We start from the raw sequence: 56,794 nt of genomic DNA on the forward strand, positions 1-56,794 counted from the left end.
TATATATATCAAACAGATAAGCAACAAGATTTACTGTATAGCCAGGGAATTATACTCAATATTTTGCAATAATCTATAAGGATAAAGGCCTTTCCTGGTGGCTCAGCTGTAAAAAATCTGCCTGCAATGCAGGAGAGTCTGATTTAATCCTTGGGTTAGGAAGATCCCCTGGAGGAGGGCATGGCAACCCGCTTCAGTATTGTCGCCTGGAGAATTCCATGGACAGAGGAGCCTGGCGGGCGACAGTCCATAGGGTCACAAAGACTCGGACATGACTGAAGTAATTGACACACAGGCACGCGTAAGAGGAAACAATCTGAAAAAACATGGATAGATATATGTGTGTGACTGAATCACTTTGCTGTACACCTGAAACTAATACTATGTTGTAAATCTACTATACTTTATTAAAAAAAATAAAAATAAAATGCATTCCTGAAGACAGTGGAAGGGCTGGCTGCCCTGAAGCAAAGGTATGCATAGAGGATTAGACTCCTGAACAAACTTAGGATTCTTTTAGAAAAGAGAAGGTGATATGGTTATCGGGCAGCAACTAGCAGTGTTTCCTATAATATTCGAAACTAGTCATCATTTTTCTTACCCTCCATCCTAACCAAACTATCTCAGTAAATGACACACCATTCAACCAGTTATTGTAGCCAGAAACCTAGAAATTATCCTCAAATCCATTTTGCTCATCTTCCACTCTGTCCAGCCAGTGATCAATTCCACTGAATCTACATTGAACACAGCTCTGTAATCACTAATCTCTTTTGCCACCCAAGTCCAGGGCACCACCGTCTTTTACCCGGGTCACTGCAACAGACTTCTCATGGTTCTCTCTGCCTGTTCTTGCTAAACTTGAATCCAGGCTTCAAGCTGCTAACAGAGCCACTTAAAAATTTTTTTGTGTGTTTTATTTATTTATTTGGCTGCGTTGGGTCTTAGTTGTGGCATGTGGGATCTTTGCTGTGTCATATAGATCTTTCACTGAGGTGCATAGGCTCTGTAGTTTTGTGGCGCTTGGGCTTAGTTGCCCCACAGCATGTAGCATCTTAGTTCCCCTACCAGGGATGGAACCAGAATCCCCTGCATTGCAAGGAGAATTCTTAACCACTGGACCACTAGGGAAGTCCCCAGAGCTACTTTTAAAAGCAATTCTGATCATGTCACTTTCCTGCTAAAAACACTTACCAGTTTTTCATTGCTCCTTCAGAAAAAGTCCAATCCTTGTATCACACCTTCCAAGGCTCTCCTTGGAAGTCATTTAACTTTGACCTCTTCTCTGGTTCCATCTCTTAATACACTCTTTCTGGCTTCTGTTTTCTCCTTTTTGCTTTATTAACCACTTCTAATCTTTTAGGTCATAAATTAAGGATCATTTCTTTGAAAAGTTTCCCTGCTCCTATAATGCAAATCCTTGTACCTCCTTTATCACTCTGCTTATCCAAACCTTTTTTTTTTTTTGGCCTTGCCTCCACAGCTTGTGGGATCTATTAAGTTCCCTGACCACAGACTGAACCTGGACCATGGCAGTGAAAGCCTGGAATTCCAACCACTAGGTCACCAGGGAACACCCTCTACTTATCCAAACTTATTGCACGTACTTGTTGAAGTCTGTCTTCCCTTCAGACTACAAGTTCTGTGGGGCCCACAACCATGTCTTTTGAAGCACTACAACCCTACCACCTAGCAGAGACAACAGTTATTAGTGTTAAATAAAACGTAGTTATAAATTTGAAAGTTTTCCTGTTATAGGACCTATAGGTGGTAGTTGACACCAAAATTATACATGAGATAACCTAGGGAGAGGGTATCTCTAGAGAGAAAGAACATGAGAAGTTAGAAAAGTAGTGATGATCCAGACGAAGAGATGGCTAAAGGGGAGAATGAGAAAAGAGGGGCCAGAGAAGTAGGAGGGATGTCAGAAGAAAATGCAGTCACAAAGCCAAGGAAGAGAGAGGGCATCAGGAAGTTGGAGGTGCCTAACGGAGAAGGCAATGGCACCCCACTCCAGTACTCTTGCCTGGAAAATCCCATGGACGGAGGAGCCTGGTAGGCTGCAGTCCATGGGGTCGCTGAGAGTTGGACATGACTGAGCGACTTCACTTTCACTTTTCACTTTCCTGCATTGGAGAAAGAAATGGCAACCCACTCCAGTGTTCTTGCCTGGAGAATCCCAAGGACGGCAGAGCCTGATGGGCTGCCGTCTATGGGGTTGCACAGAGTCGGACACGACTGAAGCGACTTAGCAGCAGCAGCAGCAGCAACAAGGCTAATTACAGCAAACAGCAAGATGTGGACTAAAAAGCACCACTGGATTCAGTTATAGAGCAAGAGAGACAACATTTGAGAACAGCTGGGTTCATCCTTTGTCAAACCATTATACTTAAGAAGGTATTTTTGCTCTCCTTTTCATCAATTCCTCTACTTATTGTTCTGGCAAAGAGTCATTAAAACACCTACTCTAGGCCAGGTACTGTGCTAGGCTCCAGAGGGATATGAGGAGAACAAGGTCCAAAGGGCCTGTGGGGCTCACTGCACCTGCCCGCAAGGGAAAGTTACACAGCACTGACTTGTGCCCGAGCAAAGGCAGGATTTGGCTTTTTACTGGAGTTGGTACTGATTGGCTCTCCCAAGACATTCAATAAAACAAGAGCTAGTGTGCAAGTCCAGAGGTCAGCAAGACTTGATTTTCTTGCTCTTAGTAGCAGGAAGCAAAAGGGAAAGTGCATGTGGCAGACGATTGCATCATTTCCATCTGTTCACAAGTCAGTTACACATGAGATTCTGGGGTTCTTCTAAGAAAACTAGCTCCATCTGCTTAGAGGTAGAAAACTGACAGCGCAGTTCAGATTCCACACCCTTTTAGGAAACTCTCTGAAGGTGAGCCTACTTAGTGTTCACTCTGCAGAGATACCTTGAACTTTCAGTAATCTGTTGCATTACTGACTGAACTACTGCTCTACTCTTTTCTTTTCCCTGCCCTTGTGTTCCAGTTACGGTAAAGCTGTGTGGTATAGTGTTTAAAAGGTCAGTGAGTCATGGCTTTCTGAAGATTAACAAGAGTTTGGATGGAGACAAGGGAAGGATACTACCACTAACTGGAAAATTAACTTACTAGGTTTTCATTTAATACAGGGAACATCTCATTTTACATATTAGACATTGTTTTTTTGGGGAAAAGAGTTTAAATCAAAATATCTTTGAGGCACATTATCTTTTATGTCGTAGAAAATCAAGATTATTTAAAGAGGCCCAACCCATCAAAATTTTTAAATAAAACCAGGCATTCTCTGAAATAACTTTGTAATCAAATTAGTGAATAATTATCGCTTAGTTTGAGGATTTTGAAATTTACATAAAAAACCCAACATACAGAACTGGGGATGTAAGTGATGTAAATTATCTGCCCATAACGTCAATCAGACTTTAGCTTTTGGGGGCTACCCATGAAACAGTGGTATAAAAATAAGCTTCAAAGAGCTTGTGCCTGAGAGAAACGTCCTCAAGGGACTCTGAGTTTAGGCCTGGACTTTTCCAGTGCTTCCATTTGAAGTCCTAAGGGTATGGGGAGTGTTGGGCAAGCAGAGGGTGCGGACTTAATCCTCTGCAGATAAGGGTGGGAATAACAAGTTACACTTCCTGAGTGCTTACAAGCCAGCTCTTCCTTTCTTTTCCATATTTGCAAATTTTTTGGCCACACCACGTAACACGTGGGATCGAATCCGCACCCCCTTCAGTAGAAGGGCAGAGTCTTAATCACTGGATATCTAGGGATGTTCCTCCCTAGATGGACGGATCTTCACGTCCATCAACTCGGTTCATCATCCCTGCAACCTTTGAAATCTTTACTCTGACCAGCTCCATTTCCCAGGTGAGAAACTGAATCAGACGTTAACAGCAATTTGCTCGATGTCACACGCTAGAACGTGATGGAGCTCCTACCTAGCTGGGAGCCATTGCAGGTTGGTGTCAGTAATATGCCTTAACTTTGCTTAAACGGATCAGAAAACTGCTCCCGCCTGGCACAGATCGTCAGGTAAAGCAGCTGACTCCTATTAAACTTCTTTTGAGATAAGGAATTACTCTGCGGAGAAGGCTGTGTGAGTCAAAGGTGAGCTCCCAGTGTGCGCGAGATGTCAACAGTCAATTCTTAGGTGGTCCAAGCTGAGAACTGGTTACCCTCCTAGGTCAGAGGCACAAAGCCCGCCAGGTCAGAAGGATCACGGCCAAAGCCGGCCGCCAGCCACGTGGCCCAGCCTGCGAGCTGAGCGGCGGTCAGCGGAGGCGCGGCCCGAGGGGGTGGAGCTAGGGTGCCGGGACTCGCCAGCCTTACGAAGTGCGCCTGCGCTTGGGGTGGGTGCGAGCGCGCCAGCAGCGTTAAAGGCGGCTCCCCGCCCTGCTCGCCGCGCCAGTCTCCGCAGTGCGCAGGCGCGGAGCTCACTTCTTGTCAGTCGGCGCCGCGTGCGGGTTTGTGGCTCTGTAGCAGTAGCAGCGGCGGCGGCTGGTCTCCGGCACGATGAGCGGCTTCAGCAGCGAGGAGCGCGCGGCGCCCTTCACCCTCGAGTACCGAGTCTTCCTCAGTGAGTGTCGGAGGCCCACGGCCCCTCCCTGCCAGCCCGCCCATTCATTCCCGGGCCTCGCTTCGGTTCCCGCTCCAGCAGTTGCGACCCGCGCTCGGCTCGTTGTCTCGGGCCCCCGCCGGCCTCCTCCACCGGTCCCGGGGACTTGGGCGGCGGGTCTAGGAGGGCCTGGCCCTCATTTGACACGTCCCGCTCGCGCGTCGGACGGCGTGGATAGGCGTTCCCATTTCACGCGCCCGATTGGACCTGAACCTGCGCCAGGCTCGTTTCGCAGGTGTCCGGCTCAGGCAGTGTCTGATGGGAAAAGGACACCACTGAGCCACCACCCTAAGTAAGGTGTCTTGGGCTAAGCTAATGCCCGTAAGAGGATTATTCAGTTCGGAGAAACGGGGTGGGGGAGAGGAGGTGATGGTGGTGACATCTTAAGACCTTAATTCCTCCACTGTAGCTCAGATTGTGGGGACCTGGCGGGGTCAAGTCCAGGCCCACGTCCTATAGACGGGGAAACTGAGGCCCGGATCAGGAGCGGTCAGTAGAGGACTGGACCGGTCCCTCTGAGGTCCCAGTGGCGCTTCTGTCTCCCTGACGGTTGGTTTCCCGTAGCCCTGATGCTGGAAAGATGCCTTATGAAACAGAAAGCTGTTCCCCTCCCGTCAAACAGGTGACGTCAGTCGGGCAAGCATGAGTAAGAAAGTGCCAAGTTTTGGCCCCTGGGCCGGGGGATCTCGTCTAAGGGGTACCCACCCGAAGTATGCACTTAAAGGCTGTAGGCTCCGCTTTCCTTTAGCCTCCTAGGTGGGGGAAAGCTATCTCTTGTTTATCTGTATCTTCTTACCATCCCCCTCCCTTCCACCGTTCCAAGATTATTAGAGATAACGGAGGCGTTTCTCTTTTAACTGCTTCACTATTTTGTTCCAGAGGAAATGGGCAGGTGCCTTGAGTTCTATGAGTTCCGGGTATGAAGAGCAGTAAGGAGACGGAAAGAGGGGATACACGGTTAATATTGAAAGAACAAAGCTCCTAGCCTAAAGTAGCCTCGTATTAGAGGAAAAGGAAAGTGAGCTGTAAAGTTACACAACTAGTTGAAGTTCAGACTGCCATTTAAAATCCAAAAAAGTGTGGGACCTCCCCCACCCATTTTATGAATTTCGGGATTCAGCAGCAAGGGCAGTGCAGAAACCTTTGACAAATAATTCACTGAGCAGTTTTCCTGGAGTTAGTGTTGGCTCCAGAATTTCTCTGTAGGAGGGACTTAGAGAAGTGACTCTAGTTTGAAGGTTCGGGAATGATACGGTATATGTTTTCAAGTTATATTTACAGAAGAAAAACAGTTTTTACTCAGATTATGCATAGGTAGTGAGTACTGGATAATTTCAATTAAAAAAATTAATAGACTTCTTAGCATCCTTCTTTAATAGGAGAAGTTTTTACCTCTATAATGTTAATTTGCCAATCTTTTTAAAACTAATAGTGGGTTGGATCACAAGTCACTGTTGACTCTGAAGGGTCATTGGGGGTGGTCACTGCTCAATTTTTCCTATTCCACCTTGATTTTTAATCGTGAAGGAATGCAATGTGGACTAAGCCTTAAGTTTCCTAAAGAATAGTGAGGAAGTTTTAGAAGTACTTTTTGGATATGCGAGCTAGTTCTCTAGAATACAGAAATTGCCTGTTAAAGTGAGTTACAACTAGATTATCCTTAAGAAAAATTATGATCTCAGATGGCTCTGTCTCCCTGGAAACACCACTTAAAGCAACATGGTTTATAATTTGACAAATTGGTCCCCTCCCTTCTCCCTGAACCCAGGTATGTCATTAGCTCTGTTAACTGATGTAAGGTCAAACAATTTGCTTGCCTTTTGTATACCAGAAACTGCAGACAGGGTCTGGGGTACACAGGTTTGTAAAGCAGTCCCCACCCTCACCAGAGGTTAGTACCTCCTAGACCCCTAAGGAGCAAGTAGAATGAAAACCTAACCTGGTCTTGGAGCAGTCAAGTATAAAACCAGTTTCTCTGGGGTGGGAATAAAATTTGGCGAGTGATATTGATATAGGGAGGAGAGGGTATGTGGGATATCTCTATACCTTTTTCTCAATTTTATTGTAAATCTAAACATTCTCTTAAAAGAAAAAAAGTCTTGAAAAACGTGTACTTCATGCATCTGGAAATGTAATTAACCAATAAAAGTAATATTTTCTAATTGATTTTGCAGAAAATGAAAAAGGACAATATATCTCTCCATTTCATGATATTCCAATTTATGCAGATAAGGTAAGACCTCATTCTCTGACCATAGTCTTTTTGCTCAGCTCAGTTAGTTTGACATGCGGATTTTCTTATATGTCTTAACAAGTGCTTAAAATGCCTCATTGTGTTACGAGTTAAAGGTGCATTGACTAAAAAGGATACTGTCTTCGATTCAGATTTTTTTGGTTAGAAGAAGCAGCTATAATTTGGAGAAGGAGTAGAGGAACAGAAACAAATGTATTAAAGCTGCCTGGGTTAAAAAAAAAAAAAAACCCACCAGAATTGCTGGTAACTCTTTCAGTTTTTATTTTCATTTTTGCCTTTTTATATTTCCTCCTCTCTTTGCAAAGAGCATGTATTATTTGTGCAAATTTAAATAGTTTTTTTCTTAAGCCATTGCTTGTTTTATGCTCCCTCCCAATAGGAAAAGTTTATATATATTTAGTTTATACATACAAGGACAAATGTCTGATTCCTTTTTATACCTTTAAGGTTTTTTGTTTTTTATTCAGCCAGGAAACTTGACCCACAGTGAGTGCAAATCTTTTAGATGTTAATACATAATACCTGTGAATATCACATTCCAGTGTTTGTCTAGAATAATAAAGATGAAATCTTATCCTTATGTGTGCTGAGTCTTACTTTTTTTCTGTGCTGGACTATCAGAAATAGATAAATTAATTGTACTTCTACCAGAAAGATTGCTACAGTTCTGTCCTGACACTTGGACAGTGGCAGCAAATCTAATCTGTGTGTTGCTTCTGAGTAGCCTGCCTGAGCTGGGTTCTAACTGGAAGCAGTGGAGCAAACAACCCAAGGCCAATTATGTGGCATAGTTACAGGAGAGACCTCTAATTGGCATGTGTTTTCCAGTGGGATTCTCAAAGCTGTACTTATTCAGAACCTTTTAATTTGTTACATCTGATTTCCTGGGAGTTGATATGAACTGCAGAATCCTTCTTTCCTCTTGAAGTGGCGTCATTTGGTTGACTTGGCATCATTTGGTTCGCTTGAATTGTCTTGTATAATTAGTAATCAAAGTACTTTGCAGTTACATTTCAGACCATTTTGAATAATCAAGAGGTATAAAATGATGACCCTAAGTTTACTGATACCTTGACATACAGATGTAGTAAGGAAGGAAACCATTTTCTTAACATATAGCTGGGTTTGTGTGTGTGTGTGTGTTCGTAGTATCTTAGCCTGTTGGGGTTGCTGTAACAAAATACCTAGAGTGGGTAGCTTATAAAGGGCAGAAATTTGTTGCTTGTAGTTCTGAAGGCTAGAAGGCTGAGATCAGGGTGCCAGCATTTCTGGGCAAGGGCCCTTTTGTGGTCACAGAGTTCTAGCTGTTTGTGTGGTGTAAGGAGCTGGGCCTCTCCCTGGAGCCTCTTTTATAAGGCACTGATCCGATTCACGAGGATTCCACCCTTACGTCTTAAGCATTTCCCAAAAGTCACACCTACTGTACCATCACTCTTGAGGGTTAAGATTCCAACATACGAGTTTTGGAGGGACAGAAACATTTAGCCCATAGCTGTAAGTTATTGGACAATATTCTAGCCTAGGACCAGAAAAATCATAGCAGTTATGGTGCCTAGTCTTGTTGCTGCTACAAGTTACCCCAAAATAGGAAGCTGAGATTACTTTTTGATGTTGTGTAAAACATCTTTACTCTGGTTACCCTACAACTCCTTAATGTCTTACACAGGACTGTTGTATCTATAATCTGGGATTACTCAAGTAAAGAGTCTGCTTTTGTACCATCCTGGTGGTGGTGGTGTAGTTGCTAAGTCATGTCTGACTCTTGCAACCCTGTGGACTGTATGTAGCCCTCCAGGCTCCCTTGTCCATGGGATTTCCCAGGCAAGAATACTGGAGTGGTTTGCTATTTCCTTCTCCAGGGCATCTTCCCCACCCAGGGATTGAACCTGATCTCCTCATTGCAAGCGGTCTCCTGCAATGCTGGGGATTCTTTACCTCTGAGCCAGCAGGGAAGCCCCTTTGTACTATCCTGGGCTGGCTTAAAAGCACAAGTTCTTGCAATGACCGTGGATTTCACCAGTGGTCGAGACCTCAGTGAACTGAAGACTCCTGCCTTAGAGGCAGGAAAGAATCGTTTTTGTTTTGTTTTTAAGGAAGTTTAGTCTATACAAAACATGGGTGTGGTACACATAACTTATTTTGGATTCTAGCCTAAATAAAAGACCTGATTAATTCCATTGGTTACAGAAGAGTGTGATATTTTGGGGAAAAAAAATTCAGTATGATTAAGTTTATGTAAATACATTTCTGAGTGGGTACACATAGACTTTATCCCTAATGTGCCCTGCAGTTTGAGGGATGATAATGAGGGAATGTGCCTTTAGCACAACTCAGCTCTATAAGGAAAAAATGCCCAAAGGGTTGTATTCTACTCCACATCAGGACCTTTCAATGTAGGTAGAATTTGGGAATTCTAGGGTGGTCCAGTGCTTAAGACTCCTGCTTAGACTATAGGGGGCATGGGTTTGATCCCTAGTTGGGGAAGTAAGATTCTGCATGCTATATGGTGAGGCCAAAAGAAAAAAAAATGTGGACAGGAAGTATTTGATTTCTTATTATGTGTCATTAGATAATCGATCCAGCCCATTCTGGAAATCTTTGTGACTCGGATACCCTACTTGGGTTATTTCCAAATCCACTGGGTGAAAGTGAAGGAGGGACTCACTGGATATTTAATTGTAGGGATATCCTTTGCTCTGGGTCTATTTTGGGGTCAAATATAAAACCATCTCTAGCTCAAAGTGTATTCTGACTTAAAACTTCTGAGATAACAGAAAATTTAAGTATCCAGAACATAAACAGGATAAATGGTGTGAAACACTGGGTAGATTAAAAAGCTTTATCAAAATCAAGCTGTATCAAAATCTTAAAGTGCTCAAGTATCATGAGTTGATGTTCTAATTTTAGAAGTTTGGTTATCTTCTATTCCATATCCTTAACTTCTGTGTTGCTGCTGCTGCTAAGTCGCTTCAGTTGTGTCCGACTCTGTGCGACCCCATAGACGGCAGCCCACGAGGCTCCCCCATCCCTGGGATTCTCTAGGCAAGAACACTGGAGTGGGTTGCCATTTCCTTCTCCAGTGCATGAAAGTGAAAAGTGAAAGTGAAGTCCCTCAGTCATGTCCGACTCTTAGCGACCCCATGGACTGCAGCCTATCAGGCTCCTCTGTCCATGGGATTTTCCAGGCAAGAGTACTGGAGTGGGGTGCCATTGCCTTCTTCAAACTTCTGTGTTCAATACCAGTTATAACCATATAGGCTTCCGTAATGGTTTTCAGGTGACTGTTGGGAGAATATGTAAATATGGAACTTTTTGCCTTTAAAAAAAGCCAAGCTTCTAATCAAATGGGTGGTGGCTCTAGAAACTGAACAGGATATTTTCTGCAGTTGTGCACCATTCTTAACTTTTTAAAGATACTATCTTACTATACCTGAAATTTCTAGAGATATGCCACCCAAGTGGAAGCTTTTTAGATTATTGTTGACCCTTGAGCAATGTGGGCTTAAGGCCCCTACTGGCTCATGATTTACAGTTGGCCCCCTGTACTCCTCCTATCCGGGGATTCAACTGACAGATCATGTAGTTCTGTAGTGTTTACTATTGAAAAAAATCCACATGTAAGTGAACCTACCCAGTTCAAACCCAAAGTGTTGTTCCAGGGGTCAGTGGTACTCACTTCCTTACAGGGGTTGCTTTGTTTGGAATTTTCTGTTTGTTTTTATAGACAGTTTTATAAATGAAACTTTAAAGAATGTCACTAAATTAATAATTTAAATACTGTTCCTCTTCTCCAACATTATATGTATATAGACTGGTTGGAATTTTGTGTTTCCCAAACCGAAGTTCGAACTGGGAACACAGATGAAAAGTGATAACAAAACTTAATTGGCATGTCGTAACTAAGAATAAACTCCTATTTTTTCCCCCCTCAGATGAGCTTTAAGATGGCTAAATTTTAAAAACAGATATCCTGACCGTAATCTCTGGTTTATCAATTTTGTCAAAAAGGTAAAGTTATAAAACAAACTTGAAACAGACTCATATAAAGAGAACAAACTCGTGGTTGCCTGAACAGGGATGAGGGAAATAGTTATGGGAGATTGAGGTACAATCTTCCAGTTATAAAATAAGTTATGGGGATGTAGTACAGCATGGGGAATATAGTCAATAATATTGTAATCACTTTGTATGGTGACAGATGGCAACTAGACTTATCATGGTGATGATTTTATAATGTATATAAATATCAAATCACCATGTGGTACTCCTGAAACTCATATTTTAAGTCAATTATATGTCAATCAAAAAAATAAGTAAAAAGACAAAATTTTTTGGATGGGTTTGACTTAAAAAAAGTTGTGATGATTAAATATGCATGTAATATGCATTCACAATGCCTGGCTTATAAAGTCTCAATATACAGTAACCAAAAAAAACACACAAAAAACCCCCACAATAGATGATGATGTTAACCACAATGACTGGTTCTGTGCGAAGCCTTTCAGAGCTCTGTTGTAGAAAGATCACTAAACTGGGAGTAAGAAACCTTGGTTTTAGGCCTGGTTTTGCCGCTAACTATCTTGGTCTTATTGAGCAAGTTGCTTCACCTCTGAGCACTGTTGGTCTTAGTGGGTGTTTTAGATTACATTGAGCACCATGCTAAAGCCCTTATGTGGATTATCTCCTTTAGCCGACATTCCAATCTCCAGGCTGGGTTCTTTCATTACCTTAGTTGTCCAGGATCACCAACCAGCATTCATAAGCAGCAGTGGCAGGATGCAGACCCCGGTGTTAGAACCTGCGTGTTAACCATTGAGCCACACTGGCTCAAGTGAGAACAGGTGGCGGATTTTCCTCTGTGCTTTTTGGTATTTTCCAGATTTTCTACAGTTGCTAGCTCTTTGATATTTATAAAGAAAAAAGGGGGGGGGGGCAGAAAAAATTTTAAAAAAGTTTGCTTAATTTTTTTTTTTTAACTTAGAATTCAAAAGAAATGAGTAAGAACTTTTTTCATTTGGGAAGGCTGTAAACTCTTCTAGTTTGGGGATTCTTGGTGGCCTTGAGACCCTGGAATACTCATCGATGGGTTTCTGAGATGTTTCTGAAATTGCAATTTGGTATAAGTGTGCATTTTTCTTGAAAGAGGTTCTGTGGTCAAAATTCTTAGTCGTTGCAAATCATAGGAAAGGTTGACAGCTCAATATGCAGACTCTTGCTTGATTTTATAAAGATAAGAAAGTAAACAGGTATGGTTAAGCTATCTATTTCCAAAATTTAGTCATCTTAAAGCTCATCTGAAGGGAAAAAATAGGAGCTTGTTAGTTATGTCAATTAAGTTTTACTACTTTCTATGTGTGTGGTATATGGCATTGTGCATTACCAAATACAAGAGTTTTTTGAAATTGCTATGAGTAAAAATTTGTGTGATTGGAAAACAAATGAGCATTACTGAATCGTGTTTGTTTTTGAATTTTAATGGGTTAACTATACCCCCTGACACTTAATTTGTTGAGCAAAATTTTTTTGTTGTTGATGTAAATCATGTTTTCCTTTGTGAAATTATTATTTAAATGAAAAAGGGGCACACAAGTGAACTTTGGTAATCACGTTTCTTTTGTGTCAGCTTCTCCAATAGACTTTTGTTACTTGTCATTGAAAGAGTTTCAGGAGCCCATTTTTAAAAATTTATTTTTCAGCTCTATAAAGATATAATCGTCAAATAGTCATTGTATTTAAGGTGTTCAGTGCGATATTTTGGTATATGTAAACGTTGTGAAATGATCCTCTTAATCATGTTCATCAACCTCTCCATCCACAAATTTTGGGTGTGTTTGGTAAGATCTGCTATCTTAGCAGAATTCATAGAACAGTGCTATACGTTAAATCTTCTGAACTTATCATTCTTATAACTGAAAATCTGTACCTTTTGATCAACATGCCCCCCATTTCTCCTACCCCTCTAGCCCCTGGCAACTATCGTTCTACTTTCTGTTTCTATGAGCTCAACTTTTTTAGATTCCACATACAAGTGAGATTATGCAGTGTTCGTTTTTCTCTGATTTAATTCACTTACATGGTATCTTCCGTATTCATCCATAGTATCAGAAATGGCAGTGTTTCCTTTTTTTTTAAAGGCTGAGTGTTCCATTTGCGTGTGTGCGTGCACGTGTATCACATCTTCTTTGTCCACTCACCCACTGATGGACACTCAGATTGTTTCCATATCTTGGCTGTTGTGAGTAACGCTGCCGTGAGTGACGCCATGAAGATCTCTCTTTAGGATTCTAATTTACTTTCTTTTGGACAGATGCCCAGAAGTGCGACTGCGGGATCATATGCGATAGTTTTCTTGTGTGTGTTTTGAGGCGTTTTCCATAACGGTAGAATTTACAACCCCATCAACAGCGCACAGGAGGAACTCACATGGGCTTTTCTGATAGGAATTTTATATTTCAAAAATACTCTAGAGGTTAGAAAAAAAAATAAGGCAAGCTGTCCTTTTTTTTTTTTTTTTTAGCCTCTTCCTCCATATCTACTCTTGATAAATTTAGAAGAAAATTCTATCACCACTTTTTTTCCCCCAAATTTTATTGCAAAGCAGAAAATTAAAAGGATGGTGGAATCAGGATGAGTTCATATTTCTTCCTAAGTCTGGTATATCTACTTGATTTCTGAAGTTATTTAGAGAGACATGAAGAATCAACATGGAAATGCTAATTTAAGCCACTTAGGCAATTTTGCAGTACAGCATGTCATGTTCACTAGACTTCAGATCCAGTGTTGGGAAAAGATCATAAGTCATGAGGCATTCATAAGTCTTCCAATAAAGACACATTTGACGTTACTACTAAGATTCATGGGTGGGATGTAATTAAGAATATGTTCCCTATATATGTACTTAATTATGTTAGTAGTAACAGCTTACCTAATAGTCATAGCCTATTCATTAGTAAATGACCTGTCAGGCTACTGACTTGATTCACAAGAAAATTCACCAGTTTGGAAATGAAACCTATGCTCACTGTAATGCTCCTGTTTAATCAATGAAGTTAGAAACCTGATTGAGATATAGGTTGATTTCTTCTATTTCTAAAGCAATTTTATTTTAAATCTTTTTGATTAATGGAACGCTATGATTTAGAATTTCTGATCTCCTTAGAATCTGGATAGCTATAGCGTTAACATTTTCATCTTACTGATGAAATGATTATAAATCTGGGCAGTCAGACTGATGGCTGTGTTTCAGACTTTGGAAGCTGTGGTTTGTCTTTCCCCTGCTTCCTACAGCCTTGTCAAGGTCATCCTACTAGGAATTAGTAGGATGTAGCTTCTTAGAAATTAGTAGCTAATTCCTAAGAAGTACCAAACCTTCAGGCTTTCTTTCTCTGAAACTGTAATCTGGGAGCTGAAAGCTTGATGCCAGAGCAAGGATTTAAAATCCAAAACACAGTAGAAGTGGAGAACAGTTCTGAGAAGCCTTAACAATGGGAATAACAAGATAATAAATCCAGGATTGAGCTAAGTAATAGTTGAAACCAGTTAGGATTAAAGAAAGAAAGCATGAATTTTTAGGTAGTATTTAAATGCCATAAACATTGGAAATATTAGAATGCATAATTTTTTCCAATTTTCTAATTTGTAAAATACACATAACATAAAATCTACTATCTTAACTACTTTGACGTATACAGCTCAGAGGTATTAAGTACATTCATCTTGTTTTGCAACCATCATCACTCTCCATCTCCAGAACTCTCTTCATCTCGCAAAACTTAACATTCTATATACCCATTCCCATTCTCCCCCATCCCCAACCCCGGGAAACCACCATTCGGCTTTCTGTCTCTATGAATTCGATTTCTCTGGATACCTCATGTGAGTGGAATCATACAGTAATTTGTCCTTTTGTGACTGGCTTATTTCCCTTAGCGTAGCGTCCTCAGGGCTCACCCCCACTGCGGCACGTGTCAGCATCTCTTTCCCTTGTAAGGCTGAATGGTATCCTATTGTATGTACATACCACATCTTGCTTAGCCATTCGGGCCTTGACGGACACTTGGATGCTTCTGGACACTTGGATGCTTCTGCGTTTTAGCTGTTGTGAACGATGCTGCCACGAACATGGGTGTACGGATCTCTTCAAGACCTGCTTTCACTTCTGGGGTTGCGGGCCATACACCCAGAAGTGGAGTTGCTGGATCATATGGTAATTCTATTTTTAATTTTTTGAGGAGCCACCATGCTGTTTTCCACGGTGGCTATACCATTTTATGTTCCTGTCAACAGTGCACAAGAGTTCCAAATAGAATGCATAATGTTTTAACAGAAAAAGTGTTGCTTTTTTTTCCCCAGTAGTAGTGGAGTGATTAGTTGAATTTCTCATATCAGTTGCCCTGAAAATCCCGAGTATCATTGCCTAGTGGCAGCTCCCTGAACTGCAGACATGGTGTCTAGGAGAAACAAACTGTTGTTTACTAGTAGTTCCTTCTAAAGAATAAGAACATCTTCCCTTTTAAAATATCAAAATAATTGAAAAACACCCTCTTTGATAATAATTGATGGGGAAAGTAGTGACTGAAAGTTATTACGCATTCATTGCTTTAAAAAAAGAGACAGTAGCTACTTACACTTGAAAAATCGCTAAATGTTCTTTTTACATAGTCCTTCACCTTGATGTATGGACTTCAGGCTTTAGCCTGAGGCCTGTGAGCTAAGTGATGTGGTTCAGGACTCTGAACTCTTCGGGCGTTGAGAAAGCCTGAAATCTGTTCACTGCTTGTATCTGGCACAAAACAGTGGTGCTCAATACATATCTGTTGGTGAAAAATGAGTGAATGGTCCCTGAGGCTTCTTGCAGGATACTCCTTGCTATTTTTGGCTCAGCTAATTTCTAAGAAGTACCAAACCTTCAGGCTTTCAGAGTTCTTCTGTTTTCTGTAGTTTTTTTCCTGAAAGATGTTCTGTTTCTTATAATGTTGTTTCTTTCTCTTTCTCTTTCTTTTCTTCTACATTCTTAATAGTTTATGTAGGTTTATAGTATTAGATAATGTGGTTTTTGAGGATCTCTATGTATTTATCATTTAATAAAGCGGTCAATGTATTTTCCAAACTTTGAATCTGATTTTTATTCGCTTTTTTTTTACTTGAGATGTTTTACTCATTTGTTGATATTTTATTTTAAAAGATTAGCCAGTATCCCAGACTTAGAACAAACTTCTGGTCTCCAGAAAGTAAGAATGAGGGGAGGAGATAGTTAGGGAGTTTGGGATCGACATGTACACACTGCTATATTTAGAATGGATAACCAACAAGGTCCTACTGTGTAGTATAGGGAACTCTGCTCAATGTTAGGTGGCAGCCTGGATGGGAGGGCAGTTTGGAGGAAAATGGATAAATTTATACGTATGGCTGAGTCTGTTTGCTGTGCACCTGAAACTATCACAATATTGTTAATCAGCTATATTTTAATACAAAATAAAGTTTAAAAAAAGGCAGTTTCCTTAGTGGTCTGGTCTGAGGTTATCTTTTCATGTGGTAATAGCTCCATCTTGTGGACCTTAAGGGTATTACTACTGCACACTTTTAAGTTCTGACTTGTTTGCGAATGTGCAGATCTTTTTTTTAACACCTGAGGCGTAGACGTGGTACTAGCTACTAGACGCTTCCATTGAGTAAAATGACATGTAATCACATATTGAGTCTGAGGTTTCCTACTCATGAATAATGTGTTACTCTTTCTAAAACCACAGTTATGACTTCAGGGATAGAGCAGTTTACTGAGTCCTGGATTTAAATAATGTCTCCAGTTTTGGGGCTTCCGTGGTAACTCAGCTGATAAAAAAAATCAGCCTGCAATGCAGGAGACCTGGTTCGATCCCTGGGTTGGGAAGATCCTGTGGAGGAGGGCATGGCAACCCAGTCCAGTATTATGGCCTGGAGAATCCCCATGGACAGAGGAGCCTGGTGGGCTACAGTCCATGGGCTGGCAAAGAGTTGGATACAACTGAGCAACTAAGCATAGCATAGCACCGTTCTTTGGGTTTTTTATGTTGTATAGAGTAGGTGTCAGAAGCATTGGAGCAGAAACTGAGGAATACTGTAGTCTCTCTTAGTTTGACCAAGAACTTAAATAAGTGACAGAAGTTTTAGCCTCTTGAATATAAATCTGTAGCTTTCTGCTTAGCCAAAGCAGCAGCAAGGTAACTACTGTCTGGAAACCTTTGGCTTATTTCCTGTACTGATCCTATCAGCCCCTGTTTTTTGATGCAAAGTAGCAAAGAAGTAATTCTAATAAGTGTGCCACTAAGTGATTTTCATTTTAAATCGTTGTTTAAAATATGCATGTTTATAAAAGTAATGGCAGATTTGGCATCATGTATGCCCTTTTATAGAAGTTTTAAACTAAAAAACTGCATTTAAAATTTTATTCCTTGGTAAAAAATAACTTTATGACTATTTAAAGCATAGTTGTATTTAGAGACTCTATTTCAAGTTGATACTTGACTCTGGTATACAAAGGAGGTAACAAAGTGATTTTTCTTTAATTGAGTTTTTAGACAGTAAGCATCTGAGATTTTTTTTTAATATATCATTCAATTTCAAATAGTCGATTTAAGGCTGTAAACGGATTACAGTAGAACTGTCTTTGGTTAAAACATTTTTGGAGCATAGTATTTTATCTTAATAGTATTTTATATACAGAATACTGTAAAATACTTAATAGTATTTTATATACAGAAGAGCCATACAAAAAAGATCTTCATGACCCAGATAACTACAATGGCGTGATCACTTAACTAGAGCTAGACATCCCGGAATGTGAAGTCAAGTGGGCCTTAAGGAAGCATCACTATGAACAAAGCTAGTGGAGGTGATGAATTCCAGTTGAGCTATTTCGATTCCTAAAAGAGGATGCTGTTAATGGGCTGCATTCAATATACCAACAAATTTGGAAAACTCAGCAGTGGACACAGGACTGGAAAAGGTCAGTTTTCAACCCATTGCCAAAGAATGTTCAAACTACAGCACAATTGTACTCATTTCACACACTAGCAATGTAATGCTCAAAATTCTCCAAGACAGGCTTTAACAGTATGTGAACTGTAACTTTCAGATGTTCAGGCTGGATTTAGAAAAGGCAGAGGAACCAGAGATCAAATTGCCAACATCTGTTGGATCATCGAAAAAGCGAGAGAGTTCCAGAAAAACATCTACTTCTGCTTGTTGACTACACCAAAGCCTTTGACTGTGTGGATCACAACAAACTGGAAAATTCTTCAAGAGATGGGAATACCAGACAACCTGACCTGCCTCCTGAGAAATCTGTATGCAGGTCAAGAAGGAACAGTTAGAACCAGACATGGAACAACAGACTGGTTCAAAATTGGGAAACGAGTATGTCAAGGCTGTATATTGTCACCCTGCTTATTTAACTTATATATGCAGAGTATATCATGCAAAATGCCGGGCTGGATGAATCACAAGCTGGAATCAAGATTGCCAGGAGAAATATCAATAACCTCAGATATGCAGATGACACCACCCTTATGGCAGAAAGCAAAGAACTAAAGAGCCTCTTGATGAAAGTGAAAGAGGAGAGTGAAAAAGTTGGCTTAGAAGCTCAACACTCAGAAAACTAAGATCATGGCATCTGGTCCCATCACTTCATGGCAAATAGATGGGGAAACAATGGAAACAGTGAGAGACTTTATTTTGGGGAGCTCCAAAATCACTGCAAATGGTGACTGCAGCCCTGAAATTAAAAGATGCTTCCTCCTTGGAAGAAAAGCTATGACCAACCTAGGCAGTATATTAACAAGCAGAGACATTACTTTGCCAACAAAGGTCAAAACTATGCTTTTTCCAGTAGTCATGTATGGATGTGAGAGTTGGGCTATAAAGAAAGCTGAGCACAGAAGAATTGATGCTTTTGAACTGTGGTGTTGGAGAAGATTCTTGAGAGTCCCTTGGACTGCAAGAAGATCCAACCAGTCAATCCTACAGGAAGTCAGTCCTGAATATTCATTGGAAGGACTGATGCTGAAGCTGAAACTTCAATACTTTAGCCATCTGATGCGTAGAGCTGACTCATTTGAAAAGACCCTGATGGTGGGAAAGATTGAAGGTAGGAAGAGAAGGGGATAACAGAGGAAGAGATGATTGGATGGCATCACCGACTTGATGGGCATGCATTTGAGCAAGCTCCCGGATTTGGTGATGGACAGGGAAGCCTGGAGTGCTACAGTCCATGGGGTCACAAAGAGCCGGACACAACTGAGCAACTGCACTGAACTAATTGTATCTTCTGTGTCAAGCTTCTTGTCTTTTGAGGAGTACCTGATTTTTAAAATCAGCCAAACTGGGGCTTCCCTGGTGGCTCAGTGGTAAAGAATCTTGTCTGCCAGTGCAGGAGACATGGGTTTGATTCATGGCCCAGGAAGATCCCACATGCTGTGGAGCAACTAAGCCCGTGCACCACAGCTACTCAGCCTGTACTCTAGAGCCCGGGAGCCACAATTACTGAGCCCGTGTGCCTAGAGCCCGTGCTCTGCAAAAGGAGAAGCCGGAGCACAACAAGAAAGTTGCTCCCACTCACTGCAACTGGAGAAAAAGCCCATGCAGCAGTGCAGACCCAGCACAGCCAAAAATAAATAAAATTATTTCTAAAAACATAAAAACAGCAAAATTGGGAGAATAATGTGGGTGATCAAGCTGATTGATTTTGTTTGTTCTGATTTGGGGTTTGTCTTCTAAACCGCCTCTGAGATAGAAGCTTTTGATAGATTACTCAAAAGTATTTTGAGTAATTGCACTGTCGCTGGAGGAAATGCATAGCTGTTGGAGGTGGTTGCTTTGAAGATGGCCCTCCTCAGAGATACAAGTTCTGCTATGTTTAAAACTTTTCTTTATAGGAACATTCTTTGCATTCCATCCTTACCACATTTTATTAAGAAACTTGGTATGTTTATTGAAGTAAGAGGACAAAGGAGCTCCAGTGACCATCTCCCCTTCTCTGTTTTCCAGGAAGTGTTTCACATGGTTGTTGAAGTACCACGCTGGTCGAATGCAAAAATGGAGGTATGTTTCACCTTTGCTAGTCAGATAGAGGATGTCAGGTTTGATCTGGTCACACTGATTTGCTCGGGCTGAACAGCTCAAGTCCAAGGCTGTCGTCTTTCTAGTCCCAGTCGGTTTTCCAGTTGTGTCCCCCCTTGTCTGCCTGTCTTCCTTCTATGCCCCAGCTAAACTCAACCATTTACTCTGTGCAAACACGCTACACTTTTTTCTTTCCCACGCCTGTGCCTCCGGCACTCCCCAAACCGAGAATCACCTTTTTCTCCTTGGTCTTCTCTTTAATTCCTTTGTTGACTCCTCCATGTAGTCAACAGGCTTGCTTCAGTCACCCCAGCCATAAAAATAATTTTATTGGAATTTCTGTCACATTGTATTAATTTATTCTGATGACATCTAATAAATTTGGCTTTTTGTTATGGATATCCATAATATTTGCTATCACTTAAGCTTTTTGACAGTAATAAAACTTCATATGTAATAGACAAATATTTGAATAATTCTAAATGCTTTAAAGGAAATCTGAAGTTAGATATTTTCTCAAATGTTAGGATTTATTCTAGCTAGTTTTAATTTTTGCTTTCTGAAATTAGAACATGTTCTTTTCCCCATCTTGTTCATTCCTGTGTACCTCAAATAAAATTTCCCCTTACAGGCTGATTATGATGAAACTTTTATTTTAAATTATGAAAGTGTTCGGGATAAAGATGTATCGTGTAAATGGAACTAGGGGATGCCTATTTCATAATTCCTTAAATCCCTATTTGAATATATTTCACATACAAATGTACAATGATTTGAAATTTTTTGTTTCAGATTGCTACAAAGGACCCTTTAAACCCAATTAAACAAGATGTGAAGAAAGGAAAACTCCGTTATGTTGCAAATCTGTTCCCTTATAAAGGATATATCTGGAACTACGGTGCCATCCCTCAGGTCTGTGTGCAGTTGTGAGAAATGTACTTTTCAGCTTAGCTTATGAAAATTTAACCTACTACTTAAAAAAAAGACTTAAATACCTACAAAAAGTTGTTCCTATAGTAGGTTATAAAAACATAGGGGGTAACTAACTCATTTTAATACTTCCTTAAATAACTTATTTTCAAGATAAACTAAAAAGGTAATTATTTCACATTTGAAAGTTTGTTCTTCTCTGAAATATCTGTGTTTTTTTAACATGGACTAGTTATAAACTACACAGATTCTTTCATTACAGATTGAGTAGTAGATCTGTTGCAAAACTAGAGCTTAAAAGCACCGATTTTTTTTGTGCCACCTAGAAGAGGGTACAAATCCTAAGTCTGCCACTTTCTAGATTTTCTAACTTGCTTCTGCTTCTTCCTCCCTGAGATGGGAATATTCCCCCCTGAAATATTCCTAGTGCATAGCTCATGTGGCTGTTTGAGGAATCAAGCACTTAGAACCTGGCACATGTAAGTTCTCACAGCTGTTGACTTTTATCTCTATCATCCAGATTGCTCCTTCTTTGTGGTAAAGTAATAATGGAGTTCTGTTTTCCTAAACAGTCACCCCTTTGAGGTGAGGGGATATCTGCATTGTTTACCAATTTATCCCTAGCACAACAGCAGTGTGTCTAGGCTCTTATTTCATATTTGAGTAAAGAATCACTGGAATTCAGTATACATTACTGAATGTACACTAAATTCTGGTTTGATTAAACCAACGCTGTGACACTTAAGATTTCTAAATGTCCAATTTATTTTCTTCCTGCTGATTGTTTTTATTAACCATTAAGTCTACTAAGTGGAACCTACTGTGAAACAACCTATAAGTTACTAAAACATCGGGCAAACCCATCTAGCTTGTGAAGTGCGAGTTGCTCAGTTGTGTCCGACTCTGCGACCCCATGGACTCCACAGTCCATGGAATTCTGCAGGCCAGAATACTGGAGTGGGTAGCCGTTCCCTTCTCCAGAGGATCTTTGAACCGGGGTCTCCCGCATTGCAGGCGGATTCTCCGCCAGCTGAGCCACACGGGAAGGCCATCGAGCCTGTGAGGTAATCACCAAGTCTAAGCTCAGCACCTCACCTGTGCTGCAGTTGATTCACTGCTTAGCCTGGACACGTAGTCCCTCTGGGAAAACATTGCTGAGATACTTCTCTCTTCTGTAGGCTGAATTTGGTTTTGCTGGGTCTGGTCTTCTTTTCTCCATCACTTTTATCTCCCTGCCTTTACTCCAGCTGAGTAAGCAGACAAATCCAAGGAGTATGTTCTGGGTTGGGAGGGAAAAGAACCGCAGCAGCAGCTGCTCTTCAGACGGAATTTCCTGACAAGCACGGCCCGTCCTTTCCCCTGCGCCGTGCTCTGTGAGGACTCTGCCTCACAGTTTAGCAGGAAGGAAACCCGGCCGCTTAAATGTTCAGCAAATCCTGATTAAACTTCTCATTCTTGATCCTGACCAGTGATGACATTTTTGCCATCAGCACATGTCATTTCCATCTTGATATTACGACCTACCTGTCTCTGCTTGGAGACATCTTTTAAAGAAAGTCTGGTTAATAGAGTAAGTACTAAGAGCTCACCAAAGCAGTTTTCTTTGAATCCATTTTTTTAAGTGAACATCTGGGTCTACATTTGTGTTTGCGTATTGTGTTGGTTATTAGATAGTTGGTTTTTTTCTGTTTAAAATAGGATCATTATCCATTTTAAAGCTTAACAGGAGCCCAGCATTTAATTGAGGTTATTGCGGTAGTGAAGATATGAATAGAGGATTCATTTTGATGAGAAATAAATAGCTGAAGATTCCTATTTTGCAGAACAATCACGGGATGTTATCTTTTAGTGCCAACATGGTCCACTTTTGTCATTAACACATATAGGAATAATACACTCTTAAGTTTTATTTTCATTTTTTTTAGACTTGGGAAGACCCAGGACACAATGACAAACACACCGGCTGTTGTGGTGACAATGACCCGATTGATGTGTGTGAAATTGGAAGCAAGGTAATAGAATCGGAAATATTTTTCTTTGAGATGAGAGCAATGAAATCTACAAAGTTCTTACTTTAAAAAACATTGTAAATAAAATATATGAATATCAGTGAAGAAATGATGTCTCTTTGGGTGATAAAAGCGTCCATTCCATTCTAAGCATTTGTACATTATAATTTGTAGTTTAAACCTAGCCTAGGAAAAGATGTATATTATATGCATGTGTGTGGAAGAACTGGACATGTTCTGCATTGCTTTAAAAGGCAGATGAGGAGTCAGTGGATGAAGGGTACCAGGAGGCAACAAGGCAAACCCTGCCTCAGGATTTGGAGTGACTAGTGAATTGGCCCCATGGGGGTTAAATAACCCCACATGTTGGGGGTTTATGGTAGAGATTCCTCTATCAAGTAGAGTTGCTCTAAGGTTCTAACTATGGTTATTTTCCTTTTTTTTTTTAAATGGTTATTTTCTTTATGATTTTTCCCAGCCTCAAGAAAAGAGCAAGCAACTGAAAAGAAAGTTGTCATTCAGTTGCTTAAGTCATAAAGTTCACGCTTATTGTATGACTTTACCTAACTCAGTGACTTCTATAAAATAAAAGGTAAAGAGAGTGTGTTAAAATCGGTGTTTGAAACAAACTCTGGTGCACTTCTTCCAGCACAAGCAATGACAGTTTAAAAAACATGAATCACCCTCAACTCTGATAGGATTAGTGGACATTCACTTGTTTAGCTTTTTAAAAATTGTTTACAGGAACCATCTTAAGTTTGTAGAAATTTGGCGTCTTCCTCATTTCCTATTATCCGCCAAGTAAAACTGTTCTTCCAGAGTTTGATTCTGTAGTTTTGACCTAGCTGTGGTTTTTGACTCTCAGGTGTGTGCACGAGGGGAAATTATCAGAGTGAAAGTTCTGGGCATTCTGGCGATGATTGACGAAGGGGAAACCGACTGGAAAGTCATTGCTATTAATGTGGAAGATCCTGATGCAGCTAATTATAATGGTAAGAAAATATGCAGGGTCTGGACCTTACCCAGTACCAGGCTTAACCTGTAATGACAGTCGTTAAGCCCATGCCTTCAAACTGTTACAGGATGGAGGAGCGAAACATTTGACAGAGCGCTGTGATTTCTGCTGCTGAACCCCTGTGGTTAACTGCATAAGCTTTCTCCTTCATTCCAGGACTAGAGAAATCTGGTAGTTTGTCTTTCCTGTTTTCTTCTTTCCTTTTCCACATGCTACCACTTACTTGCTCTATTTTTTAAAAAATAAAAAAATTGAGATGTACATGCCATGTGTCATAAAATTCACCATTTTAAAGTTTCCAGTTCCATGGGTTTGATACATGCACTAGGCTGTTAACCGCCACCACTATCTGATTCTAGATCATTTTTACCATTCCAGCAGAAAATCCCGCAGGCGTTAACCGTCACTCCCTATCTCCCCTTCCCTCAGGCCCTGGCAACCACCTACCTATTGCCTGTCTCTATGCATCTGCTTGATCTGAACATTTCACATAAATGGGCTCACATGATATCTGACTTCCTTCACTTGGCATGCTGTTTTCAGGGTCCATCTACGTTGTAATGTGTATCAGTACTTTATCCCCCCCCTTTTGTTGGTGGTAAAATTAACATAAAATTCAGTATCTTGACTGTTTTAAAGGGTGGAATTCAGCGGCATTTACTATATTCACAGTGTTGTGCAACCAGGACCACTTATCTCATTTCAGAACATCCTCATCACCCTGAAGGGAAACTCTGTACCTTTAAGTACTTAGTCACCCCTGTTCCCTCCTCCTCCGAGGCCCCGACAATCACTTACCTGTTTATGTCTCTGTGAATTTGCCTATTCTGGATACTTCATATACATGGAATTGTGAAATATATGGCCTTCTGTGTCTGGTTTCTTTTTACTTAGGTTTTCTAGGTTTATCCATGTTGTAGCATGTATTAGTACTTCTTTTTTTAATGGCTGAGTTTAGTCTGTGGTGTGGATATATATCACATTTTGTTGATCCATTCATCTGTTGATGGACATTTGGGTTCTTTTTGGCTATTAGGAATAGCGCTGCTGCTATGAACATTCCTGTATAAGTTTTTGTGTGGACATGTCTTTTTAATCCTCTTGGATGAGCAAGCTCTGGGAGTTGGTGATGGACAGGGAAGTCTGGCGTGCTGCAGTCCATGGGGTCGCAGAGTCAAACACAACTGCGTGACTGAACTGACTAACTGGGTGTATATACCTAAGAGTGGAGTTTCTGAGTGAAATGGTAACTCTTAATGTTTAGCCCCTTGATGGTGATTGAGTTGCTAAGTCGAGTCCAGCTCTTGCAACCCCATGGACTATAGCCCATCAGGCTTCTCTGTCCATGGAAATCTCCTGGCAAGAATTCTGGGGTGGGCTCTCATTTCCTTCTTCTGGATCTTCCTGACCCAGGGATTGAACTGGGCTTTTCCTGCATTGTGGGCGGATTGTTTATCAACTGAGCTACCAGGGAAGTCCCATGTTTAGCCCCTTGAGGAAATGCCAGATTTTCCCCAAAGCGGCTGCACCGTCTTACAGTCCTGAAAGGGTTCCAATTTTTCTACTCCCTTGCCAGCATTAGTTATTTATCTTTTTAAAGTACAGCCATTCTAATGGGGTATATCATCATATTTTTGAGCTATAAGACTACTTCAGATACTAGACCTTTATCAGATATATATGATTTGTCTGTATTTTCTTCCATTTTGTGGATTTGTCCTTTTGTTTTCTTAATGGTGTCCTTTGAAGTACTCATGGTTTTCATTTTGATGTAGTCTATTTTTTCTTCTATTGCTGTGCTTTGGGTATCATATTTAAGAAACCATTGCCTAATCTAAGGTCACAAAGTTGTTTCCTTCTAAGAATTTTATAAATTCAACTCTTACATTATTCCTTTCTGTTGTTATTTTTACCTTTCAGAGTATTATCTCATATATGTTTAAATATGTGCATATTTGCATATATATATATATATATACACAAACTCATTTAAAAAGGACTCAACACCAACCCTTTAATAGTGCAATGGGAAAAAAAGATGGAGACTGACTTTTTCTTTCAGATACTTCTGTATTATTTAAATTTTATACATTGAGAGTGCATTCCTTCATTTAGTCCTGATACTGTTCGTCACTGTGTCCATTTTCACACGTGCTATTTAAACAAAAGTTCAGTTCAGTCACTCAGTCGTGTCTGACTCTTTGTAACCCCATGGACCACAGCATGCCAGGCCCCCCTGTCCATCACCAACTTCTGGAGTTTACTCAAACTCATGCCCATTGAGTCTGTGATGCCATCCAACCATGTCATCCTCTGTCGTCCCCTTCTCCTCCTGCCCTCAATCTTTCCCAGCATCAGGGTCTTTTCAAATGAGTCAGCTCTATGCATCAGATGGCCAAAGTATTGGAGTTTCAGCTTCAGCATCAGTCCTTCTCAAGGATATTCAGGACTGACTTCCTTTAGGATGGACTGGTTGGATCTGCTTGCAGTCCAAGGGACTCTCAAGAGTCTTCTCCAACACCACAGTTCAAAAACATCAATTCTTCAGTGCTCAGCATTCTTTATAGTCCAACTCTCACATTCATACATGACTACTGGAAAAACCATAGCCTTGACTAGATGGACCTTCTTTGGCAAAGTAATGTTTCTGCTTTTTAATATGTTGTCTAGGTTGGCCATAGCTTTTCTTCCAAGGAGTAAGCATCTTTTAATTTCATGGCTGCAATCACCATCTGCAGTAATTTTGGAGCCCCCAAAAATAAAGTCTGCCACTGTATCCACTGTTTCCCCATCTATTTGCCATGAAGTGATGGGACCAGATGCCATGATCTTCGTTTTCTGAATGTTGAGCTTTAAGCCAACTTTTTCACTCTCCTCTTTCACTTTCATCAAGACGCTCTTTAGTTCTTCTTCACTTTCTGCCATAAGGGTGGTGTCATCTGCATATCTGAGGTTATTGATATTTCTCCCAACAATCTTGATTCCAGCTTGTGCTTCCTCCAGCCCAGCGTTTCTCATGATGTACTCTGCATATAAGTTAAATAAGCAGGGTGACAATATACAACCTTGACGTACTCCTTTTCTTATTTGGAACCAGTCTGTTGTTCCATGTCCAGTACTATGTTCCTGTGAACATAGTTCACAGGAGGCAGGTCAGGTTGTCTGGTATTCCCATCTCTTTCAGAGTTGTCCACAGTTTATTGTGATCCACACAATCAAAGGCTTTGGCATAGTCAATAAAGCAGAAATAGATGTTTTCCTGGAACTCTCTTGCTTTTTTGATGATCCAGCAGACGTTGACAAATTGATCTCTGGTTCCTCTGCCTTTTCTAAAACCAGCTTGAACATCTGGAAGTTAGGGTTCACGTATTGTTGAAGCCTAGCTTGCAGAATTTTGAGCATTACTTTACTAGCATGTGAGATGAGGGCAATTATGTGGTAGTTTGAGCATTCTTTGGCATTGCCTTTCTTTGGGATTGGAATGAAAACTGACCTTTTCCAGTCCTGTGGCTACTGCTGAGTTTCCAAATTTGCTGGCATATTGAATGCAGCACTTTCACAGCATCATCTTTTAGGATTTGAAATAGCTCAACTGGAATTCATCACCTCCCCTAGCTTTGTACTTGACTTCACATTCCAAGATATCTGGCTCTAGGTGAGTGATCACACCATCATGATTATCTGGGTCATGAAGATCTTTTTTGTACAGTTCTTATGTGTATTGTAGCCACCTCTTCTTAATATCTTCTGCTTCTGTTAGGTCCATACCATTTCTGTCCTTTATCGAGCCCATCTTTGCATGAAATGTTCTCTTGGTATCTCAGATTTTCTTGAAGGGATCTCTAGTCTTTCCCATTCTATTGTTTTCCTCTATTTCTTTGCACTGATCACTGAGGAAGGCTTTCTTGTCTCTCCTTGCTATTCTTTGGAACTGTGCGTTCACATGCTTATATCTTTCCTTTTCTCCTTTACTTTTTGTTTCTCTTCTTTTCACAGCTATTTGTAAGGCCTTCTCAGTCAGCCATTTTGCTTTTTTGCATGTCTTTTTCTTGGGGATGGTCTTGATCCCTGTCTCCTGTACAATGTCACTAACCTCCATCCATAGTTCATCAGGCATTCTATCAGATCTAGTCCCTTAAATCTATTTTTCACTGCCACTCTATAATTGTTAGGGATTTGATTTAGTTCATACCTGAATGGTCTAGTGGTTTTCTGCACTTTCTTCAATTTCAGTCTGAGTTCAGCAATAAGGAGTTCATGATCTGAGCCACAGTCAGCTCCCAGTCTTGTTTTTGCTGACTATATAGAGTTTCTCCATCTTTGGCTGCAAAGAATATAATCAATCTGATTTCGGTGTTGACCATCTGATGATGTCCATGTGTAGAGTCTTCTCTTGTGTTGTTGGAAGAGGGTGTTTGCTATGACCAGTGTGTTCTCTTGGCAAAACTCTATCAGTCTTTGCCCTGCTTCATTCTGTACCCCAAGGCGAAATTTGCCTGCTATCCCAGGTATTTCTTGACTTCCTACTTTTGCATTCCAGTCCCCTATAATGAAAAGGGCATCTCTTTTTGGGTGTTAGTTCTAAAAGGTCTTGTAGGTCTTCATAAAACCGTTCAACTTCAGCTTCTTCAGCATTACTGGTTGAGGCATAGATTTGGATTACTGTGATATTGAATGGTTTGCCTTGTAAACGAACAGAGATCATTCTGCTGTTTTTGAGATTGCATCCAAGTACTGCATTTTTGACTCTCTTGTTGACTATGATGGCTACTCCATTTCTTCTAAGGGATTCCTGCCCACAGTAGTAGGTATAATGGTCATCTAAGTTAAATTCACCCATTCCAGTCCATTTTAGTTCGCTGATTCCTAGAATGTCGACATTCACTCTTGCCATCTCCTGTTTGACCACTTCCAATATGCCTTGATTCATGGACCTGACATTCCCGGTTCCTATGCAATATTGCTCTTTACAGCATCGGACCTTGCTTCCATCACCAGTCATATCCACAGCTGGGTGTTGTTTTTGCTTTGGCTCCGTCTCTTCATTCTTTCTGGAGTTATTTCTCCATTGATCTCCAGTAGCATATTATTGGGCACCTACTGACCTGGGGAGTTCATCTTTCAGTGTCCTATCTTTTTGCCCTTTCATACTGTTCATGGGGTCCTCAAGGGAAGAATACTGAAGTGGTTTGCAGTTCCCTTCTCCAGTGGACCACATTTTGTCAGACCTCTCCACCATGACCCGCCTGTCTTGGGTGGCCCTACACAGCATGGCGCATAGTTTCATTGAGTTAGACAAGGTGTCTTGCTGGTGCTTCTCCTTTGCCCTTGGACGTGGGGTATCTCCTCACAACCGCTTCAGTGCTACCGTCTTACTGGGGTTTCTCTGCCCTTGGACGTGGGGTGTCCCCACATGGAGATGTGTACACAAGGGTACACATGCTAAAATAGTGTGCTTTGGCCACAGTTAATGAAGCCACAGCATCTTTACATCAGCAGCATTTTCTGGGTGTCATTTCCCTTGCAGTCAATATTGTTAGAACCCTGAAAGTTTCTCTGGGTGGCTGGGCCTGTGGTGCAAGCAGTATACAGCTTTCCTTAAATGTCAGTGTAAGGCAGTGTCCGTCATCTGTTATAACTGGAAGAGAATTAAGCAGAGGGAGCACTTGACAAGTCACAACTTTGGGAGGAATATACACAGAGCCATGGGGGTGGATGGCCTACCCACTAAAGTGACCAGGTTGGCCATGTTGATCCTCTTTGACATTGTGGGGCCCACGACAGCCAGCCACCCGCCTGCTGCAGTTGTGGGCGTCAGGAAAGTGAGCATTTCTTGCTGCTCATGGTTGAGGGCTGATTAGAGGCTGAACCCAAGGAACAGCACAGAATTGATCTATAAAGCACAATTGGAGGAACAAAACTTGAAGTTTTTCCTACTTTTTTTTTTTTCCTGGGTCTGGTGTCCAGGGTTCCCTAGTCTGGGTCCAGCATACCTTTCAATATCTAGTTCAAAAAAAGTCAAACAGTTCATCAGTTCTTACATTTTTTCCTTACCATGATAGAATACAGAAATATATTAGATCTTTGTCTCTAGTTTTTGGCAAAGAACTAAATCCCTTGGAATTTCCTGAGTGATGAATGTGTCTTTTATTCACAGTGAGCCTCTTTCATTACACCTGAGTTTGTGCTAATAAGGTGACTTAAGGTGGGGCCCTAGCTAGCCTCAGACAGGCTCAGTCAACAGAAACACTGAATGATTAGAGGGTGGGAACTTTTAGCCCCAACCACTGACCCCTGGGACTGGGAGGGGAGGCTCCATGAAAAGTCTGGAATCATGAGATGTGGAGCACTTCTGGGATGGTGAGTACACTGCAATGCTGGGAGGGTGGCATGCCTCCCTCTGCCCCCCAGAGGACATGGGAACTACACCCTCCATCCCCCCATACTGGGTCCTAAGCATCTCTTTTGTTGGACTGTTCCTGAGTTGTATCCTTTATACTAAACCAGTAAACAGAAGCTCAGTGTTTCCTTGAGTTTTATGAGTCTTTCTGGCAAATTTTCAAACCCAAGGAGAGAGCTGTAGGAAACTGATTTATAGCAAGTGGTCATGGCTTGGAATTTGCCACCAACGTCTGAAGTGGGATCACTGTTGTGGAACTGAACCCTCTAACTGTGGGACCTGACTCCATTAGTCAGTGTCATTATTGAACTGAATTGTCAGGCTGGCATTTGGTGCCTAAAGAATAGAATTGGTTGGGAAATTTGTTAGAAGACAACATTCACTTGCATTTTGGATTTCTGGATTTTCAAACTATTTCTGTATCAGATGATACCTCTTACGTGAATTATAAGTTCCTTGAAATTTATCAGTGTTTAAACATTTCCCAGTTCACTTTGTAAACTTTCCCTACGTTAAGTGGTACTCTGATAATAAAATACATGATTTTCTTTAGCTATGCACCTTACAAATTGGGCTAAGCCAAGTTTATATTATAGAAATATAAATAACCTGTTGTTGAACATATTCCTGCTTCCAGTTACAATTTTCCTGATGGATTTTTTTGTACTTGTATCTTCTATTTGTTTGCATGGAAAAGCAGTTTGGTCATTTAAACTTGAGTTTGATGGCATTAAGGCTCGACATTGATAATGACTGTACAGAAACTTAAAAACATTTTTTTTTTTTTACAGAGGACACTTTTCTTTTGGCCAGAAATATAGTATTGTGATATTGAATGCCTATACTGTAGAGTGAGGAAAGCTTATTCACATGTAATAAGTAACCTATCAGTGAACATATGTAATGCATTTTTTCTTGTCTTTTAGTACATCATTGGAGCGTGATCCTCAAGTACAACCTCAACCTGTCTTTCAGTATCTTTTATCCTTCTCTTTGGAGAAGGGCATGGCAACCCACTCCAGTATTCTTGCCTGGAGAATCCCGTGGACACAGGAGCCTGGAGGGCTACAGTCCATGGGGTCGCAAAGAGTTGGATACGACTGAGCAACTGAAACACACATCCTTCTCTTGGGGCTTCCCAGGTGTCTCAGTGGTAAAGAATCTTCCTGCATTGCAGGAGACACAGGTTTGAGCCCTGGGAAGTTACACACGCTTGCCAAACTACGCTCTCGTGCAGCCCCCAGTCATTTCTCCCTCCTCTTATTTAATAGGAATTATTGTGGTACTGATTGTTCTCTTAGTACTTAATGTCAGAGCTATTCTAGGACACTAGATGATTTTCTTTTAATGTGTATATATGTTCTCTTCTCGAAAAGATATTAGTTCTAACATTATTTGAACTTTTTTGACAATCCATCCTATAGCTCTTGAAAGTACTTGGTATTTTTATTGAATGCATAAATAATTACATATACATCTTGCAGTCTGAGAAGAGAATCTTATTCTCTTCTTAGATATTAATGATGTCAAGCGGCTGAAACCTGGCTACCTGGAAGCTACTGTGGATTGGTTTAGGAGGTACAAGGTTCCAGATGGAAAACCTGAGAATGAGTTTGCTTTCAATGCAGAATTTAAAGATAAGGTAAGGTGTCACTCAGAACTGTAGCTGTAGGCCTATCTGTGTTGAGACAGAATTTAACCATATTGTTACCATCTAAAGACTGTGTGACCGTAAAATAGATGTTTAAAGACACAAGACAGGCTTTATGTTGATTTGTTCATTTAAATGGTTTTCTTTCATTTTTGATACAAGGAAATGATTCAGAAGAGACGAAGCTATCATGCTTTGGTAAAATGTTGATGATAAGGAAAGAACAGGGCTGTCCCCTGGTGGCCCAGGGGTTAAGACTGTGTTCACTGCCAGTACCATGGGTTCCAGCCCTGGCTGGGGAACTAATCCCACATGCCATGACCCGAGCCCAAAATTAGGAAAGGAAAGAACTTGTTTCTGTTATTCTAACGAATATCTCTTTAAATTATAGAACTTTGCCGTTGACATTATTGAAAGCACTCATGACTATTGGAGAGCTTTAGTGACTAAGAAAACTGATGGAAAAGGAATCAGCTGGTAAGCATTAACTCTTTTCTCCATGTTTAACACACAAAGCAGACTAGCTTACTCCAGATACGTTAATAACCTCAACATTTTGTACCGTTACATTCACTTAGGAAAGAGATAACTGGTTTTATCAGTACTTAAGTCAATAGGAAGTGCAGACTGAAGGAAAAACCACACAACGTAAAGGTTGTGAGTTACAATTTATTTGAGGACTGTAGCCCAGGAGACAACTTCTCAGATAGCCCTAAAGAACTACTGCAGAGATGTAAGGGAGGAGCCAAAAGAGATATAAATTTTTTTATTTTATTTTTTGCTGGGAAAACATGTAGTCAAGCATAAAAAGATGACTGCTAATCATAAAGAAGAGACATCTCAAGTTAATGATTTCAGTGCTTTTCTATGTATGAGAAGAGGCAAAAATCTGGGGTCATTTGAAATTTTTTCTTAGAAATTCATGTTAACTATCTAGGGGCCAGTATACCCAAATCTTTCCTGTTCTTCTCCATCCTGAATTCCCCTCAGGGCACACTGTCAGCAGGCGACTGTAGTGGGTCATGGCTTGATCCTTGTAGAACCGGAATATAGCAGGCAACATTTTTTTCTTTGCAGAAAGTGAAAACAAAAATGCCACAAAGATACTATGAATAAGTAAAAACTAAAATTATAAAGGGGAGAATGAGATCAGAGCTTTGTAAGGGTAACTGGGGAAAACTGCCTAGCATCAGGGTGCTCAGAATGGGTTGAGTACTAGGGTTGGTATTCTCTGATGTAAATATATAGGATCATCACAACTAAACCAGGATCTACCATGCACATTGAATTAACTACTCCTACTACTTCTACTACTACTAATAATAACGGATACTGATTGAGCTGTTAATATTTGCCAAGGATGCAACAGAAATACAGGGAGATTAAACTTAACCAAGGTCATACCGCAGTAAGTGTTTTGGCGTGAGGGCTCGCATCCAAGTCTGTGTGGCCCCAGCTTATTTTTAGTATAATATACTCCCTCTTTAAAGATTATAAGAGAATGGCCACCATTACCACTTAACTAGTGTTGTTCTGAAAATAGTAGCTGATGAAGTAAATAGGAGAAAGAAATAAGATGCAGGAATACTGGAAAAGGGGGAAGCAAATTGTTGCAGATGATATGACTGTGTACACAGAAAACCCTAGAAAAAAGAACATAAGGTGGAGGATTACAAAATGAGTATATATGCACATTGCTAGCTTTGTATATGAACAGAACAGAAACTATAATGGAGGAAAAGATCCCATGTAGAATAGAATTTAAGAAAAAAAAGTATAAATAAGAAATCTGAATGACCCAGAAGAAGAAGAAAACTTTAAAACTCTATAGAGAAAAATAAAAGATGTTAATATAAAGGTATCATATATTCATGAATAACATTCAGTTTCATCTAGGAAAAAAAACCTGCATGTCAGAATAGTGATAGAAATCCTGAAAAAAACAGGGGTATTGGTGGTGAGGTTTGCACCAACTGCCTATTTAAGAGGAAAAACGAGGCTAGATCTCTGTCTTGCCCTTTACATTCCTTTCTTCCTCCAGATATGCACACTGGCAACCACCCTCGTGCTGTGGCTGCTTCTCATTTCTGAAAGGTGCCGTAACCAGGCAGGTCCTCCTGCACAAGGAGCCCAGCACCAACCAGTGTTCCTAACCCCAGCTGCTCTATACCCACCTGTTAACTGGCACTGGCTGCCAGCATGAGTTTGCAACTCTTGTCTTATGTCAGTGTTTTAATTCCAGACAGATAAATTGTAATGTGAGAAAATTCTAGAAAAAGACTAGGTGCATTTAATTCATTAGCGTGTAGTAGGGAAGACCTGTCTAAACAGAAGACAAACTCAAAATCCAGAAAAGAAAGGTTTACTTATGATTTTTTAATGTATCAGGAGGCAGTTCTTCCCAGTTTTTCCTTAACACCTGACAAAGGACTAAAGTTCTTAATTTATAAATAACTAACCCAAATTGATGAAAGAAAGAATACTAATAGAGGGAGAGAAAAAGTAAGTTTACATAAAAGAAGATGTGCAGCCTCACTTTATAATTTTAAATGCAGCTCAGAAAGATAGTGTTATCCTTCAATAAATTTGCACAATTAAAAAAATTAAATGATAGCCTGGAGTGGCAACATTTATATGTAGTTGTGAGAGTTTGAATGGGTACAGCCTTTGTGAGGGCAGTTTGACAGTAGTCAGTACCTAGGTTTTTTTGTGTCTTTTTTTTTAATTGGAGGATAATTGCTTTACAATGTTGTGTTGGTTTCTGGTGTATAACGTAAATCAGCCATTAATCTCAAAATTTTAAATTCTTATATTTCTTTGTAGCACTACTACTAGGAATGTATCCTATATAGTCCTGAAAGATGTATGTACAAGGATATTCACTGCAGTGTCGTTTATAATATCAAAAAAGTTAGAAACAACCAAATTGTAATGATTAAGCAATTCATGGAACAGTATATGGCACATTGTTCTCTATATGTTGATGTGGAATGATGTCCAAAATATATTAAATGAGAAAAGCAAAGTCCATAGCAGTATATTTATCATAGTGTGATGCCATTTATGCAAGGTAAGATATACCTACACACCCCAGCATCTGTTTATATTATAAATTTCTTTTCTGGAGGGAGAAAAGAGCTATAGGAAATTCTCAGGAATGTTCTGTAAGTTGGGATAATGTCTTGTAAAATAAAAACATCTGTCTCTCCACAAGCATAAGAAAAACTGAGCACACACACACCTTTGTATGAAAATGTACAATCATGAGACTTTGCTTTTAATAACTCCTCTATTTTGTGGTATCCTATTATTTCTATGGAAATGTTAAGTAACAGGTGGCTGAATATTTTTTCTTTTTCATAGAATATTTTTGATTATAACCACATAATAGTATACAGTAATTCAATATGAAGGAAATTTTGAATCATAGTTAACCAAAAAAAGTTTAAAAAAAAAATCACTTTAATCTCAGTTTTTACATAGATACTTTTAGTAACATGTAAAGTTTTCTCTTTTTACAGTCCTTTTTAAGTATATTTTCAAAAATAATCATATTGTATGTATAATATATGGGGTTCCCAGGTGGTAAAGAATCCATCCACCTGCTAATGCAGGAGACACAGGAGATGTAGGTTCGATCCCTGGGTTGGGAAGAGTCCCTGGAGTAGGAAATGGCAGCCCACTCCAGTATTCTTGCTGGGATAACCCCATGGACAGAGGAGCTTGGTGGGCTATAGTCCATGGGGTCCTAAAGAGTAAGACACGATTGAGCGAAAGCATATGCACGTACATAATTTGTTTTGTGGTTTAGAAAAGCTAACACTACAAGCATTTGTTATGTCATTAAATAGATAATATTTTATAATATAAATATTCCATCTGTATATGTTCTGTCTGTTGGATAAATCAGTTTTAATCATCTCTGTTGTTGGACATTTTGGTTACTTCCAGCTTTTCAGTCTTATCAATAGTGAAAATCATGCATGTTAAACATCTTTGTACATAATTATTTAAATCTCTGAGTTTGGCGAGGTGGAATTTGTCTGTCAAAGTGTATGTGCTTTTCAAAAGGTTTTGGACACTTTTTTTTTTTTTTTTTTGGTGTGTGTGAAAAAAATTTTTTAATTTTGTTGTGGACATATTTTACCAGATTATTTTTCAGGAATATTGAACCAGGTGTTGCTCCTGCCAGGTGTCAGCACCGAGAGAAACCAGATTTTTTTTTTTTTTTTTTTATCTAATTAGGAAAGATAGGCCTCTCATTTTAATTTGCATTTCTTAGCTCTTTCAAAGAATTGCAAAGCACTCAATCACAGATTTTAAAATCTGTACTTGTTAAAGTATTTGAGTAAAATTTGCCTTAAGAATAGCTGTATCTTGCCAAAAAAAATAATCAAAATGTTTAATATAGGTGATAAATCTTTCAACAACGCCAAACTTGAATCTCACTTGACCTACCAGCTCCAGCTTGTTATTTTCAACACGAGTTTTAATGAGAGAAGTTTTTGTTAGTGTGACACTTTCCCTTTGTGTAACAGCATGAACACCACGGTGTCTGAGAGCCCCTTCCAGTGTGACCCTGATGCTGCCAAAGCCATTGTGGATGCTGTAAGTAAAGGTTTCCTGGAGAAAAAAACAAACTCGGCGGCCAAAAAATACGGTGTTGAATGGGGAGGGAAAGTATTAATTATTGATTATTAGTTATTAATATTCAATGAATATTAATAACCCAAGTGCCTGGGTACTTATCATAAGCCATTTTTCATAAGAGTACCAATGGGAACTTACATGGCTTGGTCATAGCAAGGATGGAGAAAGTCATCAAATTTCAGGTACCATTGCAAGAGTGGTTTGTAGACCTAGAGAGACTTTCAGGTGAGGTAATAAATCATCCATCAAAGAAATAATCTGATTTTGATTAACCTAAAGATTGAAGCTTGTCTAAAATTATTCTCATAATATTAGATGAGAAAAACGAAAATGAGGTCTGACTTTACTGACTTGTATAGTACAAGGGAAAAAGACAATTTAATGATGAAGCCAGTACGTTTAGATTTATTTTTATTTGTATATAAATTTTGACAAAGTTGAGATAAAAGGGAAAAGCCATTGGGTAACAGCCATTACTTTTCAATAAGAACATTCTGCCTACATTTTATATATATGTATGTATATATAAAGTCTATATATACATATGTTGGTTTTTCAATTGTTTCAAAAAAAAAAAATTTTTATTAATTAGTCTCCTGTGTTGTCATTAAAAGCCAAGAGGTTTTGAGTTTGTTAGCATTTCTTAGTAGAGCAAGCTTTGCATTGTTCCCATCTGGTGTAAATTATTTTTAGAACTTAAAATTTGAGATAGTTGTCTGCTGTTCACATTCCTTTTAATCTTTCTGTCAATATACTTTTTTAGCTTATTCTTTTCCTGGAATTAGACTAATACATTTTAATACTGTGTTTTAGTTACCACCACCATGTGAATCTGCCTGCACAATACCAACAGATGGTAAGATCTATATTCTAGTCAAATTACATTAAACATTCTCCATATGTGTGGGGAAATGACATGTATATCTGTAGATACATGTTACGTACCACATACATACAGAGAAAGAGGAGAATGGGGAGAAGCACTCTTAGGGTTTCGAGGCATCCGTGGGAAAAAGAGGGCTGTATGTACCCCCTTTAGTGCCAGCCCGTGACAGCAGCTTCCAAGTCACAACCCACTGTTCTCTGAGTTCCTGGTAGGTGCCTCGTGGAGGCTGGAGCAGGCTGGGCTCTGCCTCCCCGTCTGGCCACAGGCTGATTCACCCAGAAAACAGTTCTTTCCATCTTTAGACATTAGAATTCTCTGTAAGACTCTACTGGTGAGAATTGCTGATCTGTAGGACCAGCCATCAAGAGTAAGGATGTTTAGTTGCCCAGTCGTGTCTGACTCTGCGACCCCATGGACTGTAGCCCACCAGGCTCCTCTGTCCTTGCGATTTCCCAAGCAAGAATACTGGAGTGGGTTGCCATTTCCTTCTCCACAAGAGTAGGGAAGCCCAAAACAAAACACTGATAAGTTACCTGTTTTGGTAATTTAGTGAAGCTATGCATGTATGTAGATTTAATGTAATCCATAGCAGTATTTATTAAAGCAAGTATATTATTCACTGTTATATGTTGGGTGTAATTTTGATTCTTAACAGGGATTCTAATTGGTTTCTCTTTTTCCTGACTACAGTGGATAAGTGGTTCCATCACCAGAAAAACTAAGGAAATTTCTCTGGAATACAAGCTGATATTGCTGCATCCTACCTGTCGGAAAGTGTTAGATGTGAACGTAGTAGCTTTTCCAAGCTTTAAACTTATAGAACTAATCAGTCAGATTCTGCTGTCACCAGTCTAATATATTCATACATGATCCATCTAAGAGCATTTATCATGTCAACTAAGGTAACTTTTAGTTCCTGCTTAAATATGAAGGCGGTTGTAGTTTGGAAGTCATCTGTGACTGAGTATGCAAGATAAGTACATATTGGATGTATATGTTTGCCATGGGTTAGGAAATAAAAATTATTTTGTTTCAACTTGGTTTATGATATTTTTATTTTAATCTGAAGCCTAACACTACCAAGCAGGCTTGGGTGCTGTTTGGTATTTGCTTTCTATGACTAATCTTACGATTCAGTTTTACTAGCCTAAAAACTGACTTTTTTAGGCACCTGAAAATGAAATCCCTGCTATTTACAGTAGTTCTTGATACTCTGCTCTTACCTAATTCCTGTCGTCTCATTGTGAGTCGTCAGTCAGAATAGTTCTGTGGTTAAATTTGTGGACTGCGTTAAATTCGAGCTCTGCAGACCTGAGTTTTTAATCCTATATGATATACTTACTTAGCTCTGTAATCTCAGGTCAGGTACCAAAAACCCAACTCCAGCTCCCTCGTTTGTAAAAGAGATGCAGTTTGTATAAAGGCATTATTAAGCATTCAGATTGTTTTAATTGAAATCTTTTTTGAGATCATTAGAAATTCACATGCAGTTGTTAAGAAATAATACAAAGAGACTTTCTCTATTCTTTTCCCCCCAAAGGCAAGAGTTTGTAAAACTACAGAACAATAATACAACCAGGATATGGCCCTGATAGTCTACCCATCTTCCTCAGATTTCCCAGTTTTACTTGTTCTCATCTGTATGGTGTATTTTTCTGCATAATAACCTGTGTAGGCTCCTGTGTCCTACAAGATACTTAACACTTAATATCACAAAGACCCCTGGTTTTATCTTTTTATCACCACACCCACCTCTCATTACGTGTATCTATAGTTCATGCTTTTTATTCATTCCTGTCTATTGCTGAGTAGTATGTATGCCAGAGGCTGTTCACCTTGGAGACCTGCAGATACGGGAGTGGCCTAGCATGAGATTTACACCCTCTCCCCCGGATGTATGTATAAACTGTTTCACCTGTGAAGGACATCTAAGCTCATTCCAGTTTCTATTAAAAATAAAGCTGCAAGGACTCAGCTGGTAGTCCACACTAAGTCTTAAGACTCCACACTCCCAGTGCAGGGGACCCAGGTTTGTTCACTGGTTAGGGAACTAGATCCCACATGCTGAAGCTCAGGAGTTCGCATGCCACAGTCAAGATCCCACATGCCACAACTAAGACCCCAGTACAGCCAAATAAATAAATGTAAAAAATAAAGGTGCTGTAAATATTCACGTACATATTTTTGTGTCAGTATAACTTTTCACTGGAATTGCTAAGTCATCTCATAGATGCAGAGATTTTGTTTTATAAAATGCTGCCAAACTGTTTTCTTGAGTGGCTGTACTATTCTACACTTCCTATAGCAATGTATGAGTGATTCAGTTTCTCTGCGTCCTTGCCAGAGTTTGGTTTATCACTATTTTTTATTTCAGCCGTTCTGTTAGGTGTGTAGTGATATCTTGTTGCACCTTTCATTTGCATTTCTCTAACTGCTAGTTGTGTAAAACATCTTTTCCTGTGTCTGTTTGCCATCTTCTTTGGTTAAATATTTGTTCCTACCTTTGATGCATTTTCTGATTAGATTTTTTTTTTTCATCGTTAACTGTTGAAAGTCCTTTGTCAGATATGTAGTTGCAAACATTTTCTGCCGTTCTGTGACTTTTCATTCTCTTTACATGGGCTTTTACAGAACAGATTTTTAAATTTGATAAAGTCTACGGTATCAAATTTTCTTTTTATGAATTATGCTCTTCGTATCAAGTTTAAGAATTCTTTACCTGGATCCCAAAGAGTGTCTCCAAACGTTTTATAGCTTTACATTTTAGTCTGTGATCCCTTTTGAGTTTATTTTTGTATAAGGGATGAGGTTTAGGGCAAGGCTTTTTAATTCTTGCTACAGATGTCCAACTGCTCCGGCACCATTTGTTGAAATGTTATTCTTCCCTCAGTGTACTGGTTTTGTGCTTCTGTCAAATATCAGTTGAGTGTATTTGTGTTGGGTCGATTTCTGGGTGCTCTGTCTGTCCCGCTGATCTGAGTCTAACCTGTCAGAACCATACTCCCTTGGTTACTCTAGCTATATGGTAAGTCTTACTACCAAATAGAGTACTTTCTTCCACTTTATTCTTTAGTCCAGGGTGTGTGCCTTTTCAAATAAATTTTAAAATACATCTGGACTATGTCTATTGTCTATTCCTAGGGGAAAAACCTTACTGGGATTTTGATAGGCATTGCATTAAACCCGCAGATCAGTTTTAGCCATGTGTTCAGACTCCTAATGTGTTCAGACTCCTAATGTGTTCATGTCAGTGACTTCTAGTTTGCTTCCATTATGCTCAGAAAACACAGTTCATATCATTTCAGTTCTCTTTAATTTGCTGAGGTGGTTTTATGGCCCGGGAGGTGGTCTGTCTTGGGGAATGTTCCAGAGTTGCTTAAAAAAATTTTTTTAATTTGGTGTTGAGTGGAATATTCTGTTTAACTGAATCCTGTTGATTGGTGGTATTTTTCAGATCTTCTGTATCCTTGCTGGTTCTCTTCTAGTTTTATCAGTTGTTGACAGAGAGGTACTGAAGTCAATTACAACTATGGATTTGTCTGTTTTACCTTTCAGCTCCATCAGCTTTTTTATGTATTTTGAGGCTCTGTTGTTTGGCGTGTACACATTTAGGGTCTTTGTCTTGCTGGTGGATCAATCCTTCTGTCATTGTGTAATGTTCCTCTTTGTCTGTAGTAATTTTCTTTGCTCCATAATCTACTTTATCAGACCCTGATATAGTCACTCCTTGTTTTTGACTGTTTGCATGTTATATCTTTTTCTATTCTTTTACTTTCAACCTATATATGTTCAATTTGAAGTGAGTTTCTTATAAGTAACATAGTTGAGTTGCATTTTTATCCAGTCTTTGTCTTTTAATTGATATAGTTAGACCATTTAGATTTAAGCTAATTACTGCTATGTTAATGCTTTATTCTGTTTGGGATTTAGTCTGGAAGTTTGTGTCTTTTATCAAGTTTGGGGATTTTCCAACTGGACTTCTTCAAATACTCTTTCAGCCCAAGCCACACTCTTTGACACTCTGATAATATGAACATTGGATCCTTTATTATTGTCCCACAGGCATGTAGGCTCTTGTTTTTCTCCCAGTCTATTTTTCTTTCTTTTAGGTCGGTCCTATTATTCCATCCTCAAGTTCACTGAATCTATCTTTTGTCTTGTCCAATCTTAATAGTGAACCTAGCCAGCAGGTTTTTCTTTTGTTATAGTATTTTTCAGTTCTGTGATGCCCATTTGGTTCTTTTTTGTAACTTCTATTTCATTGCAGGGAGTTTTTATTTTTTAACTTATTTCAAGAGAATTTCTAATTGGCAATCTTTGGCTTTGCCTTTCTTTGGAATTGGAATGAAAACTGCCCTTTTCCAGTCCTGTGGCCGCTGCTGAGTTTTCCAAATTTGCTGGCATATTGAATGCAGCACTTTCACAGCATCATCTTTCAGGATTTGAAATAGGTCCCCTGGAATTCCATCACCTCCACTAGCTTTGTTCGTAGTGATGCTTTCTAAGGCCCACTTGACTTCACATTCCAGGATGTTTGGCTCTAGGTGAGTGAATCACACATCACCAAGTGATTATCTTGGTCGTGAAGATCTTTTTTGTACAGTTCTTCTGTGTATTCTTGTCACCTCTTCTTAATATCTTCTGCTTCTGTTAGGTCCATACCATTTCTGTCCTTTATCAAGCCCATCTTTGCATGAAATGTTCCCTTGTCTAATGTTCCCTTCTCTAATTTTCTTGAAGAGATCTCTAGTACTTCCCATTCTGTTGTTTTCCTCTATTTTTTTGTATTGATTGCTGAGGAAGGCTTTCTTATCTCTTCTTGCTATTCTTTGGAACTCTGCATTCAGATGCTTTTATCTTTCCTTTTCTCCTTTGCTTTTCGCTTCTCTTCTTTTCACAGCTATTTGTAAGGCCTCCTCAGACAACCATTTTGCTTTTTTGCATTTCTTTTCCATGGGGATGGTCACAAACCTCCATCCATAGTTCATCAGGCACTCTATCTATCAGATCTAGTCCCTTAAATCTATTTCTCACTTCCACTGTATAATCATAGGAATTTGATTTAGGTCATACCTGAATGGTCTAGTGGTTTTCTCTACTTTCTTCAATTTCAGTCTGAATTTGGCAATAAGGAGTTCATGATCTGAGCCACAGTCAGCTCCTGGTCTTGTTTTTGTTGACTGTATAGAGCTTCTCCATCTTTGGCTGCAAAGAATATAATCAATCTGATTTCGGTGTTAACCATCTGGTGATGTCCATGTGTAGAGTCTTCTCTTGTGTTGTTGGAAGAGGGTGTTTGCTATGACCAGTGCATTTTCTTGGCAAAACTCTATTAGCCTTTGCCCTGCTTCATTCCATATTCCAAGGCCAAATTTGCCTGTTACTCCAGGTGTTTCTTGATCTCCTACTTTTGCATTCCAGTCCCCTATAATGAAAAGGACATCTTTTTTTGGATGTTAGCTCTAAAAGGTCTTGTAGGTCTTTATAGAACTGTTCAACTTCCGCTTCTTCAGCGTTACTGGTTGGGGCATAGACTTGGATTACTGTGATATTGAATGGTTTGCCTTGGAAATGAACAGAGATCATTCTGTCATTTTTGAGATTTCATCCAAGTACTGCATGTCGGACTCTTTGGTTGACCATGATGGCTACTCCATTTCTTCTAAGGGATTCCTGCCCGCAGTAGTAGGTATAATGGTCATCTGAGTTAAATTCACCCATTCCAGTCCATTTTAGTTTGCTGATACCTAGAATGTCGACATTCACTCTGGCCATCTCTTGTTTGACTACTTCCAATTTGCCTTGATTCATGGACCTGACATTCCTATCATTTTGCCTTTTCATACTGTTCATGGGGTTCTCAAGGCAAGAATACTGAAGTGGTTTGCCATTCCCTTCTCCAGTGGACCACATTCTGTCAGACCTCTCCATCATGACCTGCCCATCTTGGGTTGCCCCGCAGGCATGGCTTGGTTTCATTGAGTTAGACAAGGCTGTGGTTTGTGTGATTAGATTGACTAGTTTTCTGTGACTGGTTTCAGTATGTGCCCTCTGATGCCCTCTTGCAACACTTACCATCTTACTTGGGTTTCTCTTACCCTGGACGAGGGGTATCTCCTCACTGCCACCCCTCCCGACCTTGGAATAGCTCCTCTAGGCCCTCCAGCACCCTCGCAGCCACTTCTTGGACATGGGGTTGCTCTTCAGGCCGCCGCCCCTAGCCTCGGGCGTGGGGCAGCTCCTCCCGGCCGCTGCCCCTTGGGCAATGCCAAAGAATGCTCAAACTACCATACAGTTGCACTCATCTCACACGCTAGTAAAGCTCAAAATTCTCCAAGCCAGTCTTCAGCAATACATGAATACATGAAAACTTCCAGATGTTCAAGCTGGTTTTAGAAAAGGCAGAGGAACCAGAGATCAAATTGCCAACATCCGCTGCATCATTGAAAAAGCAAGAGAGTTCCAGAAAAACATCTATTTTCTGCTTTATTGACTATGCCAAAGCCTTTGACTGTGTGGATCACAATAAACAGTGGAAAATTCTGAAAGAGATGGGAATACCAGACCACCTGACCTGCCTCTTGAGAAAGCTATATGCAGGTCAGGAAGCAACAGTTAGAACTGGACATGGAACAAAAGACTGGTTCCAAATAGGAAAAGGAGTATGTCAAGGCTGTGTATTGTCATCCTGCTTATTTAACTTATATGCAGAGTACATCATGAGAAACGCTGGGCTGGAAGATGCACAAGCTGGGATCAAGATTGCTGGGAGAAATATCAATAACCTCAGATATGCAGATGACACCACCCTTATGGCAGAAAGTGAAGAGGAACTAAAAAGTCTCTTGATGAAAGTGGAGAGTGAAAAAGTTGGCTTAAAGCTCAATATTCAGAAAACGAAGATCATGGCATCTGGTCCCATCACTTCATTTGAAATAGATGGGGAAACAGTGGAACAGTGTCAGACTTTATTTTTTGGGGGCTCCAAAATCACTGCAGATAGTGACTGCAGCCATGAAATTAAAAGACCCTTACTGCTTAGAAAAAAGTTATGACCAACCTAGAGAGCATATTGAAAAGCAGAGACATTACTTTGCCGACTAAGGTCCGTCTAGTCAAGGCTATGGATTTTCCTGTGGTCATGTATGGATGTGAGATTTGGACTGCAAAGAAAGCTGAGCACCGAAGAGTTGATGCTTTTGAACTGTGGTGTTGGAGAAGACTCTTGAGAGTCCCTTGGACTGCAAGGAGATCCAAGCAGTCCATTCTGAAGGAGATCAGCCCTGGGATTTCTTTGGAGGGAATGATGCTGAAGCTGAAACTCCAGTACTTCGGCCACCTCATGCGAAGAGTTGACTCATTGGAAAAGACTCATGCTGGGAGGGATTGGGGGCAGGAGGAGAAGGGGATGACAGAGGATGAGATGGCTGGATGGCATCACCGACTCGATGGACGTGAATTTGAGTGGACTTCTGGGGTTTGTGATGGACAGGGAGGCCTGGCGTGTTGCGATTCATGCGGTTGCAAAGAGTCGGACACGACTGAGCAACTGAACTAAACTGAATTGGCAATCTAGTCGAAGCTTTAAGATGACTGCTTTAAAATCTTTGTCAAGAGTCATCTCAGTATTGGCATCCATTGACTGTTTTCTCATTCAACTTGTGGTTTTCCTGGTTGTTGGTATGATGTGTGACTGTTAATAATATCCTAGGCATTTTGTCTATTATGTTAGGATATGCTAGGACCCATTTAAATCTTTTATTTTTAGTAAGTATCACCCTATTTAAAGTTAGCACATGGGTCTTGGCCTTCTTTTGTGGACTATGGTTTCAATGGCAGTTTAATTTTCAGCAGCTTTGCAGTGTTATTTTGGTCAGCTTGGTTTATCTGTGGCCAGTAGGGTTTCTCTTGGTTCCTGCTGGTGGTGCCTGAGGAGGCTAAGTATCTACTGGTGAAGGAGCAGAGTCTTAGGCTCCAGGGATAAAGAAGCTTCCTGAACTGGTATACCCATTATGACTGGATTTCTCCCTCTGGCTCAGTCCACCCACCTACCTTGGTAACTCTTGGTGGAAAAGGGGAATCTCAGGCCTTGTGGGGAAGGAGAGTGCCTCCCTGGTTGTTTATTTCCACCTGGGTTGCCGGTGACCGCCTTGCCAGGTGGTGGCATGCCCACCAGGGGGACCCCCATTCTCTACGGGTGTGGGTGGGGGTGTGAGCCTGCCTGGGCTGCCTCTGTTGCGAGGTTGGGGTTTGAGCAGGGCTCTCCCCGTGTTGGGTGGTGGGACTGTATGTGGCCCCTCACTGCTGCTCTCTGGTCCTGGGCTCCCAAACCAGCAAGCCTTCTTAGCATCTTTCAGACTTCTTTGGTTGTGTCTCTCTATCTCCAGGGTTGTTAGCTGTGCTTAGCAGGAGAAGCAGGGAAAAACAGGTCTATGCCTTCTCGTCTGGACCAGAATCAGAAACATCAGCATTCAGACTTTAGTAATGTTTCCCTTATTCTTTTATAAGTTCTGTTGCTAAACGCTGCCTCAGTCATGTGGTTTCTGAAGTGATTTGTTAAGATAAAAACAGTTTTCTAATCAAAGACTATACAAAGTAGGGGACTTCACAAGTATTGGTCCAATAAATAGGAAATCACCCACCCCAATTTTATGGGAAGGAAGGGACGCAAGGGACAGAACATTAGTCGGAAAAAATGTCAACAACAGATCCCCTGTTACGAGCGCCTCTGTAGGATGCTTTCACTCCTCTGTTCAAGTAAAGAAATGTAAAATACCCTTGTACTTGCTTACTGGGGCTGCAATAACCAAGTACCACAAACTGGATGGGCTCAATGACAGAAATGTTTTGTCTTATTGTCCTGGAAGCTGGAAGTCTGAGATCCAGGTATCTGCAGGCCTGTGCTCCCTGGGGAGGAGTTATCCCAGGCCTCTCCCTGCTTTTGGTAGTTCCTGGCTTGTGGCAGCATAACCTTAATCTTGACAAGGAATTCTCCCTCTCTGCTTATTTCCAAATTTCCCCTTCTATAAGAACATCAGGGGACTTCACTGGCGGGCCAGTGGTTAGGACTTGGCACTTTTGAGGCCCTGGGCCCGAGTTCAGTCCCTACTTGGGGAACTAAAATCCTGTAAGCTGCATGGCACACTGAAAAAAAAAAAAATTAGTCATACTGGGTTAGGTGCCCACTCGACTCCAGTATGACTGCATCTGAACTAATTACACCTATCATGATCCTATTTCCAAAACAGGTCACATTCTAAGGACTGAGTGTTAAGAATTCGAAATATGAATTTTTGTGGGACAGAATAACCCATAACAACTTCAGGCATCTGTAAAGTTCTTCATCACTGGTGCTGGATAAGGGTTATCTGCATACTAAAGCCTCAAAGAAAGCCTAACCCTTGGGACAACAGTCATTCTACAAACATTTCTTGAGCTTTGGTTTTGTGCCAGGCACTGTTTCAGATCCTGTGGGGAAAGTGGTAATAAGCACACTGGTGAGGTTGCGCGCATCGTCTGGATAGGCCCCCTGTGTTTGGCAATAACCAGATCTCAGTGGCTTAAGAAAACAATAGTTCATTCTTCACTCCTTGAAAAGTCGTCTCTGCCTCTGGGCAGCTGTCCTCCCTGTGACAGCTCGGCCTTGGCCCACCCTGTTAACGTTTGCTTTCTCCTGATGGTCACCGTCACACAGAGAGAGAAAGGGCTGGAGCCTCACACTGCTGATTAAATGCTCTGAAGCGACACGCATCATAGATGTTCTTGGTCATTGGCTAACGCAAGCCTCATGGCCATGCCTAACCATGAATAAAGTGTTACTATTTACATACAGTGGGAATGCAAATACTTTGAAACCTTCTTATACACAGGGGAGTACTTTTTTTTTTTTTTGAGAAAAAAAAGAGACTCAGAGAACCTAAGTAACTCACCCAAGGTCACTCAAATGGTATGACTTAATCCAGTTACCTGACTTTGAGATCAGGGGTTTTCCCACTATTTTACACTGTTCCTTGGTTTTCACCGTCATTATTATGTATACCTATGACTGATTCATGCTAAGGTTTGACAGAAAACAATAAAATCCTATAAAGCAATTATCCTTCAATTAAAAAATAAATTTTTCAAAAAAGAAACAATGTGTACTTACTAATCCATAAGCTGATTATTTCCTTAATCATTTCTTTTTTGTTAAACTTTTTAGCTCTTTGTTATCAGTATCTTTAGGCATAACTTTTTTCCTTTGGGGTTATTTTCTAAGGATAAATTTCCAGGGGTAGATTGTAAGCTCATGGAATACAGACATTTTTGTTCCTCTTATTTTGTTTTCTGCAAGGCTTCTGCCAGTTTTCAATGCAACATATAGTTTCATTTTTCCCCCATAGGCCTGGAAGTCAAAAGGAGCAACTGTATTGCTGTGGCTAAAGGATTTAGCTTATTTGAGCATTAGTATTCCCATCTCTAACATGGTGATATCACCATCATCACAGGGTGGCAGGAAATAGGTGAAGGACTTAGCCCAGCACCGGGGTCATAGTGGGGGCTTAGTGAAGACTGGTTGTTCATAACTGTACTCTAGAGAAGACGGTGTGGAGAAAAGGGTATCCTCCTACACTACTGGTGGAGTGTTTTTAAACTGGTACAAACACTATGGAAAACAGTATGGAGGTTTCTATAAAAACTAAAAATAGAATTACCATCAGTTCAGTCGCTCAGTCGTGTCCGACTCTGCGACCCCATGAACCGCAGCACGCCAGGCCTCCCTGTCCATCACCAGCTCCCAGAGTTTACACAAACTCATGTCCATTGAGGCAGTGATGCCATCCAGCCATCTCAACCTCTGTTGTCCCCTTCTCCTCCTGCCCCCAATCCCTCCCAGCATCAGAGTCTTTTCTAATGAGTCAACTCTTCACATGAGGTAGCCAAAGTATTGGATTTTCAGCTTCAGCATCAGTCCTTCCAGTGAACACCCAGGACTGTGTAGGATGGATTGGTTGGATCTCCTTGCAGTCCAAGGGACTCTCAAGAGTCTTCTCCAACACCACAGTTCAAAAGCATCAATTCTTCAGTGCTCAGCTTTCTTCACAGTCCAACTCTCACATCCATACATGACCACTGGAAAAACCATAGCCTTGACTAGATGGACCTTTGTGGGAAAGTAATGTCTCTGCTTCTTAATATGCTATCTGCTGCTGCTGCTGCTGCTAAGTCGCTTCAGTCGTGTCCGACTGTGCAACCCCATAGACGGCAGCCCACCAGGCTCCGCCATCCCTGGGATTCGCCAGGCAAGAATACTGGAGTGGGTTGCCATTTCCTTCTCCAATGCATGAAAGTGAAAAGTGAAAGTGAAGTCGCTCAGTCTTGTCTGACTCTTTGCGGACTCCATGGACTGCAGCCTACCAGGCTCCTCCGTGCATGGGATTTTCCAGGCAAGAGTACTGGAGTGGGGTGCCGTTGCCTTCTCCAAATATGCTATCTAGGTTGGTCATAACTTTCCTTCCAAGGAGTAAGCGTCTTTTAATTTCATGGCTGCAGTCACGATCTGCAGTGATTTTGAAGCCCAAAAAATAAAGTCTGACACTGTTTCCACTGTTTCCCCATCTATTTGCCATGAAGTGATGGGACCAGATGCCATGATCTTAGTTTTCTGAATATTGAGCTTTAAGCCAACTTTTTCACTCTCCTCTTTCACTTTCATCAGATGTTCTTTAGTTAGTTCTTCTTCACTTTCTGCCATAAGGGTGGTGTCATCTGCATATCTGAGGTTATTGATATTTCTCCCAACAATCTTGATTCCAGCTTGTGCTTCCTCCAGCCCAGCGTTTCTCATAATGTACTCTGCATATAAGCTAAATAAACAGGGTGACAATATACAGCCTTGATGTACTCCTTTTCCTATTTGGAACCAGTCTGTCTCAACCATAAAAAAGAAGGAAATAATGTCAGCTGTAGAAACATAGATGGACCTAGAGATTGTCATACTTAGTGAAGTAAATCAGACAAAGACAAATATATGATATCACTTACATGTGGAATCTTAAGTGATACAAATGAACTCATTTTAAACAGAAACACACTCTCAGAAAACAAGCTTGTGGTAACCAAAGGGAAAAGGTGAAGAGGAGGGATAAACTAGGAGATTGGGATTATCATGTACCCACTGTGTGTGTGCTTAGTCACTCAGTCGTGTCCGACTCTTTGTGCCCCTTTGGACTGTAACCTGCTAGGCTCCTCAGTCCATGGGATTCTCCAGGCAAGAATACTGGAGTGGACTGCCATGCCTCCTGCAGGGGATCTTCCAAACCCAGGGATCGAAACCATGTCTCTTGTGTCTCCTGCATTCCTGGTGGATTCTTTACCCACTTAGCCACTGGGGACGCTCGTATACTCACTACTGTATATAAAATTGATAAAACAGATTATTTATATATATAAAACATAATAAGAACCTACTGTATAGTACAGGGAACTCTCAATATTCTATAATAATGTATATGGGAAAACAATCTGAAAAAGAATGGATACATGTATAACTGAATCATTTTGCTGTACATATGAAACACAACACTAAATCAACTGTACTCCAATATAAAATAAAAATTTTGTTAAATATTGTACCCTAAGCAACACTGCATGATAAGTGCATTTTTTTTTTTTCAGGTAAGGTAATCTGAAGCATTGGCCCAGTTAATATAAAGGGGCCAAATGAGACCTCTGATTGGAAATTCAAAGTTCATTTTCACCATCCCTGAGCCCATGCCTGCATATGCTGCACCTGTAATGGCAATTAAGTCCCATCTAATCAGTGTATTTGCTACGCACAGGTTATATTGTGCTTTTGCACAGAATGTTCTTTACATAGAGAACAGCTGCCCTCACTGCTTTTGGGCCAAAGGGAATTTGCCTTTATACTGACAAAGTGAAGGTGAAGTTGCTCAGTCATGTCCGACTGCGACCCCGTGAACTGTAGCTTACCAGGCTCCCCAGTCCATGGAATTCTCCAGGCAAGAGTACCGGATTGGGTTGCCATTTCCTTCTCCATACACTGATAAGAAAGCTGTGCAAATTGCTTCATGATGGGAAGCATTTATTGAAGAGTTATTAAGTCGAGTCAACTGCCACAGAGTTTATTGGTCCCTCTGTCTCTGGGATCTTTCCTTTAGTTATTACAAAACTGTTGAGTTAACAGAAAATATTCACCAGAAATAAGATTAAGCAATAAAAATCACAAGTGTATGTGGCAATCTGAATTTTTTTTAAAAAGCCTGAAAACAATTTGCAATCTATCAAAATTTTAAATTTGTCTTTACCCTTTGAGTCACCAGTTCTGCTATAGAATTCATGCTAGTTGACTAAGAATAGCCAATCAGGCATACAGCCTACGGCAGCTTTGTTTATTACAACGAAACCTGGAAAAAATATCCAGCAGTCCAGTTGAGGAATGGCCAAATATTCATGCCATGTAGCAGTCAGTGACATCACTGCATGTGCTGATATAGAAAAGACGTTCAAAAAAATCCAAGTGAAAGGAGAAGGTTGTAGTACTCAACAGCTGCTAGCTATAGCCTGGGGGCCAAATCCAGCCTGCTGGAGGTTTGGTAAAACATTTTACTGGAACACAGGCACACCCGCTCATTTATGAACTGCTGTGACTGACCTCTAGCTACAATGGAGAGAGAATTTAATTGTTGGGATAGAGACCATACGACTTGCAAAGTCAAAAATATTTACTGCTTGACCCTTTACCAAAAACTTTTGCCAATATTTGCTCTATCCTATGATCTTCTTTGTGTTTTTTCTACATAGAAAGTATTGAGGGGGTGGTGAAAGAGGTACGTTAATGGATCTGCTTGTATGGGTATAGACGATTTCTGGGGACAAACAGACAAAAATTAACCACAGCCAACAACTACTCTCTCAGGGAGTAGGCATGAGTTCTGTACAGAAGGAGTCAGGCCCAGGGAATTTCCTTCCACTTTGTAAGCTTCTAGGCTCTTTGGAATGCAAAGAGGCAAAATGGTTGTCTTATAAACAGCTATATAAGGAGGAGACCTTATAAACAGCTTGAAAAAAAGAGAAGCAAAAGGCAAAAGAGAAAAGGAAAGATATATCCATTTGAATGCAGAGTTCCAAAGAATAGCAAAGAGAGATAAGAAAGCCTTCTTCAGCGATCAATGCAAAGAAATAGAGGAAAACAACAGAATGGGAAAGACTAGATATCTCTTCAAGAAAATTAGAGATACCAAGGGAACTTTTCATGCAAAGATGGGCACAATAAAGGACAGAAATGGTACGGACCTAACAGAAGCAAAAGTTATTAAGAAGAGGTGGCAAGAATACACAGAACCACCATACAAAAAAGATCTTCACGACCCAGATAATCACGATGGTGTGATCACTCACACTCACCTAGAGCCAGACATCCTGGAATGTGAAGTCAAGTGGGCCTTAGGAAACATCACTACGAACAAAGCTAGTGGAGGTGATGGAATTCCAGTTGAACTATTTCAAATCCTAAAAGATGATGCTGTTAATGTGCTGCACTCAATATGCCAGCAAATTTGGAAAACTCAGCAGTGGCCACAGGACTGGAAAAGGTCAGTTTTCATTCCAATCCCAAAGAAAGGCAATGCCAAAGAATGCTCAAACTACTGCACAAATAATTGCACTCATCTCACATGCTATCAAAGTAATGCTCAAAATTCTCCAAGCCAGGCTTCAACAGTCCGTGAATTGTGAACTTCCAGATGTTCAAGCTGGATTTAGAAAAGGCAGAGGAACCAAGATCAAATTGCCAACATCTGCTGGATTATCGAAAAAGCAAGAGTGTTCCAGAAAAACATCTATTCCTGCTTTATTGACTATGCCAAAGCGTTTGACTGTGTGGATCACAACAAACTGTGAAAAATTCTGAAAGAGATGGGAATACCAGACCACCTGACCTGCCTCTTGAGAAATCTGTATGCAGGTCAAGAAGCAACAGTTAGAACTGGACGTGGAACAACAGACTGGTTCCAAATCGGGAAAGGAATATGTCAAAGCTGTATATTGCCACCCTGCTTATTTAACTTATATGCAGAGTACATCATGAGAAATGCTGGACTGGATGAAGTACAAGCTGGAATCAAGATTTCTGGGAGAAGTATCAATAAACCCAGATATGCAGATGACATCATCCTTATGGCAGAAAGCAAAAAAGAACTAAAGAGCCTCTTGATGAAAATGAAATCAGATAGTGAAAACGTTGGCTTAAAGCTCAACATTCAGAAAATGAAGATCATGGCATCAAGTCCCATCACTTCATGGCAAACAGATGGGGAAACAATGGGAAACAGTGAGAGACTTTATTTTCTTGGGCTCCAAAATCACTGCAGATTGTGACTGGAGCCATGAAATTAAAAGATGCTTTCCCCTTGGAAGAAAAGTTATGACCAATCTAGACAGCTTATTAAAAAGCAGAGACATTACTTTGCCAACAAATGTCTGTCTAGTCAAAGCTTTGGTTTTTCCAGTAGTCATGTATGGAGAGGTGGACCATAAAGAAAGCTGAGCACCGAAGAATTGATGCTTTTGAACTGTGGTGTTGGAGAAAACTCTTGAGAGTCCCTTGGACTGCAAGGAGATCCAACCAGTCCATCCTAAAGGAAATCAGTCCTGAATATTCACTGGAAGGACTAATGCTGAAGCTGAAGCTCCAATACTTTGGCCACGTGATGCGAAGAGCTGACTCATTTGAAAAGACCCTGATGCTGGGAATGATTGAAGGCAGGAGAAGAAGGTGATGACAGAGGATGAGATGTTGGGATGATATCACTGACACAATGGACATGTGTTTAAGTAAACTCCGGGAGTTGGTGATGGACTGGGAGGCCTGGCGTGCTGCAGTCCATGGGGTCGCAGAGTCTGACACGACTGAGCGACTGAACTGAACTGAACTGAACTGATGCTCTTTGGTTTGTTTTTCTAAAAGCATGTATAAGATTTAAAGTTTTTTAAGAAAATCAAATAAAGTAGGAGGACACCAATGGACAGTGCTCAGCACAACTAGTGGCAGGGGGCTTCTAGTTATATATATATATTAATATATACATATATTAATAATATATATATGTATGTATTTTTCAGTTCAGTTCAGCTCAGTTGCTCAGTCGTGTCTGACTCTTTGCGACCCCATGAATCCCAGCAGGCCTCCCTGTCCATCACCATCTCCCGGAGTTCACTCAAACTTATGTCCACCGAGTTGGTGATGCCATTCAGCCATCTCATCCTCTGTCGTCCCCTTCCTCCCTCCCCCAATCCCTCCCAGCATCAGAGTCTTTTCCAATGAGTCACCTCTTCGCATGAGGTGGCCAAAGTACTGGAGTTTCAGCTTTAGCATCATTCCTTCCAAAGAATACCCAGGGCTGATCTCCTTTAGAATGGACTGGTTGGATCTCCTTGCAGTCCAAGGGACTCTCAAGAGTCTTCTCCAACACCACAGTTCTAAAGCATCTGAATAAGGACTGGGAGGGACTAGGCCCCAGAATCTGATTTTTAGCCAGTTCCCCCGGTGATTCAAACATACCCCTATGTTTGAAACTAATGCTCTAGTCATAAGTCTCAGAGATCAGGAAAAATTTCTCAAGGGGTTTTAGATCAGCATGAGATAACCCAGCAAACATCTACCACAGCAACAGCGGCAATGATGATAGCTCCCATTTGTGAACACTTCGTAAGTGTTCCGCCTGAGGCTATAGGCTCTATGTATTCATCTAGTGGGTATCCTTGTCCTGTTCCTGATCTTAGAGGAAATGCCAAATCACAAGTTGGAATCAAGACTGCCGAAAGAAATATCAACAACCTCAGATATGCAGATAATATCACTCTAATGGCAGAAGAGGAACTAAAGGTACTCTTGATGAGGGTGAAAGAGGAGAGTGGAAAAGCTGGCTTAAAACTCAGCATTCAAAACCTAAGATCATGGTATCCAGTCCTATCACTTCACAGCAAATAGAAGGGGAAAAAGTGGAAACAGTTGCAGGTTTCATTTTCTTGGGCTCTAATATCACTGTGAACAGTGACTACAGCCATAAAATTAAAAGATGCTTGCTCTTTGGAAGGAAAGCTATGACAAAACTAGACAGTGTATTAAAAAACAGAGACATCACTTTGCTGACAAAAGATCTGTGTAGTCAAAGCTATGGTTTTTCCAGAAGTCATGTACAGATGTGAGAGTTGGACTATAAAGAAGGCTGAGTGCTGAAGAACTGATGCTTTTGAATTGTGGTGCTGGAGAAGACTTTTGAGTCCCTTGGACAGTGAGGAGATCAAATCAGTCAATCCTAAAGGAAATCAGTCCTGAATATTCACTGGAAGAACTGATGCTGAAGCTTCACTACTTTGGCCACGATGCGAAGGGCCAACTCATCAGAAGGGACTCTGATGCTGGGAAAGATTGAAGGCAAAAGGAAAAGGGGGTGACAGAGGATGAGATGGTTAGATAGCAACACTGACTCAATGGACGTGAATCTGAGCAAACTCCAGGAGATAATGAACAGGGGAGCCTGGTGTGCTGGTCTATGGGGGGGCAAAGAGTCAGACATGACTTAGTGACTAAAGAACAGTAGCAACTTAGCTTTTCACCATTGAATTTGATGTTGGCTGTAGGTTTACCATATATGGACTTCATTATGTTCAGGTTTGTTCACTCTACACCCATTTTGTTGAGAATTTTTATCATAAGTGGATGTTGACTTTTGTCAAAAGCTTTGTCTGCATCTATTAAGATGATATGATTTTCATTCTGTAATTTGTTAATGCGGTGTATCACACTGACTGATTTGTGGACATTGAACCATCCTACATCCCAGGGATAAATCCCACTTGATCATGGTATACAGTCCTTTTAATATACTGTTGAGTTAATGTATTTTTAAATGTATTTTATTTTTTAAATTACACAAAATTTTTTTTCTGTTTATTTATTTTACTTTACAATATTGTATTGGTTTTACCATACATTGACTTGAATCCGCCATGGGTGTACATGTGTTCCCCATCCTGAACCCCCCTCCTACCTCCCTCCCCATCCCATCCCTCTGGGTCATCCCAGTGCACCAGCCCTGAGCACCCTGTATCATGCATCGAACCTGGACTGGCGATTCGTTTCACATGTGATAATATACATGTTTCAATGCCATTCTCCCGCATCATCCCACCCTCGCCCTCTCCCACAGAGTCCGAAAGACTATTCCATACATTGTGTCTCTTTTGCTGTCTCACATACAGGGTTATTTACACAAATTTTTATATGTTAAGATTTCAAAAAAATGCAGATAAATTCCTCCATGCTTGCTGTCAATCTCATTCCCTTCTTAACGATTAACCATTATTATCAGTTCACTATGAATCTTTCTTGATTTTTATGTTTTTACACACATATATCTGAATATAAATATACAATTTAGTATTTTTAACTATGTATGGGATCATAGTTATTATATACATTTTGAAATTTCATATGATTTATGGATGCTGCTGCTGCTAAGTCGCTTCAGTCGTGTCCGACTCTGTGTGATCCCATAGACGGCAGCCCACCAGGCTCCCCCGTCCCTGGGATTCTCCGGGCAAGAATACTGGAGTGGGTTGCCATTTCCTTCTCCATATGGATACTACCTAATTCTTTTTCTATAATTTATTTACTTATTTTATTTCTGGTTGCACTGGGTCTTTGTAGCTTCAAGCAGGCTTTCTCTAGTTTCGGAGTGCTGGGACTACCCTCTAGTTGCAGTGTGAGGCTCTTAATTGCAACGTCTTCTCTTGCTGCAGAGCACAGGTTCTAGGTGGACTTCAGTAGTCCATACGAACATGGACTTCAGTAGTTGTGGCACGCAGACTCAGTAGTTGTAGCTCAGGGGCTTTAGAGTGCAGGCTCAATAATTGTGGTGCACAGGTTTAGTTCCTCAACTGCATGTGGAATCTTCCTGGGCCAGGGATCTAACCTAAGTCCCCTGCAGTGATAGGCGGATTCTTATCAAATGTACCACGAAGAAAGTCCTAGATGCTACCTAATTCTTTTAAACTGGTGTAAAGGTAATACAGATGTATTGTTGAACACATTCTTAAGCATGCATGACATGTTTGTGAAATCTAATGTGTTGTAGGTAGCTGGAATGCTGGTTACAAGTTGGAGAATAGAAGAAGGGCAGGCAAGAGAGGTAGGCAAGGACTGGGTAATGAAAGGACTTGCTAGAGACCCTGGACTTTAGGAGAACCTTGAGAGGTACCAACAGTTTTTACAGCT

General features: G+C 40.5%; 1 protein-coding gene across 1 annotated transcript; it reads left to right on the forward strand.

The window, feature by feature from the left end:
* Window positions 4,390-38,556, forward strand: PPA1 (pyrophosphatase (inorganic) 1). Its single transcript, XM_018042574.1, has 11 exons — window positions 4,390-4,586; window positions 6,800-6,858; window positions 19,903-19,956; window positions 20,767-20,886; window positions 22,830-22,916; window positions 23,779-23,905; window positions 31,843-31,970; window positions 32,371-32,456; window positions 36,518-36,587; window positions 37,443-37,485; window positions 38,206-38,556. The coding sequence occupies exons 1-11, from the start codon at window positions 4,523-4,525 to the stop codon at window positions 38,235-38,237; spliced, it is 870 nt and encodes a 289-aa protein (XP_017898063.1). The 5' UTR covers window positions 4,390-4,522; the 3' UTR covers window positions 38,238-38,556.

The sequence above is a fragment of the Capra hircus genome, chromosome 28 (genome assembly GCF_001704415.2).
Source record: "Capra hircus breed San Clemente chromosome 28, ASM170441v1, whole genome shotgun sequence".
NCBI classification, from domain to species: domain Eukaryota; kingdom Metazoa; phylum Chordata; class Mammalia; order Artiodactyla; family Bovidae; genus Capra; species Capra hircus.

What these genes read in the sequence shown, in the direction of transcription:
- PPA1 (XM_018042574.1), top strand. Translation starts at nt 4,523, where the DNA reads ATGAGCGGCTTCAGCAGCGAGGAGCGCGCGGCGCCCTTCACCCTCGAG. An exon ending in CGAGTACCGAGTCTTCCTCA is followed by an intron (nt 4,587 to 6,799) that starts GTGAGTGTCGGA and finishes TTGATTTTGCAG; the next exon opens with AAAATGAAAAAGGACAATAT. An exon ending in TGATGCAGCTAATTATAATG is followed by an intron (nt 23,906 to 31,842) that starts GTAAGAAAATAT and finishes TTCTCTTCTTAG; the next exon opens with ATATTAATGATGTCAAGCGG.